This window comes from Carya illinoinensis, chromosome 5 (genome assembly GCF_018687715.1).
Source record: "Carya illinoinensis cultivar Pawnee chromosome 5, C.illinoinensisPawnee_v1, whole genome shotgun sequence".
Classification (NCBI taxonomy): domain Eukaryota; kingdom Viridiplantae; phylum Streptophyta; class Magnoliopsida; order Fagales; family Juglandaceae; genus Carya; species Carya illinoinensis.
Window position 1 is genome coordinate 31,767,790 of NC_056756.1, and position 71,466 is coordinate 31,839,255.

Consider the following 71,466-nt stretch of genomic DNA (forward strand, 5'->3'; position numbering starts at 1 on the left):
TGTTTACTCTTGTGTGTGTTACTTTGGAAAATTTGGAGACCAATTTGTGAGGAGTGGGTTTATTGATGTGAAGTAGGGTTTTTGTGTGAGTTGAGATTTATTTTTGTAGCGAGAAAAGAGTGGATTTTGTGCCCACCCTGTGTGCATGAAGCCTAACCCCTTCCCCCTTAAAACGACGCTATTTTGGAGCCAAAGTGATGAAAATCCTAAGACCCACTCTTCTTCCTTTACATCACACACCTTTTTCTCATTCTTTCTTTTCTTTTTGCTTTTCTTCTTCTTCTTCTTCTTCTTCTTCTTCTTCCTCCTCCCTCCCTGCAACCCATTATCCTTCACTATCCATGTCACCGCTATGCCTCCCCCATGTGTCACTTGAGGCTTCGCTGTCTACCACCACCTCCCATTCCCCCAATCCGAGCCTCCATTGTTGCCTCCCCCGTGAGTTTCTTGGTTTCATTTTCTCTTTATTTTTTCTCCTCGTCGCCACTGCAAGCTAGTTGGTGCTAGCCACACATCTAAGGCTCGATCTCCCCCCACCACCCGTACCCCTCCCCCCCCCCCCCAGCCCAAAAAAAAAATCACAACCGTGGTTGCATTTCCCGAGCCCATCCCATGACCTATAAATAAGCCGAGGCCCCCCTCTTCGAAGCACTACAATCTCTCATCCTCTCAATCACTATCCTATCATGTTTCTCTCCCTCAGATATCCATTCTCATAGCCTTAGGAAACATTTCAACCCAGTGCCACCATGAGCCACCGCCGTTAATGGCAAGTGGTCGCGCAACCATCCCTTGGTCTTCCCCTCCCACTCCCACCATCCTCTTCCCTCAAAACAGCCCCACCTGTGAGCTAAGGCCCACCTTTGGCCACTACTCCACTATTCTCTGCCACCCTCCACCATGAGAATCTCTTCCTCTGCGTTTGTCATGACAGGATCTACCTTTCATTGATTTTTCCCAGTTGTGGATCTCTCTTGACCAGATTCACCCCTGCCTTTGTCTTGTTGCCACCATCGCTGCTACCTTTGTAAGCCTTGCGACCCTAAATGTAATTATTTCTTATTTAGTCATCATATTAATTATGCATAGATTAATTTCACTCCCAACGATGTATTCGCACAATCTCTTGGACGACACACGTTTGATCATCCAAAAACTGTCGTTTCATTGTTATAAGTAAAACTCTGGATTGAACTTGGATTTCTAACATTGATAAATTGTGTATTAATGCAGTTTGGTTATGTTGGACTTATGGGCTGAGGGCCCTGTGAAGTGTTGGGAATTATTATCGTCGTTGGTGATGGATTTGTAGGCCGAGGACTTGTTGGAGCGTTGGGAATCGTATGTTGTTAGAAATTTTGAGATTGTTGGATTTGTGACAACTGTGATTTTTTGTATGATGATATGTATGCTATTATTTGTAATATACCATGCCATCCAATATTTTCCTGTTATGCATCTGCATTGTTGTAATTGATATTTGTTTGGCATATTATTAATAATATGCTTTGTTATTTGGTTGTGCTGTAAAATTGGTAGAACTGGGTTTTGGTGTAAAAAAAGATTAAAAGTAAATTTTTTGAGTGTGCGTATAACGACTCGAAGTCGAGATGAGGTATTATCTCGGTAGAGCTCTACTGGTTACTCAGGAGAGTGTAAAATTGAGTGACATTACCTATACTGTCGTCAAATGATAGTAGGCTTGGTCACGATGGCAACGCTCTTAGTTCAACTTCGTGGCCTCTCTACTGGAGGGGCTAGAGGATGTCTGGTCATGTATGCACCGGGCACGAAGCTAGACGTCACTCATTACGAAGTTAAATGCACGATGTTACCTGCTGTAGGACTAAAGGAGACAGAGTGTGCGGATGGTCCCTAGGGGAGACCATGGTGCATGTGTAATTAAATGATTGTATGTACTTTATGTGGATCACGACTCCAAGCCAAAATGAGACATTATATTAATGGAACTCCTCTGGTCACTCGAGAGTATGTAAAAATGAGTGACGTTCCTTAGGTTGTCGTCAAGCAATAGTAGGCTCAGTTGAGATGTTAACGCTCTCGGTACGACTTCGTGGCCCCTCTGTTGGCTGAGATTAGAGGATGTCTGGTCACTTACGCACTAGGCACGGACCTGGGTATCGCTCGTTACGAAGTCACATGCACGGTCATCATGTGTGGTGTAACGAAGGGAGTTAGAGTATACGGATGGTCCTTAGGGGAGATCATGGTGCATACCGTAATAAAGTAAATGCCATTTTTAAATGGAAATGCTGTTTTGGCATGAGTGGTTTCTCTATAAAATCCATTGGATAATGACAAACGAAACTTTTGTAATTCTCTTTCTCACGTTGGCAATGTGGTTGTATGTTTTTCTGTGTTAGTATTCTTGGATGTTAATTATGTGATTTTTACTTGCTGAGATTGTGAGATCTTATTGTTGTGTTCCCACATACGGTTCTGTTTCATGGAATCGGAGACTTTGATGCAGAGGACAGATTGGAAGCACGATGAACTGACTCCACTAGAGGAGTGATGACTTGGGATATTTTTAATCATGATTGAGGGATTTGCTTTTGTTTTAATTTGGATGAGCTGGATTACTGTAATCACTTTATGGAGGATTTGCTTTTCTATTAGGTTGTAAACTTTAAATTTTTTGGTACTTAGCTTGAGACAACCTTTTATTTTTCTGCTGCGTATATTTAACTGTACACAAATTGCATGTTCACACACATTTGCACTTGGCGAATGAGTGTGTGAGTCGAAAGGGCCGTCACCTTGGTGTCGTGACTCCCTACCAGATCACGCATGGTTGTCAAAGGCGCCACAGGTTGTATCAAAGTGGTTCGGCTTTGGGTAAATCCATAGGTCCCTTAGATACAGTACTAGGATTCTAGGCTTCAATCTTAGTATTATAGGCTTGACAATTTGGGAAGTTAGACTTGGATTTTAGCTTTGTTGGTTGAAATTTTAGCATGGTAGGAATGAATATTTAGTATAGTAGGCTTGAACTCTTAGCAATTAGGTGTTTTTTTTTTTTTTTAATATCGAGGCTTGAAATGAACGACGTGGTCTAGGTGACCCTATCAGAGTAGGAACTAGAATCACAAACTAAGGAGAGTAATAGCTTTAAATCACTTAGAATAATTATGCCTTAGATTCCATAGAATTTATAAAATAGGTTTATGGAATAGGACATTGTGATGTTCAACGAACTTTAAGGAAATATTTATGAGATGGTTCAATTGAAGTTTTAGGATTTTTACAGACTTTAAGAAATGATTTAATATCATTTAAGGTTTCGAATTTTGAAAGGCTCGACAGATGATGGTTTTTATTATCAGATTTAAAGGTATCAATTATGTAGACTTTTGAAAATGATCATATTTTATAAAGTTATAGAATGCACGTGGGTTGGAAATGATTGTTATTGAAATTTGGTTATAAGGCTGGCAAGTTTTGAGATATGGCTTTTATCAAATTTAAGGATTATGGATGGTACTTACTATGAGAAATGATTTTGTCGATTCTAAGGATATAAGTCCAGTGGATTGATGGAGGTGATATTGTTGCAAAATGGTGTAGGATTGGGTGGACTAGATTATACTTAAGGCAAACTTTGGTTATGATTTGGTGGACCCTGGTGATGATTGTTATAGAGTTCAATTACTACCAAAATATGCTAGTTGAAGGTGATGAGTAGTAAAGTATATGTTGTTGGGTTAAATGTTGTAGGTGCATGTATTTTGGTTAAGTTGCATGGTGTTAGACCTTTTGAGTTCACTGCTTAATTTAGATTAGATGCGTGGACTTTCGATTTGATAGGCACATCCTAGATGAAGTTAGGTGTGAGGATACTATTGCCTTAGATTTGATCGTTAGTAATTGTGTCCAACATGTGTTGGAGTAGATGTGATAATCGAAACCTCTTCCGCTGCAAATGCTTTAAGCATCTTTACCCATGGAATTAACTCTTAGGTGTTATCGACCTGACTCCTCCCAATTTCTTAGACATTCTTCCACTCATACTTGGTAATTCCTCAAAAAGATCTTTGCAAAATGGTTTGTCTGGCACGACTTAGCTTATTTTAAGTTATGGTCCATTTCTTTTAAAAGATCTTAAGTCATACTTGAAATTCTTTTGGGAAGTGATATGAAGGAAAACTACTTTTTGCAAACTTTTATAGTTGGATTTTGAGAAAAAGTTTATTTTATTTTTGTTTTGTTTGTTTTTTGTCTATTCACTTTTTCTACTGATTTTGTAAACTCAACCCATTTTGCCAACTTAATGTTTTGAAAAGAATTTTGGAACTGTTTTAACGAATCGTTAGAATTTTATTTTCGTTGAGTTTTTACCTTGAACCCAATTACTTCATTGTGACCTCATTCCCATTGTGAATCAAATTATTGCTTAGTCACTTGACAGAGTGTATCTTTGGCACCTCAACGTGGCTTTATTAGGTAAATATTCACTCACCGTTAGGAAGCATGTGAGTTCACTCACTATTAGGAAGCATGTGAGTAAAATTCCAACTCTTAATACCTTGTTTTGTTTCAACAACTCCTTTCTAACTACTTAACCCTATCAACCTTGCGTGCTTAGCATGTGTGTAGATTTTTGGATTAGTAGATCACTCTAAGGAAAATTGATGGAAAGGTTGTCATGGGATAACTCATTTAAACCACCCCCTTTTGCGTCAAATTGTACTCATTGTTATGGTGATGCCAGTTTATGCAATTTGGAGTTCTTAGGTTGATTAAAAGTAATATTATTCCACCTCTAATCTTGATCCCAAATGTTCTCTCTTTTTCAAGGTGTATTGTTGTTGGCTAAGGATGCAAGAGGCAACTTAGGAAGTATGTGTGGGAGTCCATGCTTTTGAAGACGAGTCTAACTTTTATCCAAGTGTAGTAAGAGTTTTCTTTTAGTAGGTGTTGAGCTAGCTTGTAATCGATGTTGTTAATTTAAAAGGACTTAACTTTATGCATTTTGGCAAATTATTAGAGTGCATAGCAAAAGCGTGATATTTTGTGATATAGTTGGGGGTCAAACTTTGTGCTAATTTTGAGAAATTAATGGTGACTTGAGATCGTGAGACTATACTTCTATTAGAGATTGATCATTTAGTTGTACAAATTATGTTAATTGATGGTTTACTCGAGAAGCAGCTAATAGGTCACCAAAGTGTTGATTACAATGAGGGTTAGGAAGTTAAAGCATAGAAGTCAATTGAGGATAGTGTAGTTTATCATATTAGGCTATTAATCAGTAGGATTCTTGGGTTTTGTATTAAGGTCCTTGTGGAAATGGAGATTTTGGACTACATGGCCACCCTAGGAATTCTAGTCATGGTATGCCATTGGTAGACAAGTACGGTTATGATGGAAGCACCTATAGGAATTGATATGAGAGAGCAGCACCGTATGTGTTTGGGGGTATTAGTGATTGTGTAATTTGTATCGAGCAAGTGTTGAGTTGTAAAGTAAGTTTGAATATTTGAGTTCTTATTATTTGTAGCTTAGCAATTTCGAAGACGGAATTTTTTAAGGGGGAGGTTGTGAGGGCCAAGTTTACTCTTGTGTGTGTTACTTTAGTGAATTTAGAGCCCAATTTGTGAGGAGTGAGTTTATTTGTGTGAAGTAGGGTCTTTGTGTGAGTTGGGCTTTATTTTAGTAGTGAGAAAAGAGTGAATTTTGGGCCCAACCTGTGTGCATGAAGCCCAGCACCTTCCCCTTTAAAACGATGCTGTTTTGGAGCCAAAGGGATGAAAACCCTAAGACCCCTTCTTCTTCTTCTACGTTGCACGCCTTCTTCCCCTTCTTTCTTTTCTTTTTGCTTTTCTTCTTCTTCTTCTTCTTCCTCCTCCCTCCCTGCAACCCATTACCCTCCACTGTCCATGTCGCCACTGCTCTTCCACCACATGTAGCTCTAAGCCTGGCCATTGCCCCCACTGCCGCCACCTCCCTTTCCCATAATCCCAGCATCCATCGCTACCTCCTCCATGAGTTTCTTGGCTTCATTTTCTCTTCTTCTTTTTTTGTCCTCTCTACTACTGCAGGCCAACCGGTGTTGGCCACACATGCAAGGCTTGGTCTCCTCCCACCACCTTTAGCAGCAATCTCTTCCTCCATCTTTGTCATGGCAGGATCTGCCTTCCAGTGATTTTTCCCAATTGTGGATCTCTTTGTCTTGACCATATTAGCCCCTGCCTCCGTCGCGCCGTCGCCATTGTTGCCACCTTTGTAAGGTTTGCAACCCTGCATGTTATTATTTCTTATTTAGTCGTCATATTAATTATATATAGATTAATTTCACTCACAATGACATATTCGCACGATCTCTGGGACGACACGCGTTTGATCATCCAAAAACTGCATTTTCAGTATTGTAAGTAAAACTTTGGATTGACCTTGGATTTTTAACACTGATAAATTGTGTTAACATGCTCTAAATAGTCTTGTTAAGATTTTCTTATTTCCTAAATGAATTGAACTAAGTTGAACTTGTGTTATTTATTGACATTTCATTTGGTTTATAGGACATGTTAATAATAGTTTCTAATTTTTGTTATTTATATTCAAATATATTATAAAATTGATAATACACTATTATTTATAAATCAATTCAAATTATATGATATCACCTCAATGTGAAACTTTATTAACACTATAACCTTAGAAATAAATAACCTTAGAAATAAACCTTTTTACATTACTTTATTTGTAACGGCCCAACCCACTCTCTAAAGGCTCGACCCGGTCCATGACTTATAAAAACAAACAAAAAAACAACAATCTTCTTACACTTTAGCGTAACCCCTCCAGCACTTTTCCCTTACTCGCCCGTTTCCCAACCCACGCCATTCAGACCTCCCAACCTCTAATCAGCATAGCCAATGCCAAAACCTACAAATACTGATGAAATGAAATAAAAAAAAAAAAAAATTTAAACTTTTTATAATTTTATTTTTAAACATTATTTAAATATAAATATTTTTCTTTTTCAATTTTTTAATTTTTTATCTAATTATTACAACGTTTACAAAATACAAAAATCAATACAACTATTTCAAATTTCAAAAAAAAATAATAATAATAATAAAAAGAACATTTAAACAATTTTTTTACGATATTTTTATTCAACTAATTCTTTTGTCTACTTTTTTGAAAATCCAATAAATATCTTAATTTAAACTATTTTATTACTATTCACATGCCATTTTATTACTATTGACAAAATTTTAAAATACTTCAAATATCCAAAGGAGCACCAAATCTATATATCCATAAAACTATACATTGAGACAACCAAAAAAAAAAAAAAAATACAAAGATCAAAAGAAAAGTGCAATAAACATTCATCTAACCCACGGACGGGCTGTCAAGGTCATGGGTTTGGATGAGACATTATGAACAGACCAAAAGAAGAGAGAAGAAGAAGGGAAGGGGTCGGCGGTTACTATTTTTTGAGAAATATGAAGAATTCTAAGATTTTGTTTTAGTGAATTCCAAAGGGGATGAAAACTCATGTGGATCTAGCAACCAATCGGTTGGATTTTAGGATAGGTTTCGCAAGTGGGATAAGACATAAAATTATTATCTCATTATTATAATTTTTTCAAATTTTCACAAAAAATATAATAAATAATCTAACTTTTTCAAATCTCAAAATTTTTCAAATTTTAAAACAATAATAATATTAAAAAAAATAATATTTTAAATTTTTATCTAAAACAAAAAATTCTTATCTAAATATCCAAACTTGTGTATGATCCGCTTGCAACTGCACCTAGTTGCATGCTGTCCCCTAGCGAGACAAGTAGTTGGAGTTGGCGGAGTGGGTCTAGGTAACCTGCCATCCACCCTTAGAAGATGTTCTGAGGTTACATAGTGTACGGTAACTATAATTTTTAATAGATATGATATCCACATTTTACTTCACAATTTTTGAGTAAATTACAAACAAGCCTTTAGGTATAAAACTTGACTTTTAGGACAACATTTCAACTACTAATAGATGTACAATTCAAACAGATCTCTTCAAGTCCTAAAGGATATGCTGAGAGCTAGCATGATAGATTTTAAGGGGATTTGGACTGATCACTTACCTTCAATGAATTTTGCTTAAAATAATAGCAGTAAGGCAAGCAATGCTATGGTTGGTATCATACCCTACGAAGTTCTATACGGGAGAAAATGTAAATCTCTTCTTTGCTAGGATGAAGTTGGCAAAAGAATAATTTTTGGAGTTGAGATAGTGGAGAGGATTTGCGAAAAGATTATATTAATTTGAAATATATATATATATATATTACAGAAATATATTTTTGATCTTTCACATATATTGGATTATAGGACACGTTAATAATAGTTTCTAATTTTTATTGTTTATTGGAGTAATACATTAATTTGCTCCACACACTATGGGTGACAATCAACCGAAAGAGATTCTATAAAAGTAATTCTACAAACTAACGTAACTTGATGTGATACATTAGATTGCAAAGTTACTTTTATTATAAAATAGCTAGATTTAACATATCATTTGAAGTTATGTTAGTTTGTGATTTACTTTTATAGGATCTTTTTGTGGTTACAACACTTCTCATGGATGAAGGGACCAATTTATATGTATATATAAATAATATTCTTATAATATTGGTCAAAATGTTTGTATCTCAAAAAGTGGTGTCTAGCTTGGGAACTAACAACGTGATGGTCATATTGGACAATCACACAAGCAAGCTAGGTTGGTGTTGCAGCGCCTCTGACCGAAATGGCTTCTTTGGAGACGAGTATTTCAACCCTGACCTCTGGGTTAAGCGGCTAACTTGGCTTCAACGGTGTCGCCAATGTGGTTGGGATGAGCTTGAGGAATGAACTCCGAGGTGCCAGACAGAACGTTAATGATTGGTACAGGTAGTACTATACTACATTCTCATCTTCATTCATGGTACATGATGGGATTTGTTTCTTTTCGTTTAGTTCTTTATTGTGCTCTTCATATCAAAATTTCAATTTTCATAATGAAATCTTGAAATACGTACATGCAGAAAGGAGCAGAAGCAATGCATTCAGCAAACCTGGATGTTCTGGTAATTCTCTCCGATCTGAACCATGACAAGGACTTGTCATTCATCCGCGATCAACCAGCGAACATCACATTTACTTGGAAGCTAGTATATGAGATGCATTGGTACGGGTTTACGGATAGGAAGGCATGAGAATCTGGAACCCCAATCAAATGTGTGGGAGAGTGGTGAATAACATGATGAGATTATTGGGGTTCTTGCTGGAGCAAGGTTGGCCATTGTTTGTGAGTGAATTTGGGATAGACTTGAAAGGAAAAGTTGTAAATGACAACAGGTATTTCAATTGCTTCATGGCTGTGGCTACAGCACATGACTTGGATTGGACACTCTGGACACTAGTTGGGAGTTATTATTTGAGAGAGGGAGTCATTGGGTTGAGTGAGTACTATGGAGTGCTTGATTGGAATTAGTGTGATATCAGAAATCCAAGCTTCTTGAAAAGATTCTCTACCCTGCAATCTCCTTTTCAAGGTGTAATGGTTGAATGCAATCCTCCTTTTCAAGGTATATATATATTCTACATTAGTCTATAGACTTGGAATGACATGTCCCAGGATGCACTCAATTTTGACTTGCAGGGCCAGGCCTTGAAGAAACTAATCGACACAAAGTAATTTTCCATCAATTAACGGGTCTATGTGTCCTAAGAAAATCCCTCCTGGAACCACTTAGGTTGGGTCCCTGCATCGACTCTGAAGCCTCGAGCTATACATCCCAGAAGACTTCGAAACTAATGGGAACACTTTACCGCTTACAAGCAAAAGAATTGGATAATCCAGCAACACTTGAAATAATTTGCACCGTTCCTGGGTCCAAATGGGAAGTCATCTCGATTTCTCAGATGCAACTCTCAACAAAGGTTGGCAATGGTACTACCGTTTGCCTAGATGTAGACTCCAGCAATAACTTAGTTACAACTACTTGCAAATGCATTAGCAGAGACAACATGTGTGATCTAGGAAGCCAGTGGTTCAAGCTTGTTGACAGCAGAAGAAGTTCAAATTCTAAAGAAATATTATGATAAAATCGATATTAGCTCTGCTTGGGTAAGGGTTATATAGGGATATTTTTTAGATCAGCATGAGAGCAGCAGTCGATAGAAGGAAAGCAACCAGACAAACCATTCACAATTGATCAAGATGCATAGATAGAAATTGTGAAGCTCCTCAATATGCCCATAAATATTAGTCCCGCTGGAAATTTCAATACACGGAAAAAACAAAATAAAACCAAAAAAGAAATCTATAACTATGAGAAAAAAAATAAAAATCCAAAAGGTCACTTGGTTGACAAAACTAAGATCAGTGTACTGGAGTAGATTGTCTGTGCTATTAGTTTCTAGAAGTGAATTTTTGGCTCATATTCTAACGCAACTGATTATTTTCCCTCTAAACCAGGGCTGACGTTGTTGGTTCACACAAAATCTAGCAATTCAGCAAACAAATAAAAAAGAAGAAGAAAGAAACAAAAACTAAAACGGAAACAAAATCTAGCAGATAGCATCTAGTCCTCACATCTTCTATGCTAACCAAGTTGATTAATTCAACATTAATAACGGGGTGCTCCAAAGCTGAGAAACAAGAAAACAATTCTCCGAATAATCATGCTTTACAAGCTAAGATATAATTTTTAATAATTTTAAGGCATGTCCTGAAAATTAGGACCCTAAGATCGACTGATGTCTAGCTTAATAAATAAACGAAAAAAAATAGAAAAAGAGTTTGAAATTAACTATAGACCCAGATTCGTAACTACATGAAGTGATATAGAAGCAATTGAAGTGGGAAAGAAGTTCATTCAAGTTGCAACATGGAGTTCAATTGCAGATCTCATTCTTCCATTGCATCTCCTCCTTCAATCACTTCTACCTTTTCTTCCAATGGTGTAACCCTTGTCAATAGAACTTCTGCAACAATGAGAAAGCAATGGTACTGGAGCATCAATAGCCCGATGTGTGCATAAATTTGCACACAAAATACAGGGGTAATTATGGTCCTTGCCTAACACAGCCCCACTAAAGAAAAGAAAAGTAAATTGACACATAGAAAATAAAGGTTTGGGATCGAATTACTGACCAGTCTTCTTGGGAAATGAAAATCCTTTGGAATTGACATATGTGCGAGGATTTGGCAACTGGTGGTTTCTCAGGTACTCTTTGTGACCCTAAGCCACAAGCATAATCAAAATTATATGTATGAAAAGAAGGAAAAAAAGCATCAAAAAAGTAAACTTATGTTCAATGGTATGAAGTGAAGAACCACGAACCTTAGTTATTACGCAAACATCCACATTGCTTCCAATTCCTAAGTCATTGAAAATGCCAGAGCAAATAGCTTCACACACCAAATTTATTCCTTCAGCCTTCTACATATATATGTAATATCAATGTGGATGTAATATGTAATAATACAATCATCAGCTATGGAAACATCAGTTATGGAAACATCAGCTATGGAAACATGCAAATATGTAATATCCAGTTATACAATCACACACCAAATTTATTCTTTCAGCCTTCAGAGAAAATCATCAGCTATGGAAACATGCAAATATGTAATATCCAGTAACTAATGACAGTATAAACTTTTCTCTTTAAGCACAACTTCAGCTAAAATAATACAAGAATCTTTCCAAACCAGATTAAATCACATAGTTTGATGTGATGGTCACATAAAAAAGAAACAGACAAAAAGAAAAGAAAAGACTCTGACTTACTCGACAGAAAATTGGATAGGCTAAAGTTCGAGTTAAAAGCACTTAAACCATATAGTAGAGACTAGATAGTAGCTTACTGTCAAGCCTTCATGATACTTTGACTCGAAAACAGCCATCGCAGCAAGGGAACCAGAACCCATTGTAGCAAGTGGCAAAGTGTCTGTGGATCCATGAGGGTAGATCTTGCAACAAAAATAATTCACCTTGTAATGTAAGTATCGTGTGTAACAAGAAACAATAGGAGTTTAGATGTTCACAAATGGAACCCAACTCACAGTGTGCAAATGTGGACCATTAGCATCAACTCCACCAAGCACCAAAGCAGCTTGAAAGTAACCTTGGTAGCTGAACAAGTAACCAAGCAGTTAGGCCTGATTAAGTTGTCATGTTGAATAACGACTATATTGTTACATTGTAAGCAACATTATCAACACAAAATGAGCTTACTTGAAAAGGTGATATTTCAAAAGAGTAAGAGCAGTGACAACCCTTGATTCTCGACCAGTGTGATATCGATGCAGCTGTAGTTGCGAACTGACCATGTCTACAAAGATCAGCATCATAAAAACAGAGTATAACCACAAATTCTCAAAAGATGGACATAGATATAAGCATGTAGCAGAAGCATAATAAACAACTACATGCTAGGTTTAATTCTAAAGGAATATATGAGTCCAATATATAAATAAATAAACCTGTTACAGCCTTTGTATCAGCAGCAGTTCCTGCTCCACAACAATAAATATTGGGTGCCATATAATGAATTTTCTCACAATTTTTGTCACAAACTATAGGTCCTTCGGTGGCTCTTGTGTCTGCCCCTAGAATAACACCATCCTTGGTACAAATGGAGAAAACTAGATTAGAAAGCTGAAAAATATTTAACTCCACAGGAAATGCAAGGAAATCTGAAAAACAAAAGGACCTACAGAAAAGGCCCAGTAAGAAGTTAACTACAAAAGAATATCTGATAAGTACAGGCCAGCCACACTGCCAACCCCACTTCCTCAACCAGAAAATGATAAGGTCATTAGTATCAACCAGTACCATAGTTACACATTGGAGGCATTAGTATTACATACTAATAGTAATATAGATTTAGATTATTAGTATTTAGTATTAGGTTATAAACTTTAAATTGCATTGATATAATAGACCTTATATATATATATATATAATAGACTAATAGACTATATAGTTATACATAATAAATTAAAGAATGTAACAATGCAATATAGTATTAATATCGGAACTATACGTCTATATTAGACTATTAGTATTAGTATATATATTAGTATTGGTTATAGCTATATAATATATTAGACTATATAATAGTATGAATATTAGACTATTAGTATAGTTATATATTAGTATTAGTTTTGGTGATTTAATATGACTATATTAGTATGAGTATAATTATAGTCTATATTAGAATATTAGTATTAGTATATTTGTGATTATTTTTTATGTGATTAATTATTATAAATAGACTTAAAGTATATTACCAATAGTAATATTTTATTAGACTATTAGGCTTATCTGGACTGGTTTTTTGGTTTTTTGGATTTTTTTAACATCCTTATGGAGGTTGGTAAACAAATTTATCACAAAAGTACGTCAAAAAAACGTAAGGATTAGGCATGTTCGATGTATACTCCCAATAAACTTGGCCTATGTCTTTTACTACCAAAAAAATTTTACTTTTACATGTCAAAAAAAAAGAAAAAAAAAAAAAAAAATTCAAGCATACCAATCTAACAAAAGTGAACTGGGAGCATATCCCGAGAAGTTCCCGAATCCAAAACAAAATCCATATTTACACACAGGTTATTTAATCAATTACATATTCTGCCCTGTAAATCATATGAGCATATGAGATCCGCATCAAATTTAGCTAAAAAAGCGACGCATGCAGCTCTTCTTTGCATAAATTGCTAATTATAATGGTCGTAGCCAGAAGAGTAAATCTAGAACCCAATAAGGCAACAAACAAACTGGTTTAAAGGTCAAACACTGCTGCAAACCATACGCAACGTACCTGAAATATTAACCCAACAATAGTTGTCCCAGTTTTTCGAAAAGAAGGAGGTGGTACACCTTTGTTAGAAAGCATTTCATTGCGTCTACACAAATCGAAACTGAATCCACCCTTAGGAGGAACCTCCGCAGCTGCCTGAGCCATTTTGAATTCCATAAACAAACCTACTCATCCAATAAAGAAAACTTTTATATAATCACTGAAAAATGAAACAACACAGCTAGGGTTTAATCCAAGAAAAGAAAGCAGGAAAAATTAAATAAAAACGAGAATTTAACAGAGAGAGCCCTGATTTTATGCTTTTCTATGCTCAACTAGGAACTAAAATCAGATACATTCCATAAGTTAAATGCTGTGTTCAAGGTGTCATGGAAGCTATAAGGAATTGAAGACTACCTGAGAGATATATGGGCAAAGCAGAAGAAAGTTTCTGAATGAGAGAATGATGAATCCATAGCCTCCGAAGTTAATTTAACAGAGTAAGCTTGGAGCGGAAGAAAGTGGAATCATTAAAGTTCGGTTTGGCTAAAGTGGAATCATGAGTTTGGCTTAATTAAGAAAATTTTCATCTCAAACTCAAAATTCTAATATCATCGTTATAACTTTTTCAACTTTTTCTTAATATAATAAATAATTTAACTTTTTCAAATTCTAAAATAACAATATTTTAATATTTCATTTTAAAATTTAAAATTCTTATCTCAAAATTCTCACTTACCAAACCATACATTGAGAGGTCTCTAAAAGACCCACTTCATATCAAACGAACAGTCGTTTTAGGACTATAAAATAGGAGCCATATGAATTCATTATTTTCTTTAATTGATTTATAATATCATTAAATTTGATAAATTCTCGGGAATTTTTGTCCTTGTTTACTTAATTTTTTTAAATTATATTATTTAGGTTGATTAGATGAACAATATTTAGGAACTAACAATTTGTATTCACCAATATTAACTGGCTTAATAATAAATCATAAATATTTGTTACAACATTTGTGTTATGTACGCATCTTTTATGGTTTTTCTATAATTTCTATACATAAATATGTACTACGTATATATACACATACTCACAAGGGTGATGCTACATCCATGAGGATTCTCACCGATTATGTAAATTTTTTTCCATCTCTTTTTCAAATATTTTTTAAACACTTTGAATATTTATAAAAAAGAAAAAAAATTCACAAAGTCATTAAAAAATACTTCTTTAACCATTAATTAAAAAAAAATATAATCGATACCCACTATCGGTAATAGAGCTATAAATGAACCAGTTTGTTCGATAACCCGTTCGGTTAAACTCAAATTAAAATTGACTCATGAAAAGAAAAACTCACCCGTTCAAATAGATACCCGCTCAATTAGTAAATAACTTACTTGACAAAACTCGGTTCAGCTTGGCTAAGGCTCGTTAATGCCCGCTTGTTTATGCCGAATATTTTGTTACGTGACATTGAAAGATATCTATTATGGTTGTTTTTGTTTTCTTGTCTTTCCACTCTATATGTATGTTAAATGGTTTGAATGAATGATAACAAGATAATGTCTGCAATAGACATGAATTAAAATCCAAGGCATCACAATATTAGCCTTAATTGTCCCAATTAAATATCTTGTTAAATTAAGTTACTAGTGTTGTGATATACGGAAGGAAATTTGTTGGTTATATAATAGAAGATCGTCATGACTCGCATTGGTAGCTGATTTGACGTTAATATTACAGAACTCATATAACGTATTTTGAACTATGAAAATTTTCTAGAAATGAACGTGCGCGGTATGGTTAATTTCTTGTAATAAACTCATGAATGATAGATGTTATTTTATGGGCATATAGGCCAAGTGGAAAAATGTAAGAGTTTTATTAAAACTCTATGTGCCAAACACTTATATCCTAATGGGTTAAGAATAGCTAACTCAATTATTATTACTTAATTAATGAGTCACAGTGGGATAATAATACATCTATGTTTAACTAGTCATAGTGAGACATAAATATCTTTAAATTTTATGATGGTTAGAAGTTTATAAATAGCACTAAGAGGTTAAGGGTTTTCATATACAATATCATTATATCTCTAACCATAAGGAGATTTTCGGAGATAAAATTATTAAGGTGATTATTCTCTCATAATCAAGTCAAACTTTCTATTAAACTATAATAGAGAAAGATACATTTTCTAATGGTTATTATTTTATTATCATAGATAGTAGAAAATAGAAAATTTAATTATTAATATTCATGTTAAAACATTAACCGCATATGGCTAAAGTGTTTTCATATAATATATTAAAGACTATTCATTGGCGACCAACCTAGGGTTGAGAGTCACCAGCAAACCATGCTTCATGTAAAGAGTGGTTGTCAGTTTTGGTTCAATTTTATGGCCTTCAACAACCCTGATCTCGTACCTCAACAGGATCGAAGCAGCTACCATTTTCATCTGCATGTAAGCAAACTTCTTCCCCAGACACAGTCTGGGACCGGCATTAAACACAGCGTACTTGTATTGATTCTCTTTCACAAACTGCCCCTCTTTTATCCACCTCTCTGGCTTAAACTCTAAGCAATCTTTTCCCCATATGGACTCCATTCTAGCCATTGAGAAAGCACAGTAGAAAACCCAAGCTCCATTTTTAACCCTAGTCCCGTCCGGAAAAACATCGTCTCCTTTGACTTCTTTGACATCAATTGGCACTGAAGGGTAAAGCCTTAGAGACTCTGATAATGCTGCCTCTAGGTACACCATCCTTTCCAGTTCTTCCGACGTAAAAACTACGTCACGTGGTTCATTAATCTTAGACTTGCGAGAACCCAAGATTTCATTAATCTCACTGAGAATTCTGGTTTCTACTTCTGGGTTCTTATGTACCAACCAGAAAAACCATGCCAATGCCACAGAGCTCGTGTCTCGCCCTGCTAATACAAAGCTAATGCACAAATCTCTTAGAAGCCTGTCCGAAAATTGCATTTTCTTATCTGGTTCGGAGTCTTGAATAAGTCTTGACAAGAGATCAGAATGATCATTCAAGCTGCCAAATTTAACGAAATCGTTCCTTCGACGTGCCAAAGTCTTCTCAGCAAAGTCATGCACGATTTTTATTGCCTCCTTGAGCCGCTTCTCGTATCCAATCCCAAAGTACCTCATTGCCTTCCATACAAAAGGTGGCAACAAGAATCTCAAAATGGTCAATTCTGCAGCTTCTTCGAAAGCTTTCGCGAAAGGAACTTCAGGTAAATCAAGGGCCAAGCACCCAGGATCGGTACCAAAAGCAGCAGTGCAGATGTTATCAAAAGTAAACCGAAGAAGCACTTCTTGGAGATCAAAACTAGTACCCTCCGACTCCACGAGCTTCTCTAATAATTTCAGCAGCTTCTGGTGCACCAAATCTTTCATGGTTTGAAATGAGCGCTCGACGAACTGCCTTGAATGCATCTCAGAAGTTGCAATTCGCCTTTGTTCCTTCCATAATTCATCGTCAGCATTAAAGATACCATCCCCAAGAAAGTCAGAAAACCTCTCTCTGTAGTACTTACCTTTGGGGAAATTCTCGAACTTTGACCTGAGCATATATTCAATGTTGGAAGGATTAGTGGTTACGATTCCAAAGACCCCTCCCATCCACACTCCCCTGAAGTGGAAGGTTCCCCCAGCTTTGATCAAAGACTCGGTGACCCAATCATAAAGGTTGTTGAAATGGAGGAAAAGTGACGGTGTGATCCCTAGAACTGGCCACAACATTGGACCCTGCTTGTTGGCGAATCTCTGTAATATACAACTAAGAATGAAAATTCCTAGCATGGAGATAGTAACTTCCCAACATAAGCGAGAATCCAACCATTTCAGTGAAGAGAAAATAACCTTTATCGTCATTTCTATATCCCTTGTAGTTGATGATCAATTTGCAACGTTCAATTTAACGTGCAGAGAAGCAAGAAGATCCGCAAGGATGTGAGCTCCTATATATTAATCAAACTGTAATATAGACTTTGGAAAATATATATTAATTAATGGTTGCACCAGCTTCTTTGACCCGGCCGATGTATGAAATTATGAGATAAGCGTCGTGTAGACAGTACTAGATTAATTTAATTAATTGTGTACGCGGTCGATCGGCGTGGCAAATAATTTATTTGGGACCTAATCCTAAGAATTAATGAAGGTACGTACGTATTGCCATATGTTGCATGTGAAAGAGATAATTAGCATGTGGAATGTGACATTAATTATATATATCTATATATTGAATTGCTTTCAAATTAATCCAGTATGCCTGTACTCGTAACATCTCATGAATAAGTACTACATATATGTATGTATGGACTTCTGATCTAAATAATATTTGCAGTCATGGTTATGCAAGCGCTGTATAGTTTCTTTTAAAAAAAGGTGAATTAATATGAGACTCATATAAAAAACAAATCATGGACCACACTCTTTTTTAAAGTGATTGCGTAACGTTTGCACACTCCACGACTGTATAGCATTACTCTCCGATCCCTAGCTAGCTAATGTGATTGATCATGAACACGAGAAGATTTGTGGGACAATCAATCACTTGATGTTAAAAGCAGTTAAAAAGAAGAATAAGCCGTATCACCACATGGACACTAATTTACGGTCTTAAGACTCTTGTTTGGAGAATAAGCTGAGATGAGATGAGAAATATATAAATAATAGTGAAATAATTTATAAATAGTAGTAAAAATTATTTATTACTATACAGTACTAGTAAAATGATTTAAATTAAGACGTCTTATTAGGTTTTGAGAAACGAGAGAGAAAAAAATTGAACAAAATTATTATAAAGTTATATAAAATATTATTTAGAATATAATTGATATTTTAAAATTTAAAAAAGTTGAATTATTTTTTGTATTTTATTTAGAAGTTGTAATGATTAGATAACAAAATTGAAAATTTGAAATTAAAAAATATTTATGTTTGAGTGATATTTTTCAAAAGGAGATGAAATAGGATGTGATGAATTAATCTAAAACAAAACCTTAATTAATTTTCTTTTCTTGTGAGATAAAAATCGTAGGAAAGACAATTATTTCAGGTGATTAGTTGCCAGTGTCCATATATTGTTTGCACAAAAAAAATAGGCATTTGTTACGGCGATTGTAATATTTATTTATTTTTTTCATTTCGCCGCAAATGGTCAAAAGACGAGACAATTGCGACAACTTCCTAACGAGAAAAATTTGCTGAGAATACTTAATTCCGAAGACTTTGTTTATAAAAGCAAGCAATGGCCTATGGCCCTCAGCTAGAAAAAGCAAACCAAATTAAAGGCAGTACCATATTATTCTTTTAATCTTTTATAAAAGAGAACATGATCTACGCCCAAAAAGTCAATCTGACAGCTCACTTGATTGCTAACGCAAAGCTGAAGACATGGATGCATGTCCTCCAAGCATTTTACACAGGCCCTACATTATAAATATTAATGCAATTCAGCCCTAGCTAGGCTTAGTAATCTAATTACTATTAATTAAGCACCTCGCCGACGTTGCAATTAATGAAGAGTCCAAGAGTACCGAAAGCACCGAATAATTAATTTTTTTTGTTCTATATTAATGTATAATTGATCAAAGAATAATGAATATCTTATTTGATATAATCATGATCATTTTGTAATAATTAATATAACATCTAAATAAAATGTTATTGGTTTTGAGGCAATCGAGCCATCTAAATTCGACGCTTAGGTTCGAATTCAGCATCTCTACTGATCTTTAGTTCATTAGATTGAGACTTTTTTTTTTTTAATTACTCGATTATATATATTTGTGAGAAAGTTTATGATCAAAAAGATTATGTTTGATTATTGAAATGAATTGTAAATAGTAATATTTTGTGGATCGAGTTAAATTTAGCTCGACATAGCTATATCCCCACGGCTTTAAATATCCTAGTCTCTTCGCAACAGGTTTCTAACAAACAGCCAATGTTGCTTATTTTGGTATTATTGAAAAGCGGTCACATTAACACACGCATCGGTTCCAATCTAAGGGCTTAATCTAATTGCCTTTATATATATATATATACAGAAAAAGGATATATACATATAGATAGATCCTAAACTTGCTTTTGGTAGGTGAATAATTCCAAGCTCTTACAAGTATAATAGTTAAAAATTTAACCGGGGGTTACAAAAATTCAATTCGGAAACGTCCCAAAGTACTCTTTACCAAAACATGGAAGAAGAGAGAGAATTTTGTGCTTAAAGTTTTGCAGTAATGAAAAAAGATGGAAGACGAATTAGCTAGAATTGATTTTGCGCTCGAGAGTTATATTAATTTTTAAGAGTTTTGTTATGTACAAACGAACTTGCATATCAATTTGCGTACTAATACTGATAGCTTAATATTCAAAATTTAAATTTATACTATTTTCAATCAAGTTTATTTTATGACTAATTATATTAGATGGATGCACGTATTGGTAGGCAAAATCGCTTACAACTAAATTTTTTTCAATTTATGACCATAGAGATCAGACAAAAAAATAATAGGGAAACTTCTTGCATGGAAATTTCTAATTAAGCCTTTAGGTCATTGGTTTTAAAACAGGGAAAATGCTTCTTGAACTAAAACAATAGACGGAATATCTTGACCGATTGTATTTTTATTTTTACTTAATAATTAAGCAATTAATTAGTGATTATTAGTAAATTGGTATTTTAGAAAAAAAAATTAAACCTAAGAATAGGAGTGTCAAATCGTGTTAACTGGTTGTGTTCGTGTCGTGTCAAATCGTGTTAACGGGTTATATAGGTCAACCCTAACCCGTCCCGTTAAACTTATCGTGTCAAAATCTCAAACCCTAACACGACCCATTAACATAACGGGTCGTGTCGTGTCAACTCGTTTTGACCCATTAATAAATATTACGAAATATGTTTTTTTTATAAGTAAACAAATAAATTAAGAAAATATTACGAAATAGGTTAATACGACACAATACAACTCATTTTAAACTATTTATATAAATGGGTTGAATAGGCCTGAAATTAACCTTTTTAACCTAATTAAATTTAGCATAATTTTATATAAATGTTAAAATTACAATATCCATAAAAATTATAAAACTAATTATAAGTCCAAAACTACAATCCAAATAATAAAAATATCGAAATTGCAATTCTAACAATTTTATTTTTAGATATAAGGGTATAATTGTAACTTTAACTTTCTTAACGTGTCATAATGGGTTATAACGGGTCAAAACGGGTTAACCCGTTATCAACTCGTAAAGCAATCGTGTCTTAACGGGTCAACCCGTTTTGATCCGAACCCATTAAGGCTAAACCCTAACCCGCTATTATCGTGTCGTGTTCGTATTGGGTTAACGGATCGTGTGACATATTGCCACCACTACCTAAGAAGTAGGCATCATGGGTTGAGAAAATCAATAAGCATGTGTTAAAAGACTAAAAGAATCTTAAAATAAATGCAATTAATTAGATATATTATTTTTTCAGTTAATAAGGTTAGGTTTAATTAAAAATATTAATATCTAATGACGTACGGAATGAGAGTGTATGATGTGACCAAATAGGCCTAAATTAAGCCTTAAAATTTTTGAAAACCAACGTGATATCGATCATGCATGATGTCACTCGATCAATAATTAATATCCATGCTTTGAGAATTTTGTCGTAATTAATTGTACGTTTTGAACATATAACGTTCAAAAACTGCTACACGTATCTATAATATTTTTATAAATATTTTATAATTCATTTTACATGCAATCAACCGATACAATCATTTTTTTTTTCATTAAAAGAATTCTCGATTTTACATAACTATCCTCAAATTCATACAGAGTTGTAAAATAATTCTAAAATAATAAAGTTAGACAATTATAATTAAGGGTGATAATATCTTACACGACCTGTTAACCCAACACGAATACGACACGATAATAGCGGGTTAGAGTTTAGTTTTAATGGGTTCGGATCAAAATGAGTTGATAATAGGTTAATCCATTTTTACCCGTTATAACACGTTAAGATAGTTAAAATTATAATTATACCATTCTACCTAAAAGTTTGTTTTATAAGTTTTATATATATTGTGATTTTAACATTTATATAAAATTATACTAAATTTAATCAGGTCAAACAGGTTAATTTTGAGTCTATTTAACCTATTTACATAAATAGTTTGAAACGGATCGTATTGTATTGTGTTAACTTATTTTATAATATTCACTAATAGGTCAAAACGGGTTAACACAACACGACCAATTATGTTAAGGTTTGAAATTTTGACACGATAAACTTAACAAGTCATGTTAGGGTTAACCTATATAGATATTAGATATATATATATATATTTTGACACGACATAAACATAACCCTTTAATATAATTTGACACCCTTATAATAGGTTACTTTAAATTCTAGTAATCATAATACGATACTGATGTACAATTCCTAATACGATGAGTAGCACGAGAGTGTCACCGATAAGGCCAAATAGCCTTTTTATTTTTTCATCATTTTTTTCATACTTTTTTTTTCTTATACTCTTAAATATTTTTTAAAAAAGGAAAAAATTTACAAACTCATTTAAAAATACTTCCTTAACAACTAAATTAAAAAAATATATAATAAAGTAGGTCTATAAATACAACTTAACGTATCTCCTCACTAATTGATGTGTGGAGAATATCCTAGAATTAATTTTTTTTTTGGGAATAAAATAAATCAGAAAACAATAAATAATTGTAAATTTTCCAAATTCAAATTTATTCTAGATTTAAATAATAAAATTTATGAGGAGAATGTAAGACGAGTCTCTTTTCGTACAAATTAAGCATATATCTGATAATAAAACATTCAGTAGTCCTAGGCCATTGTCTGCATGCATGTTGAATATTTAATTACATGAACATATGTAATTAATCAGTTTTTTGGGTGCATTCCCTCCATTTATTATTTTAAGCTTCTCTCTTTTTACTTTCATAATTAAAGTGCAAAAGGAAAAGGCTTTAGATTTGATTCGGGTCCACTGGTCAAAATATTTCCTAGATCGAGTAAGAGGGTCTGCTTGATTTGGTGCTCTTCCTGAATGTTATGAGCCACACACGCAAAACATGCATAGTACCGATGAAGCAGCCCGGCCGATCGAATATAATATCTCAAACTGCTAGCTATTTGTTAAAGCAAAGAACAAATGTTCATCATGATCACAAGTACCATATATTTACTTGAATTAAAGCAGCTCGTATATTTATTACTACATTAACTCTTGAGTCCATGCTTAGTGTGCTACCATTACTTGATCTGCACCCATGAACTGGCTCCGAAACGATCCCTTCTCGCAATCTTCATCAAGTTTTGACGAAGATATCATGATAAAGAAGCTCCACCTTACCCATGAACCTGATGGTCGTCGTCTTGATTCTGAGCTATTGCTTCGTGTAACGGAGCACATCCTGCTATATGCTGCTAGTACCTCGGAAGCACCGGCAACCCCTGTGGTCGGTAACATTGGGATATATATTGTTCCTTTGTAATGAATTATAAAGCACTTTCGATTATCAGTTTTGGCAAAATTTTTCATAGATGCTGCTTTCGTTGGATGTAAGGTCTCTGAAGTAACATGTCAAATAAGAATTCAGTGTCTTTTGTCCTCGTGTTTGTGAAACGAACCATCAAATCTATGAATATGTTAAGACTGTAGTTTGTTGAGTACTTTTGGGTCCTAATGCAGCTCTACACTTGTTTATTCGATTGCAAACGTTTCTTGCAGGTTTCTGATTTACATTTTGATGCTATTGGAAAGTATAATGAAGACAACGCTGAAGCATTTGGTTCCCAAGAACTACTTGGACAGGCCATTTACAAGATTTCAAGCCAGGCAATTTCTCTCTCCCTCTCTCTTTCTCTCATGTGCAGATTCGCACACATACATAATATCATACATTTGTTGTAATGCAGATACTCTGCAAGTCATGTTCTGGTGAAGATGATCTACACACGAGAACGATGTTTTTGTTTGATTTTCTAGGGAAGTATAAATGGGATGCGAAAATGGTTCTAGTACTCACAGCATTTGCGACAAGATATGGGAAATTTTGGCTCCTAATGCAGCTCGATCCTCGAGATCCTTTGGCAGTATCAGTTGGAATGCTTAAGCAGTTGCCTAAAGATTTCAGCAAATTGAAGCCGCGATTCAAGGCACTGAGCCTGTTGATCAAGACAATGGTCGATGTGACAAAGTGTGTCATCAAGTTTGAAGGCTTGCCTCTTTCTCATGTAGATCTGGATAAGGAGATTTCTATCACCAAGGCTTGCATTCCTGAAGCTGCTTATTGGGTTGCTCGAAGTGTCTTTACATGCTCTTCTCAAATCTCAGATTTCATAGCCATTCAACCTGAGCAAGTGCATGTTCTTTCTCTTCAATTGGCCTACACATATGCTGATTTCTTTCTCTGCTTCGTTTTTTATATCGTATTATGAGGAATATTTGAAGCATAGTTTACTGTATTTGACATAATTGATCATTTTGGTTAGAATTGAGACTGTTCACAAAATCTTTTGAAATAAAATGGCTGAACTCTGTACAGGTGGTATTCAGATTCAACAATAATTGCAACTTGGGAGCTCTCAAGTTTGGTTTTTAGGTTAAACAGGATATGCAGCCGCCTCAGACGGCAGGTGGATCTGTGCCATAAACAAACAGGTAACTACTTAGATTCTTTAAAACAATTTTGAAGCCTTATACTTGTTCTCTGAGTGTAGGTTGTCTATTTCTATAATGATGTTATCTAATTCTAAATTTGCAGAGACAAAGATATGGCAGAAACTATCGAATCTCTTTCAGCAGACCCCCTTGGACAATCAGGAGGTGCTCAGTATGTTATGTGCTTTGACGGATGACCTGCCACTTAAGTATTGTCCCTCGCAGGAAAAGGTCTAATTCTCTCCAGCAGCTGTTTCGAATCAGAAAAAAGATTGTCATGCCGTCAAAAAATGCTACTGGAATGTTATATATTGCGTCTGGCTAAAGTAACGAATGTTGCATGTCTTCTGAAAAGAAATGTTTGAGAAGTGGTCCCATTTATCCTCAATAGCTATGTTTGTTAGTTTACACGTAAGTTCATATGTACTTTTCCTCTGAATTTGCCATTTCCTTTCTGTTCTATGACAGTTTGGTGTGTCTGAAATGAACAACAAGGTAGTTATGCTCTTGATCACAAAGCCAGAGCTCCTCCCAATGGAGGAATTACTTCTGCTGGTTCAGCAAACATATGATCACCCCCTCAACAAGAATTACAAGGGAAGTTATGAGATTATATGGTTTCCCATTACATGTTCTGAGGCATGGACTGATGCAGAGGTGGGAAATTTTAACTTCTTCTCAAACTCTTTGCCATGGTACACAATTCGGCAGCCATGGTTACTCAGCTCAGCAGTGGTGAACTATATAAAAGAAACATGGAAATATGCGGGTGAGCCGCTCATGGTAGTGTTCGATTCAAAAGGGATTGTCACTAACTTAAACGCAATTGACATGGTTATGATCTGGGGAGCCCGGGCATATCCGTTTTCAGCTTCAAGAGAAGAAGAGCTCTGGAAAGAGGAGCAATGGACATTGCAACTTGTGATTGACCATATTGATCCCCAACTCGCTTACTGGGTATGAGCTTGACTCAATGAAGCATCATAATTTGCTGAGACCTTTTGTTGTCATTAAAAATACCACATCTAGTTAGACTCCTTGTACTTAAGCACATAAGATTGCTTTGATTTCAGGTAGAAGAAGGCAAAAACCTATGCATTTATGGAAGTGATGGTCAAGAATGGATTCAAGAATTCAACTTCAAAATGAGGGGTATAAAAAGTGAAGGTTTTCAGCTTGAGATGGTGTATGTTGGCAAGAGAAACATGGATGAAAATGTGAGGAACACTTTGGCCAGCATTGCTGAAGAGAAGCTGAATGGTTCTCTGTCTTCCACAAAAGTCCAATTCTTTTGGCTTCGATTGGAGAGGATGAGAAAATCGAAACTTCGACTTGGAAAGACTGCCAATACTGATCATATCCTAGAGGAGGTGTCTGCATTGCTTGATTTCAGCGACCGGGGTTGGGCTGTAATGGGGAAAGGGTCTTCCACAGATACTGTGAAGCTTCAACGAAAAGATCCCATGCAATGCTCAACTCTTTTTTCACGAGGAGAAAAAATGACAAAAATGGGATTCCTGGATGCCATTAAGAGTGCCTTTGAACCTTCTCCTTTACCTGGGTATTGCAGCCACACAAGTGTCATTCCTTATGCTGAAGGGTTGATTGAAGAAACAGCAAGCTGTGAGAAATGTAAGCGTCCCGTGAAGATGTTTGTTGTCTACGAATGATATGAAATATAGATTTACACAACGGATATCCTTTTAGATTTACTGACTTGTAGACAACATATAAAAGATATATATAGATATATTTACGGTTATTGGTAAGTGGACTAGTTGTACTTACATTCCCTCATTTTTTAAAGAGCGGCTCTCCGGCCCCCATTGGGAGCTGGTAGGAACTCCCGCTAGTTCATTTTGTATGTTTTTTTTTTTTTTTACATGTATTTTTAAATAATTTTTTTAAAAAATAAATAATCACAATACTATTAAAATATACTTTTTTAATCATGAAGTAAAAATAAAAACCAACGGTAGTACCGGGAAGAGTAGCATTTTCCTTTGTTAAAAGCAACATCTTTTACTTCGTATTATTTGAGAAGCATGGAGTTTAGCTCACGTGAAATCTCCTCTGTTAGGCGCTTGTGGTACGGGACATACAATTACAACTGAAGTAGAAATGAGAAAGAATAAAAGAAATAATAAGGAACTCTAATTGTAGAAGAATTTCACTTATTGCAAAAGGATTACAAGAATTTCTCTCTTGAATAAGGAGAGCACAATTGACAATACCCTCTCTTATCAAAGGAGAAAACTCACTCTTTATTATAAAAGGAAAGACAATATATAGAAGAAACCTCACTATTTTTCTCTCTAAAACTCTCTCTCTTTCTCTAAATTTTTCTTTCAAAATGGGATAGATTTTTAAAAGCAAAAACATGTATTTATAGGAGTTAAAGGAGGTGGAAGATGGCGGAAGCAAATGTGAACGCAAGCTTGATGTAGGTTGTCAACTAGCCACCATTTTTGACCCATAAAGGTGGCTTTGGTGGTGGAAGATAGTGGAAGCAAATGTGAACGCAAGCTTGATGTAGGTTGTCAACTAGACACCATTTTTGACCCATCAAGGTGGCATTGGTGGTGGAAGATGGCGGAAGCAAATGTGAACGCAAGGTCAACTGGCCACCATTTTTGACCCATAAAGGTGGCTTTGGCGGTGGAAGATGGCGGAAGTAAATGTGAATGCAAGTTCAACTAGTCACCATTTTTGACCCATAAAAGTCCATAAAAGTGGCTTTACCGCTACATATCTCCCACTTAAAGTCACTTTTGTAATCATTCTATCTTTTCTACACTTTCCATCTCCATGCCGCTTACATATCTGCTAGGCTTAAGGAGGATCGACACCAGATAAACTTATCATTATTAATTGGCTTTGTTAATATATCTGCTAGGTTGTCTTTTGTATGGATTTTTTGTATATCCACACTTCCTTCTTCCACCTTCTCACGAATGAAGTGATACTGAACTCGTATGTGCTTTGTCCTTGAATGAAATGCTGGATTCTTTGCCAAATGCAAAGCGCCCTGACTATCACAAAATAAATCAACCTTCTTTTGTACGTGTCCGAGCTCTTCCAGTAGCATTTGCAACCATATTGCCTCTTTGCTAGCTTGTGTAGCTGCGACATATTCTGCCTCCGTTGTAGAAGTAGCAACGATAGACTGCAATTTTAAAACCCAGCTTACAGCTCCTCCAGCAAGAGTAAACACATAACCTGAGGTGGACTTGCTCTTGTCAAGATCACCTGCATAATCTGAATCAACATAGCCTCTGACAGTAAAGTTTGATCCTTCATAACATAATGCGACATTTGAGGTACCCTTGACATATCTCAAGATCCTTTTTACAGCACTCTAGTGCTCTTTACCAGGATTTGCCATGTATCGACTAACCACTACCACTGATTGTGCAATGTCTGGTCTTGTACAAACCATAACGAACACTAAGCTACCCACTACTGATGCATATGGTACTCGAGACATTTCCATCCTCTATGCTTCATTGCTAGGACTCATACTTGAGGATAACTTGAAATTAATAGGAAGAGGGGTAGAAATTGGCTTACAATCCTGCATGTTGAAGCGTCGCAAGATTTTCTTCAAATAATTTTGCTGAGAAAGCCATATCTTCTTATTATTTCTGTCTCGGTAAATTTGCATCCCTAGAATCTTGTTTGCTGGTCCCAAGTCCTTTATTTCAAACTCCCTAGCCAACTGTGCATTTAAGTCTGTAATACGATCTTTGTTGGGGCCTGCTACCAACATGTCGTCAACATACAACAACAGAATAATGAAATTACCATCACCAAATCTCTTGTAGTAAACACAAGGATCTGAACTATGTCTGTTGTATCCAAGGCTCATGATAAAGGAATCAAATCTCTTATACCAACATCTTGGCGCCTGTTTGAGACAGTATAGAGATTTGTTCAACCTACAAACCAAGTTCTCTTTTTCTTTTTCTTCAAAACCTTCTGGTTGGAGCATGTAAATTTCTTCTTCAATTTCTCCATGAAGAAATGCAGTTTTCACGTCCAGTTTTTCTAGGTACAAGTCAAATGTAGCACACATCGCAAGGACTGCTCGAACCGTTGAGAGTCGAACAACAGGAGAGAATATTTCGTTGAAGTCAATGCCTTCTTTCTGAGCGAATCCTTTCACCACCAATCTAGCACGATACCGCTCCACTTGATCATTGCCATTTCGTTTGATCTTGTAAAACCATTTGTTTCCGATGGCCTTCATTCCTTGTGGTAGTCGTACAAGATCCCATATTTTGTTTTTATGGAGAGCTTTAATTTCTTCTTGCATTGCAACCATCCACAGAGAAGTTTCTTGACTATTTGTAGCCTCATGGAAATTTGACGGTTCTCCATCTTCTGTTAGTAGACAGTATGCGACATTTCCCTCCATGATGTACTCTGAGTGCCAAGTTGGTTTTCTTCTCTCCTGAGTTGACCGTCGAACTTGTGGAATTGCACACTCAACTTGTTCTTGTTCTTCGTGCTCTGATATTGCTTCAGAAGAATCTGGAACTTCTAATTCTTGTCTTTCTTCAACTTGAACTGTAGTAGTCTCTGGTTTCTCTTTTGAAGCGCTATCATTTTCTTTTTCTTGTACCTTATCTTCTACAAATACAACATCCCTGCTGATTAGCACCTTGCGGGCAGTGGGATCCCACAGGCGATACCCCTTGACTCCATCAGCATACTCTAAGAAAATACATTTTCTTGATTTTGGATCTAGCTTTGATGTTTCTTGGGCGTTGTACATAACATAAACAGGACTTCCAAATGTATGTAAGTGAGAATAATCAGCTGGCTTATCAGTCCACATCTCCATCGGCGTTTTCAGATCAATTGCAGTTGATGGTGACCGATTGATCACATAACAGGCAGTCTTGACTGCTTCTGCCCAAAATGACTTGGTCATTCCTGCAGTTCTCAACATCGCTCTTGTTCGTTCTAACAAGGTTCTATTCATCCGCTCTACTACTCTATTTTATTGTGGAGCGTATGCCACCGTGAGCTACCTTTTGATACCTTCTTGTTGACAGAAGCTATCAAATTCAATACCAGTATATTCTCCTCCATTGTCTGTCCTTAAACACTTGATCTTCTTTTCAGATTCAAGCTCAACCCGCGCTTTGAATATTTTGAAAACTGGAAATACATCTGCTTTATTTTTTATTGGATACACCCAACATCTCTTGGAGTAATCGTCAATAAATGACACAAAGTATTTTGCTCCTCCTAGGGACAAAACTGGTGCTTGCCAAACATCAGAATGTATTAGTTCTAAGATAGCTTTACTTCTAGCAGAGGAACTACTGAATTTCAATCTGTGCTGCTTACTAGTAACACAGTGCTCACAAAAGGGTAATGAAACCTTTTTGAGCCCTGGAAGAAGCTTTTGTTCAGCAAGAATCTTCAAATCTCGTTCCGACATGTAGCCAAGCTTATGGTGCCACATCATTGTTAATTCTTCTGCCGAACTTGCCAATGCAGTGGATGCTTCTCCTTCTTGTTGTGTTTCTCCTTTAAGCATGTACAAATTTGCAGCTATCTTTTTTGCTTTCATCATTACAAGCGCGCCTTTAACTATTTTCATGATCCCATCTTGAATATAGATTTTACACCCACTATTATCTAATTGTCCTAAAGACAATAGATTTTTCTTCAGGCCTTTCACATGTCGTACCTCCTGAATGGTGCGAACTGTACCGTCACACATCTTCAATTTGATGGTACCAATACCAGCAATCTCCAAGGCATGATCGTCTCCCATGAACACAGATCCTCTTGAGATAGGTTCATAGGTTCATATTGATGGAACCATTCTCTCCGGGGAGTCATATGCCATGTTGCTCCTGAGTCAATAAGCCAGACATCAGTGAATCTTCTTTTACCTTCAGTAACTGTTGTTGCCTCACTGTATAAAATTTCACCATCATCTGAGATGTTTGCTACACAACTCTGAGCTTTTGACAACTCAGGGCATTTTCCTTTGGCTTCTTCGTTCTTCTTGAGATGCCAACACTCCCTTTTGTGGTGCCATTTCTTGCCACAGTAATGACACTTGACATTCTTCTTACTTCTGAATTTTGATATACTCTGATTTTGACTCCCACTGGGGCCACGTTCCATTGATCTTCCTCTCGTCATTACCAAAGCTTCGGCTTGCTGTGAACCTCCTGGTCTATCTTCTTTGCTTTTGCGCCGACTTTCTTCTTCAAGAACTGCAGCTGCAATATCATCGAAGACTAGAACTTCAATGTTGTTGGTTAAGTTGATGATGAGTTAATCATATGAATCAGGTAGACTTTGAAGTAGAATTTCAGCACGTTTACCCTTCTCTATGTTATGCCCCATTGCTGTGAGCTGTGAAAATAAAGTGTTAAGGGTGTTGATGTGGTCTGTCACCATAGTTGACTCCATCATCCGAAGGGTGTAGAGTTTTCTTCTCAAGAAAATTTTGTTATGTAGTGATTTGGCCTCGTACAATTTTGTTAGAGTATTCCATATCTCTTTTGCTGTCTTTTTCTCCGGCACACTTGACAATACTTCATCAGCTAGTGCTAGGTGCAGATTAGCAATAGCATTGCCATCCATCTCGTTCCACTTGCCGTCGTCAGTGATCTCATCGGGCCTATCTCCAATTGCCGTCAAGCAATTATCTTTCCTCAAAATTGCTTTTATTCTCATTTTCCACAATGAGAAATTACTCCCATTGAACTTCTCTATTTTGTACTTCGTCGCCATTATTGAAGATGCTTCCTTTCCACTAACTGGATCTAACTGTAGCACAAAAACCGGCTATAAATTACCTGATGCTCTGATACCACTGTTAGGCGCTTGTGGTACGGGGCATACAATTACAACTGAAGTAGAAATGAGAAAGAATAAAAGAAATAATAAGGAACTCCAATTGTAGAAGAATTTCACTTATAGCAAAAGGATTACAAGAATTTCTCTCTTTCTTGAATAAGGAGAGCACAATTGACAATACCCTCTCTTATCAAAGGAGAAAACTCACTCTTTATTATAAAAGGAAAGACAATATATAGAAGAAACCTCATTATTTTTCTCTCTAAAACTCTCTCTCTTTCTCTAAATTTTTCTTTCAAAATGGGATAGATTTTTAAAAGCAAAAACATGTATTTATAGGAGTTAAAGGAGGTGGAAGATGGCGGAAGTAAATGTGAACGTAAGCTTGATGTAGGTTGTCAACTAGCCACTATTTTTGACCCATAAAGGTGGCTTTGGCGGTGGAAGATGGCGGAAGCAAATGTGAACGCAAGCTTGATGTAGGTTGTCAACTAGACACCATTTTTGACCCATCAAGGTGGCATTGGCGGTGGAAGATGGCGGAAGCAAATGTGAACGCAAGGTCAACTAGCCACCATTTTTGACCCATAAAGGTGGCTTTGGCGGTGGAAGATGGCGGAAGCAAATGTGAACGCAAGCTCAACTAGCCGTCATTTTTGACCCATAAAAGTCCATAAAAGTGGCTTTACCGCTACGTCCTCTAGGGCATTCTCACGTTCATTCAAATCATTTCGTCACATTTGTTTTTGTTAGAACCTACTCCATCTCTCTACTCCAATACAAATGTCGTGAGGCTATGGGAAGAATTAAGGCTATGGGGGGCTGGGATTTCGAGATTTGGAGTTATTTAATCTAACCATGGTGACCATGGTGCAAAATCCTTCCTCTCTAGTAGCTCAAGTCTTGGCTTCAAAGTATCATAAGTTAAGCACTTTCTTGAATGCATAGTTAGGAAGAAACCCTTCTTTTCTGTGAAGAAATCTCCTCCTAGCAAGACCTATTTTCCATAAAGGTTTCCTTTGGAGGGTAGGAAATGAGTAGGATATCAAAATCTGGTCTAATAGGTGGCTACCTCAAACTCCCAACTTTTAGGTCCAAAGCAGATGTTGATCTATCTTATCTGCAGATGCTTCAGTATCAAATCTTATTGATGAAAGAACATGTTAATGGAAGGACCAGCTTGTGAGACAAATTTTCTACCAAGAAGAAGCTTATATGATCTTGAGAATACCAGTTAGCCAATGTGGAAGTGGAGATAATTAACATATCTGGACTTATACTAAGAATGAGATTTTTACTGTGAAATTAGCTTATCATATGCAAGTTGAGATTGAGGAAAGTCAGAAAGGTTAGTGCTCTGTTCATAACTCGGACCAAGATAAGTGGAGAATGTTGTTGTCCCTTAAGCAGCCTAATGCTAAGAAAGTCTTTTTCTGTGGAAAGTATGTCTTGAAGGTTTACTAACCAAGTTAAATTTTTATCGAAAAAAGGTTGTTGATGATTTCATGTGCCCAATTTGTGATCTATTTAAGGAAACAGCTGAGCATGCCTTTTGGTCCTATGTTGTTGTTAGAGATGTTTGGTTCTATAGTTCAAAAAGGTTACAAAAAGCTAAAATTGCACACTAGACTTTTAAGGAACTGTTGTTTAACCTGTTTGATACATTTGAGGAATGGGAGCTTATGAAAATTGTTGTGGTGATGTGGAAGTTGTGGAAAAGAAGGAATGCAATGGTTTTTGAGAATTTATTCACTTCCCCTCTAATGCTTTTCAATCAAGCATGCCAAAGACTGGCATAATACAAACCAGGAATGAAGTACAACAGGTTCGGATTTCGACTCTAACTACTATTTCATCTTGTTGGGTGCCTCCACCTCATGGCATTGTCAAAATTAATTGGGACGCATAAATAGATAGACATCTATGTTTGGCTGGTTTTGGAGCTGTGGCTAGGGACAGTGAGGGTCATGTCTTGGCTACCATGAGGATGAAAAAAATTCTGATACTTGATCCTCTTCTAGCAGAATCCTTTGCTACTTTTCATGCCTTAAAGTTTGCTATTGAGCTTAGTTTCTAGTGTATTATCTTAGAAGGAGATGCTATAATTGTTGTGAATGGTATTAAAAATGGTGTTCTAGGGTGGGATAATTCCAGTTTGATCATGTCTGATGCTAGATCTGTCATGGCTCATTTTCAACAATGGACAGTTGCTCATATTCAAAGAACTTCTATTTCAATTGCCCATACCTTGGCAAGAAATGCATAAAGCATTGCTGATTCATTATTTGATGTAGAGAAAATTCCTTAATGTATTACTGATTTGTTGCAAGCATGTTTGGAATTTAAATAAAATTTTGAATGTTCGTTTAAAAAAAAAAATGTCATAAGGTGTCTCATTCAATCAGATATCTTGTACTCTACATTGAATCGACCAGTGTCAGCCTTCAGATTCTCAAATTCTGCTTAACTTCCAATTAACGCCACATGCTCGCCTAAAATTTACCATTCCGTTATTAGATTTGTACATATAGGTCTGTAAAGGAACTAGTCTATTCAATAACTTGTTCAATACTCGTCCTTGAATCGAACCCGACTTGTAAAAAAAAAAAAAGTTCTCTCGTGATAGCAAATACTCGTTTAATTATAAATGACACATACTCAATTAAACTTGACTTGGCCAAGACTCGTTTATGTCCATTCATTTATGCCTGAGTCAACTTTTTAGTTCAACTAGATTAAGGGTCAATTTAGGGTTGCGATAAGAGTATTAGAAAATTCTTAAATAGCATTAAAAGCTCTTTCATAGAAAAATTATGTTGTCTTGGTGTTACATATTAAAACGCTTTTTAATATCAAATTGTCTAAAAAGTACGTTTGGAAAATTTTTCTCGAGCGTTCTTTTTCGAATAATGTAGAGTATAATTTGAATTTTGAAAAAACTATCAATGAGCGAAAATACCTATACAACTTTCAAATAATTACAACTTTGAAACTTTTAAGGATATGATTTTAATTTTTTTTTTAAAAATAATCATCATTTTTACCTCAAAAAGAACTTTTAAATTTGCTTTCAAACAAATGTAATATGTTTGAAAGTATTTTAAACATATAATTACCCAATAATAAATAAATTTTTAATAGTAGAACTTATTACTTAAACAATAAATTATAAATCCTAAAGTTATAAGCTACATTTTCCTGCCACAATCATAAACACGCACCGAAGCGCATTTATATATTGATATTTATATACTTACACCTTTGTATATATTCATATATATATATATATATATTAGTTAATAATATAAGCATGGCATCTTTTATAATTAAACACCTGACTACTTATGTCTAGTCACTTGTGCCTATATATTGAATAAACTTCATAGCTATATTTTATAATTTAAACAATAGTTAGTCAATAAGATTTAATAATTTCATATACTAGTATGTGAGAAATATATATGAAATGTTGATATATATATATTATCATATTATTTGTGTGTATTAGTAATTTATGTAGGCATATCATATATTGTTATTATGGATAAAGATCAACTAGTTACATATTAACTATTTATAATTTTTTACAATTTTCTAATTCAAAAGAAGTTATACTTGTTACTCATAAAAATTTCATTAAATTTATATTTATATATTTGTATTTATCTAATTTTTTAATTATTAAATTTTATTCAAAAAGTAAACAACTCAAGCCAAGCCGGCTCAACTTAACTCGACTTGAGCTTGTTTTGGGGTTGAACTTGAGTTGAGATATTAGCTCATCGAGTCGACCTTGAACAAAGATTATATAATAGTCTTGAGCTCGAGTTCGAATTATTTTAGCTAAGATAAGCTTGGCAATCCAAATACTAGTTCGGCTTGATTACATCCTTATATACATATCTAAATCACTATTTCCATAAGAGAAGTCATATAGCCATAAAAAGATATTAAGAAAATAAATTTACAAACTGACACAATTTTATATGATACGTGAAATTTATTTTACGATGAAAATAACTTTTAAATCTAACATATTATATTAAGTTAAATCAATTTATGAAATTTCTTTATAGCATTTCGCTTTCCGTAATCACCAACTAGGACCCATGTAACTTTGCTTGACTTTTCTTAAAACAATTCTCAATCTCATTTCCCTTTTGGGTATTACTTGTTGGAATTTCTAAAACCTACCGGACATTTTATATTTTGTTAGCAAATGTGCCACGTGACTACTTACGATTTATTTATTTTTTATAACAACATAATAATTCATATTCATTAACAACCAAAAATTACATCAAAGATTCTAACCAAACAATTTATACATTCTGGGAATGAATCCCACCTAATTATCAAATTATCTAGATGCTTAGCATATCTTGCCAAGGTATGAGTTGCAACATTTGCTATACACCCCTTATGTTGTATTGAACACCTTGGAATCCTCTTCATCATTTCTTTTCACCTCATGAACCAGATTACCCCAAGTAGACCTCAAATTAGTAGTAGCATTCAGTTCTTTGACCATAAGCAATGAATCACTTTCAATGAAAATTTCATATATGCCCACTAGAATACAAAATTGCAGCCCTCTTAGTATTGCAAGTAGTTCCACCTCCACTAGATCAGTGACACCATTTTCATTCCTCAACAGCATTCCCACCCCGTCTTTATCTAGTTCTTCAAAGATGTCACTATCTACATTTAACTTTAAGACCCCAACTGAAGGAGGTTGCCAATTGCAAGTAGGAATCTTCCTCTGTTAACTAATATCTCTAACTTCCTTGAATTCTTGAGCAATGGTCAATGCTTGTTTAATAATTTGTGCAGGTTGCAGGTTCTTGTCCTCAAAGATCTGTTTGTTTCTCCTATACCACATTTCCTAAGCTATGAGAAAGAATTTTTCAAGATCACCAGTTTTTCCTACTAACATTACATCCATTGCTATCTGTATGAAGTCCTTTTTCATATCAGTATTTAATAATCCTTGAAAATGCTGTTTCCATGACTAAATTACTGATGGAAAGTAACATAAAGCATGCCCCACATCTTCCTCAATCATGCACCAAATATATTGAGCTTCATTAATGATCTGTCTCTCCTTCAATTTCAATTAAGTTGGAAGTCCATTCCTGTAAGCTCTCCATGCAAAAAGTTTTATTCTATTTGGAAACTTCATCTTCCATAACTTCCTCCACAGTTTACATTGATTCTACTACAGAAGGTGGAAACAACCTTCTAAACTTTTCAACATTCTACCAATTTGTCCCCTCATCAATTAGATAATCAACTGTTAGGGATTCATCATTAATTCATTGAATAGAGTTGTGTAGCAATCTGTGACTAGGTATCCAATAATCAGTCCACACCTTAATTGATTTTACAATCCCCAACTCTCCATCTGCATTCCTTTAGCATATATGCCTTTGATCCCCATATCCCTCTCCATACATAGGAAGGGGTAGACCACAATCTTGCGTTACTGAAAGTAGAAGATGGACAATACTTTGCCTTAAAGAGCTTATGCAATAGTAGAAGATCAACTATTGCACACTATTGCAATAGTGTGCAATAGTTTTATTCTATTTGGAAACTTCATCTTCCATAACTTCCTCCACAGTTTACATTGATTCTACTATAGAAGGTGGAAACAACCTTCTAAACTTTTCAACATTCTACCAATTTGTCCCCTCATCAATTAGATAATCAACTGTTAGGGATTCATCATTAATTCATTGAATAGAGTTGTGTAGCAATATGTGACTAGGTATCCAATAATCAGTCCACACCTTAATTGATTTACAATCCCCAACTCTCCATCTGCATTCCTTTAGCATATATGCCTTTGATCCCCATATCCCTCTCCATACATAGGAAGGGGTAGACCACAATCTTGAGTTACTGAAAGTAGAAGATGGACAATACTTTGCCTTAAAGAGCTTATGCAATAGTGTGGTCTCATTTGTCATGATCCGACAAGCTTGTTTTGCAAGAAGAGCTTGATTAAAAAATTTTAAATCTTTAAACCCCATGCCTCCCAAAGATTTCCTCACACATTCTCTTTCAGCTTACTCATCTTGTTTTTTGTTCCCATTTATTCTAACCCCATCAAAAGTTTTCCATCATTTGTTCAATGCACTACAAAAAGTAGATGGTATTTTAAAACACTCATAATGAATGTTGGGATGGCCATTGCAACTGACTTTATCAACACTTCTTTACCTTCTTGGGACAATAACTTCTCTTTCCATCCGTTTAACTTGTTCCATACCTTTTTTTTGAGTTCTAAGAAAGCTTGCTTATTCCCTTTTCCAACCATAGGAGGTAGGCCAAGATACTTCTTATATTGTTGGTATTGTTGAGCTCTCCCAAAAGTTAGAATCTCTCCCTACTGACTGGTGTTAACATTTTTACTAAACACCATCGAGGTCTTTTCTTTGTTCACATTTTGCCTTGATGCCCTTTCATATATCCCAAGTAAGTGTTGTATATTTAAAAAGGTATACAAGTTTGCCCTACAGAATAACAAACAGATGCAAACATAAGATGGTTTAGCTCTGGTGCTCTAGTACAAATGTGCACTCCTTCAATTTGTTTTGATCTTTTAGCTTATTGCAATAGGGAAATCAAACCCTCAATACATAGTAGGAACAAATAAGGGGAAATTGGATCCCCTTGCCTCAGTCCTTAAGTTGGGAACGAAGGTCCATTTGGTGCACCATTCACCAGTATAGAGAAAAAGATAGATTTAACACACCATTACCAACTTGATCCATTTCTCATCAAAGCCCATTCTTTGTGCATAACAGCTTCTAAAAAGCCCAATTCCACCATGTCATATGCTTTACTATATCAAGCTTTAGGGATATAAATACTTTCCTTTCATTTATTTTCTGTCTCAAAAAATGCACAAGCTCATGGGCTACTTATATATTGTCTGTTATTAATCTTCCAAGAATAAGAGCAGTTTGTGAATTGAGATAATATGAAGCAAAATATCTTTGAGTCTATTGGCTAAGACTTTAGAAATTAGTTTGTATATGACATTAATTAAACTGATTGGCTTGTAATAAAAAATCATCTCAGGCTACTTCTTCTTGGGGATTAAGGTAATGAAGGTGTGATTTATTTCTTGAGGGAACAAACCTTGGTTTAGGGCCATTAGAACTGCATGAGCAACATCTTTTCCAACAACAGACCAATGTTTTTTTATAGAAGATAGGTGCCATGCGATCAAGTCATAGGGCTTTAGTTGGATCTATTTGATTAAAGGCTAAAATAACTTCCTCTGCATTGAAATCATTAACTAGATTCGCATTCATATCAGCAGTAACCCTTTCCCTCAAACCCTCTAAAAATTCCAACTACCCCACCTCAGCAAAAGCCTTGAACAGTGTACTAAAATACTCAATAATCAACTTATCCCTCTCCTCATTCAATTTCCATCTTCCATCTTCATCTCTAAGTCCCATAATCAAATTCTTCTTTTTTCTTTGAGAGGCTTTATTATGGAAAAATCTTGCATTAATATCTCGTTTTTTCAACCATAAAGCTTTAGACCTTTGTCTCCACATGGTCTCCTCTCTCTCCAGCCAGGTTTGCATTTCTGTTCTTGCCTCTCTATATTCATCCCTTCATTGGCAATATGGATCACTAGTTTGTAGCCATTTCAGTTTAGATCTAGCCCTTTCAATACCTTATTTCACATGCCTAAACTTTGACTTATTCCATATAGTAAGCTTTTCACCACATCTTTGAAGCTTTCTCATCACAACATTGCACCAATAGCTCTTATTTCTACTTTCCATGTGGCTTCAATAATGCTTTTACGTTATGATGAGTCCACCCACATATCCTCGAATCTAAAAATTTTGCTTTCCTGTCTTTGGACCTATTCTTCATGAGTTCTTAATAGGCATATGGTTTGAGTAAGCAGTTGTACCATGTTGAACTTGAGCCATAGAGTAATATGAGCACCAATTAAGATTTGCAAGGACCCTATCCAGCCTCTCACTAATACAATGAGTAGGCTCCCCTCTATTACATCAGGTAAATTGAGGGCTAGTATATCTTAAATCCCTTAGCTCACAATCATCCATCACGTCTCTAAAGGCTTGCATCTGCCTCTTAAGTCTTTGTTGCCCCCCATGTTTCTCATTACATCCTAAGATTTCATTAAAGTCCCCCATCACTACCCATGTGTGAGGTGGAGCCACATTTAGTGCTCTAATTAAACCCAAGTTTCATGTCTTTTTGTGGCAATAGGATGTCCATATATTCCAATAAGAAACCAAGAAGTACTAGCTAAATCATCACCTATAACTTGTGCATGAATATGTGACCTTGAGAAACTGAGTACTATAATGTCCACTTCCTTCTTCCATAGTAAAGCAATACCCCATTTCTTTCCATCAAAACTCACAACCAAACAACTATCAAACCTAACCTATATTTCAGTTTTTCCATCTCTTTCACATGTAACCTTGTTTATTGCAAAAATAAAATCACGGGAACTTCCCTTTTGACCAAGTAAAGAAGGACACAGATTCCATGTGGGTTCCCAAGCCGATGTGAATTCCAAGTTAGGAGGATCATTGGTCCCCCAGTAGGGCTGTGTAATAGCCATTGCCGATCCATTTAGTAGTGTAACCTGACCCTCACCCACCCTTTCATTCAAGCCTACCTTCTCTTTTCATTTAAGTTTCTATTTCTTTAGTGCAACACCTTTTGTACATTCAACTATATATTTCTTCTTACTATTTATCTCAACAAGAGGTTTAGACATGTACATGACACATGTGCATATTTCTTCCATGATCTTGTATTGTGCTAGACTTGCTTGTCAACTATAGGTAGTTAGGCTTGAGATTCTGATATAACTGGACCCTCAGAGGCAGACCTAGTTGGTAAGCTTCCTTGACTCGCATCATCTTCATTATTAACTCCTCCCATAGCCATTACCATATTTGAAAATCCATTATCTACTCTACACAAATTAATCTCCTCCTCACCTATCTCAGGAGTTACGTAACTCATGCTCCATTTGACAGTTTTTCTCCCCTTCTTCATCTAACGTATTCTTCTCATTAATAGCTACTTCATTATCATAATTGTCCCTATGATTATTGCCAACATCATTACAACTTATGTTTCGATGATTTGAGCCACCATCAGTCGTCACATTGCCATCCCCTGCTGCCCTATTGTTCAGTGTTTCCACTATATTGGTTCTTCCCCTGGGCTGTAAACATTGTCTTCTTCCATCCATTCTAGCGCAACCATGCCCAAAATTGAGAAGAGTCTGCGTTTTCTTGTTTTGCCTCCATACATACACTCTCATGCAATATTCTTCCACATGTAAAACAAAATCGAGGCAACTTTTCATATTGTACTGGAATCCAGTACTTCATGCCATGCAGTGTAATTGTTCTTCCTCTAGCCAACGGCTTGTACAGATTCAACCTGACTCTTACTTTCTAGAAATTGCCCAACGCCATGTTATCTTCCTGCACATGCACATATTCAACTTCACCCAGAGAACCACATAACCTTTCACCACACTCATTTATTCCCACCAATGGCATGTTATGAAATTGCACCCATACAGCCGCCATATCAAACTTTATAAAAGCTGGTTGTGTGAAGCCATCAAACATATTGATCACGAATATATGATTATCAAATAGCCAACTTTTGTAAAGGAAATTGTAAACAAGTTAGTTCCAACTTCTGTAAACGTTGCATGTCTGCTTAGCCTCCATATCTTTGTCATTGTTGCTTCAACAATATTCTTCCCAATGGATCTGTCCATCCAAATTTTACCAATAAGGCACAGCTCCCTCTTAAGCTGAACTTCAAGTGTTGCATCACTCTCCAAAACAATCACAGTATTTTCCTCCTCACTAAGTTTTAGATTCCCCCACAATGCTTGTAATTTCTCCATTTTGCTACACCTCAGAATTGTAAAAATGTACTCTTGCCTTCCACCAACCTTAGTGAGTAGTCAGCAAGGAGAGTTCCACACCACCCCAATCCTCTATTGAGAGAAAAGAGATGAGACTATTGGCAGCCATTACTTATCTCAATTGTGCATATGACTATTTACTATTATTGCATGAGCTACTCAAGGTTTGTCATATGATGTCTTTTTTTTTCTTTTTTATGAAGTTCTAGGACCCATAATGAAAATCTTATGACACTGTTGCTTCCTAAGAAAACTCGACAATCTATCACATACGTCTATTTTATAAGAGTCATTCTACATTCATACACAACATCCATACTAGCAAATTATACACTAAGTACGTGTCAGTACATCATCAATTTAAAGAAAAATATGTAACTTCCAAGTCATGATAGCATTGGCTATTAATTAATAATTAGGCTAAAAAATTCTGAATACATTACAAACTCTCGAGCCGAGCTCTTGATGTAGCACTGATAAAATGACAGTGTCATGTTAGCGTGTAATTCTCTTTATAGCAAGTTTGTGTAGACATATTTTCTATTCTATAATAAAAGAACAAGTTTAGACCCTATTTTGTAGGAATTAATGTAATGACTTGGATAAGAAATACAAAAGCAATATCAAGATTCTCCTCTCAACTTACTCTACAAGGAAGTTTGGGTGGAGGGTTAGTCTCACCTGCTCGTTGAGTGTAGGAAGGTGTGGTGGTGTTAGGAGGGTAGGGCCGTGATGATGGAGGGTGGGTGATGGGAAGAGGATAATATTGAGGGATAAATGGCTCCCTCAACAAATATACACTTGAATACAATCACCTGTTAGTGTCTTGCCTATTGATGCAAAGGTGGACCAACTTCTTAACAGAGCTGATGGCCCTTGGATGAGATGCTTGTTGATTGAAATTTTTTTAGAAGAGGAAGTGGAGTTGATTAGTAGTGTTCAAATAAGTAGGTGGGCTGCAAGTGATAAACTGGTGTAGGAGTAGTCAAATGATGGGAAGTTTTCAGTTTAAAAAATGCCTACCATCTAGAGCATAGAAGAAAGAGAAGGAGACTATGGGAAGCTTCTAATGGAAGAGATGATGATAAGGAATGGAAAATGATATGGGGGCTTAGTGTTCATGGAATTATGAAGCACTTTTTGTGGAAAGCCTACCATAATTTGTTGCTTACAAGAGAAAACTTGGTTAAGAAACAGATAATAAAGTCTAATTTGTGCCCCTTCTCGGTCGGTTGCTCCCAATCTGTTGTTTTTTTGAAAATGCTTTGGTTTCAGAGCATAAAATAGAGTATATAATAGAGCCTAAAACTCAGGTTCTCAGTCGGTTGTTTTTTTGAAAATGCTCTGGTTTTAGAGCATAAAACAGAGCCTAAAACTCAGGTTCTTGAAAATGCTCTGGTTGTAGATGCGACTGGCCTGCCCAGTACACGGCAACCCTATGGTGGATGTTATCGAAAAGTAATGACGATCTCTAAAGTGGAGGCATGTGGTGGGAGGCGGCAGTAAAGTTTGTGATGAAACCCTAACTCCTCTTGCAATCAGACTTGGTCCATGGTCTTAGTTGTTTAATGGGCCCATGTGCTTAGACTAGGCCCATATGTTTTTGTTTTAAGCTGGATCATGTATTTTTTTTTTTTAGGTACTTTGTTTGTTTTACTTTATAAATAATAAGAAATAGGCTATTGGACTTGAGATCCATGGCAGTGGAGTCTCACTCCTCCTTTGGAGGAAGGTAGGTGACTGTCTCACTCCTCCTTTGGAGGAAGGTGAGTGTTTATACTCCTCCTCCTAAGGGGGTTGGAGCGTGTTAGTACCTCTCTTTTCGGAAGATAGGTTGTTTCAGTTCTGTTTTTTAACAGAGCATTTTCTCAATTGACTGTTATCAATTGAGAGTATATAGAAGTTAAGACAATGTCTGCCATAAAAAAATTTATAGGCGGGGGAGCCCCTCACAGTTGAGCAGTTTGGCTAGTAATCTAGATTTTTCTGTATTGATTAGTCACAGTTGTAACTTCGGTTTCATTGGATGAAATGAAATCTATTTCAAAAAAAAAAAAAAAAAAGCTGATCTATCCCACGGTGATAAATAGTAGTTATTCATATATTTAAAATATTGTTTATTATATTTAATAATATTGTTTTATTATATTATGGTAAATATGTTGTTACAGAGTAGTAATTTGGTCATAAATAATTAATTACATATTACTGCACACGCTATTAATCGAAGGAAGGGCCCGTGCTAGCGCTACGAGGAGAGTAGGATATAAATAGTTTCGATTCGATCTTGTCTGGAGGAGTGGTGATTCAAAATTTTCAATTTATTATTATTTTTTTGGATTGGATTAGACTGAATATTCATAGGGGTGATTAGATTGGTAGCTATTAGTATGTTCGGTCCAATTCAATTATTTATTTTAAATTTTTTTTTATTTTTAATAAATTAATAAAAAAATTTATTTAAATTAATAAATTAAAATTAAGTAAATTATGAATGTAAATTATGTAACTAACTTATTAAAAAAATATTTTATATGATTAATGATAATAAATTAGATAAAAATTACATCATTAACTTATATAATTATTTTATAAAAATAATATATTGAATTGTTAAAAATATTTTTAAAAAGTATATAGGACTTCAGTCTATTGAATAGACTGATCCGGTTTAAAAGTTATAGATCTCAAGACCGGATCGAATGGTCTCGGTTCACAGTTTATTAGACTGAAACCGACCGATTAAAAGTTTGGTCCGGTCCGGACCGACATGCTCCCAACGACTGGCAGTGCTTTCCAACCGACGCTTGTGTCTTGGTAGCCATCGCTGTTAGTTTTCATTGCAGCTCGAGAGTGCAGCAGAGATGGAGTACGTGAGCCCCGAAGGACTTCGCTTGGATGGTCGCCGTCCCATGGAAGTATTATCTCTCGCTTATCCTATTTACCATACTTTTGAGAATGAGCCTTCCATATTTTTCGAATGTAATTGTTATCTTCACCAATCGCATGGAATCGCATTCTCTTCTCTACCCTATTATCCACGTTTACTTGTTTTGTAAAATTCTGTAACTTGTAGAATCTGTAACTTGAAGAATCAAGAACAGAGAAATAGAAACATGGAAGAAAAATTGAGAGGAAAACTTAATGCAAAATTCTCAATGAATTGAATGATCTGAATACTGAATTGTATTAAACTTCCTTTACATCATTTCTATTTATAGACACGTATACTAACTAACATTACCTAATTTATTTCATTTGCATTTCAACTTAATTTATCTGTCATTTAGAAACCTCATCTTTTCTGTTTAGCTTCCCTTGACTTCAATTCCAAAGCTTCAATCTGAGTTTGTATATTCCAACATGTTTTGTTCTGCTGCGCTTTTATTTGTTTCTGCAATTATTTCAGATGAGACAAATTCGAGCAGAGATTGGTGCTGTGGCTAAAGCTGACGGGTACTAAACCCTTGATTCAACCTTTTTTTTTTCCCCCCTTTTTTGTTTTCCTTTCTAATCATACTTTACGTTTCTTTTTTCAATTCTTTGAATGAATCACAGGTCGGCCGTGTTTGAGATGGGTAACACCAAAGTCATTTCAGCAGTATATGGCCCTAGAGAGGTACCTAACAATCAGTCCTGTTTTGGGCATTGTACTTTGCAAGATGAGTTCTTTTTCAAGTTATTGCTATACGATGTAAATGACGTGCTTGCTTGCAGGTCCAAAATTGGAGTCAACAAATTAGTGACAAGGCGCTGGTAACAGTCTTTTATATGTATATTCTTTTGATTTTTAGGGTTAAATTCGTTCATTTATTTCTCTTCTTCTTCTTCTTCTCCCCCCCCTCTCTCTCTCTCTCTCTCTCTCTCTCTCTCTCTCTCTCTCCCTCTCTCTCTATTTATTTATTTATTTATTTTTATAATGTTTCAGGTGCGCTGCGAGTATAGCATGGCTAACTTTAGTACTGGGGATCGAATGAGAAAACCAAAAGGTGACAGGTGATCCTCTTAAATGGTCGGTCACCTAACATCTATTCGTTGCTTTGATTTAATCTTTAGTCTTCTTTGTAGAAAGCGGTATGATTGCAGGTATCACCTACTTAATAGTGTAGGATGCCGTTGTAACTGCATAGAATTTTTCTAGTTGAAATATCTTATCTGTGGCTAATTGATGAACCAAAATTCTGCTTAAGTGGCATTAATACTATCGTACGCTTGAACGTTTTGTGATTTCAATGATTTGTCTGTATAAGTGGGTTATTACACGATGTAGTAGTTTCAATATGAAACAGGATGTCTACTTTTCGCTTCAGTTGCAATACTTGGCTAAGTTGTTGATCTTACAAAAGGAGGGACAAAGTCTTATATGCTGCATTGTGGTTCTAATATATGTTTCGGGTTATGATGTTTTAGCTTAGTGGCAGCCTGCAGGCACATATCTTGGCCAAACCAGTGTGTTGACATCAGTTCCTCTATTCTAACAGGAATTAAAGGTTTCAGATATAATTGTGCACGTGTTGTACAGAAACAACATGTTAAAATAGAAGCCCTTTATCTCCTTGTAACCTTGTAAACTTTTACATGAGTTTGATATAATTCCAAGAAAATATTTTAGGAAGAATTCTCTCTATTGTGGAAAATGAAACATTTGTGATTGGTTTTAAGGATTATACTGGCTGCATCACCTAATCAAAGGTGTTTTATCTTTTGCTTGCTTATTGATAAGAGTTCTCTTGCACTCAGACGATCTACAGAGATATCTCTGGTTATTCGCCAGACGATGGAAGCTTGCATAATGACACATTTGATGCCTCGGTCTCAGGTTATATTACAACATCTTGAAAACCTTTCTTACATAAGTGTGTGTTGCTTAGTTCTTTTGCTCAGGTTATATTACAACATCTTGAAAACCTTTCTTACATAAGTGTGTGTTGCTTAGTTCTTTTGCTGAAGCCATGTTTACTTATATTGCAGATAGATATTTTTGTCCAAGTTCTCCAAGCTGATGGAGGTATGTTGAGACTCAATTGAATTCATGCACAATTATTACTCCGGGATGGTCATCAATTCATTTAAAATTATTTCATGGATTGATGCTCCTTTCTCTCTCATTGTTTGTGTGATAGTAGATTGGGGATTTTGTATGAGTGGCTTATTATTGTTATAATTATTTTGTTTTTTAAGCAACAGAGGCTCATAGGGAAATTATTATGTAAGATTATACATGCAGAATCTGGCTCAATTTTTGTTGTAAGATACATGCTTATATGTTTTCCACGTTGTTCTTAAGCAATGTTTGGTTGATGGTGATGCTGCCATTTGGTTGGAAACAATAAGTGTCTACATGGTGATGTACATGTAGACACTTATTGTACATGAAAAGGAAATAATATAAGGACTTGCATTAAGTATTTGACATTTATAGTGCCGGTGAATGGAAATGCTAGTTGAATACATAATCAAATCAAACTAAAATGTTCTGTTGAATTCTTTTCTGGAATTGGGAATTCAATTTCTGCAGGGACTAGATCTGCATGTATCAATGCTGCAACTTTGGCCCTTGCAGATGCTGGGATTCCTTTGCAGGATCTTGTTACTTCATGTAGTGCTGGGTACCTTAATAGCACTCCTCTTCTTGGTAAATTTACATCCCTTCTAATTTCTTTTCCTGTTTTGTTGGCACATCTTCATTTTAGCTTTGTCCAAATGAGTTCATATTTAGAAAATTGCTACGTGAACAGATTTGAACTATGTAGAAGATAGTGCTGGAGGTCCTGATGTCACTGTAGGGTTTCTACCTAAGTTGGACAAAGTGACTCTTCTTCAGGTTATATTTTAACATCTGTTCTTATTTGTTCTTCTCTATATGTCTTATAGGTTTAACCGAGGCTCACTTATAAAGAAATCAACTCTCTCTCTCTCTCTCAAACTATAATTATTTGCCTGCAATACCCTACCCATCAATCGATCAACTGCTTTTGGCCAAGGTTCATGCAAATATCTGTCCCCAAGGCCAGTTGGCCTTACTGGGATTTGGAATTTACAGAGTTGGATGTAATATTTCTTGACGGATTCTTCTCCGATGCATATAGTCAACCTGAATATTGAGGATTAGGCTTAGTGGTTTTAGGTTTTTCGATTACTTGTATTATTGAATATCTGATACCTTTGAGGATTAGGATTGTGCATTTTCCATATACAGTTTTTCTTGGTTGATTTTGCAGCATAAAGAATTATTTGTGGAGTACTTCATTTGTTATGTTTTCTGAAGCAGATGGATTCCAAGTTATCATTAGACCTTTTTGAAAATGTCATGCAACTTGCAATTGAAGGCTGCAAAGCAGTAGCAAATTACATCCGGGAAGTAAGAACATTTTACCTTTAGCCAAATGTTGGCCATCTCATTTTTAGATTTATTTCTAATTTCTCGGGTGGCCTCTGTTTTTGAAAGATGCTCAATGACATCTCCATGTAGGCGCTTGCATCATTTGTTCTATAAGTACAACCGATCAAGAACTTGAACTTGTTCTATACGTACATCATGACGGGTTTCTTGAAATATTCTGTTTGGTTGGCAAATATTGCTAGAGAATACCAAGCAACTAGAGTATCGCCGGGGCCTATAGTTTACAAGCATGGTAAGAAACTTAAAATCCATCCTTTATTGACAATTGATTTAGACATATGAGTAGGCCTTGCTGGTCCAAAAAATCAAACTGCAGGCATCTCTTCTCTGACCTCGTTCCTTGGAAGCTGCAGCGTGGCCTGATCATTGTTAAACTTCAATTCTGCCTTCCATCAGTGACCATGAACTTGTTCGACTCGTATAATCGGCACCTATTTGTGGTGGTATGTTTGCCTCAACTCTTGGAAATACTTTTTTTTTTATTTTTTTACAACTTAAGCTTGTTCTAATGATGCCCTCTTGCTTGTATTTAAAACCATAGACTGAATTTTAGTCACAGAAAATTTTGATCGAGAGAGTTGGCATGGAGTTTTATGTTTAATTGTTTTCGAGTCATTCATTCCTTGTCACGTTCTTCCACTGAATGGTTGTGGAACCTGAACTGAATCGCCCTTATGAAGTTACCGCTGTAAACGCGAGCTGTCCCATGTGAACGATTGTCGATGAGGAATGTAACATTCTATTTGAGTAAATTGTATACGACGAGTTTTGAAAAGAGTTAACATAGAAAATATGGAAACCTGTAAATGCGACACTTTGCCCCATTTAGAAGTTGGATTCAACTGGGATTAATTCAATTTAGTTTTTGCATTTGGACATTGAATTGAGTTGAGATAAAAGTTAAAAGTTGAATAAAATATTATTATAATATTATTTTTTAATATTATTATTATTTTATGACTTAAAAAAGTTAAATTATTTATTAAATTTTGTGTTGAAATTTGAAAAAGTTGTAATGATTAGATGAGATAAGTTGAATAACCAAACTAGACAAAATATTCAGCTCTCAAATTATTAAATTTATCTTAACTCAACTTTTTTATACGTGGGATTCATAATTTTTTCAACTCAATATTTCTTTATACATGACAATCATTTAATCTTTTTTAATTTTTTTATAAATATATTTATATTCATTTTAACATTTAAATACATCTAAATTCATTTTAGATAGACTACAAAATTTACTCAACCATTTCAATTTATTACTATTCATAAAGAATTAAATTCATCTCAACTTAATTCAATATCCAAACATGACCTTAAATCTTAGACTTTATAGTCTGTTCCTGGACACTGCCAATCAAAAAATAAACAAATTTAGACTTCATGTGCTAAACTATATGCGGGGTAATGTTAATAACGCAAAATAATCACCGAGGGAGAACCATTCCTCGTATCAAACTCTGCCTTCCCACCTTTCTCTTCAAAGAGCTCCTCTAAATATTTACCCTCATTCCCAAAGTTGACTGGTTGTGTCTATTTATCGAGAAACTGGTTGAGAACGTCATAAGTATTTTATTAGTTCAAAGAAATCCAAATTCTTTGGTGGTTAAGAAATTAAGATCTTGGGATTTTTTTTTAACCGTTTTTCGGGTGAAGAGTTCTGAGGAAGCAAGTTTCGCATCTAATGGGCCTAGACCTATTACTTTGAACTTAAATTATGTTAAGTACGTGTGAATTTTTTCTTTTCTTTTTGCTAAAAATTTTAAAGAAAAATAAAACCATAGTCAATACTTTTTAAACAAAACAAAAACAAATGAAGTCCATTATAAGAATTTATCACAATCACAACAAAAAGTTAAAAAATGTGGCTGCTGGGATTCGAGCCCAGGTCTCCACGGCCACAACGTGGAATTCTTACCACTAAACTACAGCCACTTGATTGTGGCTTATTAAAGGTCTTATTTTACTTGACGAAGGTTGTTCGCCCCCCTATGACTATTCACAATTGTGATTTTTTTTTTTTGATTTGTCCCGCTTGCATATCTTTTGTTTCACTTGCATGCTTCGAGACTCATGGTTGAACCAGGACGCCAAGTGTTGTTGATTAAGACCAGCGAGTAAAATGTGTTGTTTATCAATTTTTCTATCTCTGTGTTCCCATTTACCCATTCTCTTTTGGAGCCTCATAGAATTCTGAGAAGGTTCATGTGGAGAACACCAAAAATCCAAATTTGTCAGTTTCAACGAAATTTAAATAGCAAGTTTGAGGGAAGCAAATCCAAACCATTTAGCTAATGCTATTGTGCTTAAAGCACAGCCTAGTATTGCTCCCGTGGTTCCACGAGGTTGAAGGATAGAACTCCGATCGAGTTCTTGGATTGAACTACGAGGTTGCCGGCACAGCATCCGCAATGATGGGGCGAGCTTCAATGCTCGCTTGACCTTTAGTGCTCGCTACACTTGTTGCTCGGGGGCAAGCTTCAATGCTCGCCCGACCTTCAGTGCGTGATGATCCTTCTACGCTCGTTGTCTGAGACGGCACGGGTTTGTTGTTCGGGGCGAGCTTCATTGTTCACTTGTGATGCGGACGGACTAAATGCCCGTTATGCCTATCGCCTCGGGGTGAGCTTCATTGCTTACCTTTCCTTTCATTTCCTACTATTTTGAAGTACTCAAGCGGAAAACTCTCGCACCTCACGTTCATGCTGGGGAGGCATGCGCTGCGCACACAGGCACTGCACGTCCAATATGCACACAGTGCTCACCACTCTATACTTTAAATTAGAAAATAAACATAACGTATTTTGAGAAAGTGGTAAGGGACTTATTTTCGTCTATGTCTTGGCGTCGTTTTGTTGGACTACTCTTCATAGAGATGTCTACGTGTTGCCATTTAACTAAGAACATACATGATTCCGTGTGTATCTAAACATCGATTATTAAGCCCGAGCATCAATTACCCTGGTGACAGAGCCTTACCACCACAAGGAGAACATACACGGCTGCTGCACTTGAGTCTCAGCTGTCTATAGGTGGAGGCTAGGAACTGGGAAATATACGAATGCAAAAGGGTATTCCATCCAGACTTCATCTATCTGATCAGCATCTACTAATTCTTCAGTTTAATGTCTACCTTATGCAATGGCTAATTTTTCTTCTTCTTTCTTTCTTTTCTTTTTTCCCCTAAATTGTCGCAGAGAAGGTTATATATGTTTGTTTGAAACTTTGTGCCTAAAGGCTAAAGTATGTTGGCAAGCAGCCAGGAAGATGTAGTCCTTTTTTTTTTTTTTTTTTTTTTTAACTATGTATTAAACCATCCATGAATTATGCAACTTTATTTCCATTTCCACCCAGATTTTACATATGGAAGTAACCCCAAAATGTTAGTAAAGGTTTATCATCCGCACAGCTGAATAATGAATCTATTAAACCATGCCTTCCTAATAGAAAGGAAACAGAACATGAGCACCGTAACTAAGTGTTGGATGGAGGGGAACCCACGTGGGCAAACCCCTCCCCTCCTGTGTGTTACAAGCACAAGTAACCCATGCGTTACATGGCTTGTAACATCTAACGTGCAGAGTAAAGGCTGGCAGGCCGTGCAGGGTGGGCTATATATATAGCACCCCTCATTGGTTCTTGGAATTACTTGTATAGTGAAATCTCTCTTGAAATAGTATTTAGGCTGTGGATATATTGAGTGTTACTCTAATCTATACTACGTAGTACACTTTGCAATTAAAATGAGACGTTTGAAGTTTATTAAACTAGATAAATTTGTAGAGCAACTCAATGAGCTATGCTTGAGATATTTCCGCTGTATTTTCTTACATTAAGGCATTCGACAACCATCTGGAAAAGCCATTCTAATTTAATTTGGATCCAATAAGATAAAGGAAGAAATCCTCTTCATCCTGTAAAATATTACAGAGCGTGACAATGTCTTGTCAAATTATTCTACAATGGTAGGAGTGGGCAACAGGAGGCAACTTTCCTACCTATACATGACCCCGGTAGCACCCTATTAGGAATTTCTCTAAGAATCGTAGCATCATCTAAAAGGATCAATCACATGTTGACCTAACATCCGACGCCCTTTTATTAGAGGTTGATCTGGATTTTAGGAGCGCAACTAGAGAGTTTACTCAACTGGGATTCATATAAATTCCATCGTCTATCTTGTGCTACTATAGAAGGTACTCCATCCTGCCCAAGAACTTCAAAGCCACGAAGCTCAAAATTTCAACATTCTCTATTAACCCTTCAGAAATAGGTGGTAACCTTTTTATTACAATAATAATCTCAGAAGGGAAATGATGCAAGGAGATATTTAGACTTGCAATCTACATGTTCAAGTGATATTTTTCATTTCCCCCCCAATAAAAATTGGAGAAACGGAGATGAAACATTGCTGTAGCCCATAACTCCAAGTAAGCTCAGTGTGACCATGGCTATGCCTTGGCATCAAAATAACCATGGAAAGTGAAAATATATATATATATATATATTAATGTTCAACCATCAAATTTTGTTCTCTTCCTGAAGCCTACCCATGAGCAAAGATTGGTTCTCATGAATCACCAGCACCTCTACCGATCCACCACAAGCATCAGTAACTAGAGCTCACAGAGGCCTGCAAAATCATATCTCCCCTTTTCCATACATACTGAAAGAAGGGATTATATACGCAGTTAGGCAAACAACCAACAAACGATCACTCTTCATTTAGATGTCTACTTGTCGCCATTTAACTCAGAACATACATGATTCCCTGTGTATCTAAAGCCTGGAGGACCCCATCGATTATTAAGCTCAAGCATCAATTACCCTGGTGACAGGGCCTTACCACCACAACCACAAAAGGTCATAACAATGTCACACAATCTTCCCTTACACATTTTTTAGCAGTAACCAGTTCAGTTAGAAGCCCACAGGAACTTCTATCTCCACTACAAGCATCCCTGATTAAGGTTTCCCAATCCTCCAAATCAAAACGAATCATTATCTTCTCCATCTCCTCCAAAACAAAAGAGGCATTATCTATCTTCCCACAATTCAACAGTCCCACTAACAAACATTTAAATGTTTCTGGACGTGGATAATGCCTACCTGTCAACATCACATTCAATACCTTCAAACCTCCTTCAAAATCACCAACCCTGCAAAATCCATCAACCATCATCCGGTGTGTAGCTGCATTCGGCTTACAACCTCCAAGCCGCATGTCAATCCAAACTTTATAAGCCTCAGTCACTCTACCTTCCTTGCACATGTAATTTAACAATATATTATATGTCACAACATCGGGCCTAAACCCCCTTTTCTTCATCTCGTGAAGTAGAGATTTTGCCTCCTCAATCTTCCCCCTCTTTCCAAGGTCACTCATCAAAACACCATAATTCACCAGCTGCAGCTTACACCCTCGATACTCCATATCAAACATCATCTTTTTTGCTTCTGTATACTTTCCGACAGAGCACAAACCTTCCATCAACAATGCATATGTCACAGCATTTGGATGTTTTCCTTTCTGCATCATATCCTCGAGCAAACTCATTGCTTCATCCAAACTACCCTTTCTAGACAAAAATCCGATAAGACTATTATATGTCACAACACTCGGTTGCACGTTTCTCTCAAGCATTTCATCAAACACCTCGCAAGCTTGTTTCCACTCACCCTTCCGAAGCCAGCCTTTTATCATTACATTAAATGAAATTGAATTCAGGCGAACACCCATTTGGCGAGAACGAGCGAAAATCTCATTCGCATCCAAAAACCGGTCACTATCAACAAGTACATTCAGAAGCGCATTAAAAGACTGCAGTGTACGGACACAATTAAAAGAAGGCATTCTATGAAAAAGCTCAATAGCTTTGTCCACGGAATTGGCTTTCCCATAATGTTGAATCAAAGCAATGAAAAGGGTCTCTTTGCACCGAATATTTCGGTCCTGTATAAGACCAAGAATGGTCTCTACAGCTTCAAAGTTGCGAGAGCGAGCAAGCTTGTACACGAGAGCAGAGTAAGAGGGATAGTCGTGCTTGAAGCCAGTTTGGTTGTAATCGTGGAAGAGACATAAGGCCTCGTCTGGGTCTCGTACCTCTTTGACACTGGTGACGAAAGGTATGGACTTGCGAGGCTTCTGGGGATGTCTGAAAGGTCGTTGTTCGTGGCGAGCTTTAGTTTTGGATTTGGTGGGACGAACGGTGCGGTAAGCTTGAGAATGGATGTGATTGAAGCAATGGCGGATTTGAATTGGTTGTGCTTGATAGATACCCTTTGTTCTGGAAAGGATCATCGAAGCTTGAAGAGCAGCTATCTTACAAACCGTTTGAATCCCAAGAGCTTTAAATGGGAGATTTTTATAGAATGAGACTAGACGGGATGATCGTTTCTAATATCGTGTGCATATTCTTATGACCAACCGAGCATAGGCACGGGCGGGCAGGGATGCTAGTTTTTAACATCTTATTAGCCTAGTTTTTAACATGATCCTTAAAATCATATTAGTATTTTATTTTGTTTGGTTTAGAACTTAAATTCCTCCAGATTTCTTACTTTTTATATTTTATTTTTTTTAACTTGAATGCTTCTTGTTGGATCAAAAGTAGAGCTGTTCATTCGAGTTTTGGATTGAATATTCGGATATACCCGGGCTGAAATCCAGATTTCAAATCCGAATTGGGTATACTCGGGTTATGACCCAGGCCAAAACTTGGATGGATCTGGGTTTTTACAATAAGGAATTTTGGGTTTCGAGCTGTACTCAATGCTTGTCCTAATCATGGGTATGAAAATTGGAGGATAATAAGTTTTTTCTATGAGGGTTTACAACCCAAGATGAGATAATTTGTGGAGACAATGTATAATGGAGAGTTCTTCAATAAAGAACCAGATGAGGCTTTTGAATATTTTGATTATTTATCTGAAAATACTCATTCATGGGATGTTTAAGATGAATATGATAGAACTGAACCTTTAAAGATAACTGGAGGAGGGGAATACAACTTGAGGGAAGTGGATGACTTGCATGCTAGAGTGTCTATGCTTACTAAGAAATTAGAAACCATAGACACAAACAAAGTAAGTGAGGCTTAGGTTGTTCAAAAAGTGTTTGAAAAATGCAACATATGCGAGGACATAGGACACCCTACTAATGATTGTCCCACTATCCCAACTTTTAAAGAATTGTTACTGGACCAATCTGGAGTTGTTAACATGATTTCTAAACCTTTTTTAGATCCATTCTCTAATACATACAATCCCAATTGGAGAAACCACCCAAATTTAAGTTGGAGGAATGAGCAGTCAACCCAACCCTCCAATCATTCACCAGGCCCTTCTCAATACACAGGAAATCAATAGTCAGATGCATCAGGATCAACTAAGTATCCTACTGCAGCACCTCATGGGTAGAGGAGGAATCTTGAGGACAATGTCCATCAAATGGCAGCAAACCTTCAACAGATCATGCAAGGGCAAGCCACCATCAACAACCAGACTTCACAGGCCATCAATGAGATTAGAGGATCCTCGATGAGGTTGACCACGACCTTACACACTCAAGAGAAAGGAAAATTCCCTGCTCAACCTCAACCTAACCCGTAGGGGCAGATTCATCAAGTGTTAGAGGCAGTGGAGACTTCCAACACTAAACTAGTAAAACCTGTAACAACTTTGAGAAGTGGGAAAATCTTGATAAATTCCACTCCTGACTCAGCCACCATTGGTAAGGATTCAATCCCTAAACATGTTGAAAGTGAGGTGAACAACTTTCAAACACCTGCACCTTTTCTTACAAGGTTGACCCTTGTGCACAAAGATAGGTGTCATACTGAAATTTTTGAAGTTTTTAAACAAGTGAGAATCAATATACCTTTGTTTGATACTATTCAACAATTCCCACTTATGCAAAATTTCTTAAAGACTTGTGCACTATTAAGAGAAAATTGAATGTTAAAAAGAAAGCCTTTCTCACTGAACAAGTCAGTGCAATCATACAAAGCAACACTCCTCCCAAGTATAAGGACCCGAGTTCACCCACTATTGCTTATATGATTGGAAATTCAAAAATTGGGCATGCTTTACCTGATTTGGGGTCTAGTGTAAATTTTTTATCCTACTGTGTTTATGAAAAACTTGGCTTAGGAGAGTTAAAGTCTACTTCATTTCCCTACAGCTAGCTGACAGGTCGATAAACATACCTAGAGGGGTAGTAGAAGATGTTTAAGTTCAAGTTGATAAGTTTTATTACCCAGTAGACTTTGTTGTTCTTGACATGAAACTTTCAACAAACTCCTTGTTTCAAGCACCAGTAATATTGAGAAGGCCATTTCTGGCCACTTTCAATGCTCTAATAAATTGTAGAAGTGGTGTGCTTAAATTAAGTTTTGGGAATATGACATTAGAACTGAATATTTTTAATCTATGTAGGCAACCCCAAGAAGTGGAAAAAGTCCAAGAAGTGAAAATGTTGGACAACATTATCTCAGAAAACTGCCCTTTATCCTATCAACTCTGTGATTCACTAATCGATTTAGAAAACATCAATATGTCTAATGATGGGACTGACGAGTTATTTTCTGCATCAATTGTAGGAAACCCAGCTGAAGTACAATGTAAGCTAAATTTTGAACAGTTTCAGCCAGTGACAAAACCACTTAAATCTTCTGGAGAGCAGACCCCATCCTTGGATCTCAAGCCTTTACCAGCCTAGTTGAAATATGCATTTCTGGGTCCTCACCAAACTTTTCCAGTGGTAATCTCTTCTCACTTAACTAATAGTCAAAAGAGAAAATTACTAGAGGTCCTAACTAAACACAAAAAGGCTATCGGATGGACTTTGGGTGATATTAAGGGTATTAACCCTTTAGTTTGTACCCATAAGATTTATTTGGAAAAGGATGCCAAACTAACTAGGGAAATGCAAATGAGGCTTAACCCCACAATGAAGGAAGTAGTCAAAACTGAAGTACTTAAGTTGTTGGATGTGGGTATTATTTACCCAATTTTTGACAGTAGATGGGTCAGCCCCATTCATGTGGTTCCTAAAAAATCAGGATTGACTGTGGTAAGAAAAGAAGAAAATGAATTAATACCTTCAAGGGTGACCACAGGATTGAGGATGTGCATTGACTATAGGAAGCTTAATGCTTCTACTAGGAAAGACCACTCCCTTTGCCCTTTCTGGACTAAGTTTTAGAAAAAGTTGCAGGCCATGCATTCTATTATTTCTTGGATGGTTTTTCAGGCTATTATCAGATTGAAATAGCTCCTGAGGACCAAGAGAAAACTACTTTTACCTGCCCTTTTGGGACTTTTGTATTTAGAAGGATGCCCTTTGGACTGTGTAATGCCCCGCTACCTTCCAACGATGCATGCTTAGTATTTTCAGTGATTTAATTGAAAATAGATTAGAGGTATTTATGGATGATTTCTCTGTTTATGGATGCACTTTTGAGAGCTGTTTAACTAACTTGCAAACTGTTTTGACCAGATGTGAGGAGAAAAATTTACTGCTCAACTGGGAAGAATGCCATTTTTTGGCTCAACAGGGTATAGTACTAGGGCATATAGTGTCCTCTAAGGGTATTGAGATGGATAAATAAAAAATTGACACAATCTCTAAACTACCTGTACCTAAAACCGTGAGAGACATTAGGTCATTCTTGGGGCATGCAGGGTTCTATAGGAGATTTATAAAAGGGTTTAGTTCCATCTCTAAACCCTTGTGTAAATTGCTAATGCATGACAATGAGTTTGAGTGGACTACAGACCAGCAATCAGCATTTGAGCAACTCAAGGATTTACTTACCACAGCCCCAATCATACAACCTCCAGACTGGACCCTCCCATTTGAAATAATGTGTGATGCTAGTGAAAATGCCATAGGAGCTGTTCTTGGTCAGCGTAGAAACAACCTACCCTATGTCATTTATTATGTGAGCAAGACCTTGAGTAGGGCCTAGAAAAATTATTCAACCACAAAGAAAGAGTTGCTTGCAGTAGTCTTTTCCTTAGACAAGTTTAGAGCTTACATTTTTGGGTCACCTGTAGTCATTTACACTGACCATGCAGCTTTGAAATATCTGTTGACAAAAAAGAACACTAAACCAAGACTTATCAGATGGGTGCTGCTCCTCCAAGAGTTTGACATTGCAATTAAAGACAAAAAATGAGTAGAAAATGTGGAAGGAGTAGAAAATGTGATGGCTGACCATTTATCCAGGCTCTCCTTCAGAGAGGCTGCATCATCTTTACCTATTTCTGACTCTTTCCCCCATGAAAATATTTTGTCAATTGAATCTATTCCTTGGTATGCTGATATTGTCAATTTTTTGGTGACATGAATGACACCAACACAGTGGACCACCCAAGACTTGAAGAGGTTTAAGTCAGAGGTCAGGTATTTTTTTATGATGATTCCTACCTATTCAAGTATTGTTTTGACCAAATAATTCACAAATGTGTCCTAAACTATGACATACACTTAGTCCTCACTTCCTGTCACACTGAACCCTGTGGTAGACATTTTTCTGCTAAAAAAAAATTGCCAAAATACTTCAATCTGGGTTATACTGGCCACACATGTTTAGGGATGCATTTGAATTTTGTAAAAGGTGCACAAACTGTCAAAAATTAGGAGGAATCACTAAAAGGAACATGATGCCCTTATAGCTAGTTTTAGTTTTAGAAATTTTTGACCATTGGGGTTTGGATTTCATAGGACCATTCCCCCCATCTTTTGGAAATATTTACATTCTAGTTGCAATAGACTATGTCTCTAAGTGGATAGAGGTTGTTGCTTGCAAAAAGAATGATCATCAGGTAGTTTTTAGATTTCTTAAAGATAACATTGTGTTAAGGTTTGGTATGCCAAAAGCTGTTATTAGTGACAATGGGTCACACTTTTGTAATAGACCCATGGAGGCCCTTCTAAAAAAGTATGGAATTCATCATAAGGTGTCTACACCTTACCATCCACAAACAAATGGTCAGGTTGAGTTAGCCAATAGGGAAATCAAACAGATCCTTGAAAAAATAGTGAATCCTAGCAGGAAAGATTGGTCATTAAGGTTAACTGATGCATTGTGGGCTTATAGAACTGATTATAAGACAATTCTTGGCATGTCTCCCTATAGATTAGTCTATGGTAGAGCATGCCACCTTCCTGTTGAGCTAGAACACAAAGTATATTGGGCTATAAAAAAAATTCATTTTTGATATGGATAAGGCTGTATCTAAGAGGAAGTTACAACTTTCTGAACTCGAGGAATTAAGAAGAGATGCTTACGAGAATTCTAGACTTACTAAGGAACACATGAAAACTTTGCATGATAGAAACATTCTCAGAAAATCTTTTGAACCCAATCAGCAAGTTTTGCTTTATAATTCCAGACTTCATTTGTTTTCTGGTAAACTTAGATCTCGATGGAGTGGACCCTATGTAGTTAAGGAAATTTGGCCACATGGTGCTGTTGAGATTATGAACCCTCAAAATGGAAACATTTTCAAAGTAAATGGTCAGAGGCTTAAACCGTTCCTGATCAACTTTTCACCTGAGATTGCAACAACTATGTTGCAGGACCCTAGCTACCCAACTGCTCAGTAGTATTTGCATTTTGTCAATTAATTTTGTTGTTTTTGCAGATTTTCTCTCTTTATTAGTTGTATTTTCTTTTCCCTTTTACATATAGCATGACTAGATACTCTTTTTGCTTTTGTCATTATCCCTCATTTGCAAGTTGTTATACATTGAGGACAATGTCTAATGTTAGTTGGGGTTGGGAGCATAATTTTTAGGACACAATTATGAGTTGCTGCATGACATTTTCTTTTGAGATTTGAAAGAAAAATGTTTTCCTTTTCACTCACTCATCATTTTTTTTTCTGATATGTTCAAAACCTCATGCCTAAGGAAAGATTTCTTGAAATTATGAACTACAGTGGCATTTGAAGTTGGAGATGTTAATTCAAAATAGAAGTTTATCCATTGGTAGGTTGTCTCAATCAATAGTGAACTTTGATAAATCTGCTAAACACTGAGTTATATACACTTGTTTGTCCTAGCAACACTTTTGTTCCATAAGTGGGTGTTCATCACTGTAGCTGTAAAAAAACTCTAAGGAACCATATCCTAATGGCTTAGGGAGGGATAATCTAAACTTTTAGAAGTGTGGATAGGCGCATATCCATAAGTTTGATTCCCCCTGGACATTCACTTTTGTTAAAAAAAAATAGAGAGAGAGAGAGAGAGAGAGAGAGAGAGAGAGAGAGAGAGAGAGAGAGAGAGAGAAGGGACAGGCTAGAGATCAAGAAAAGTAAAGTGCAGTGGAAAAGGCTGCCTATTACCGGGGCCACCAAAAAAAAAAAAAAAACAAGGGGCCTTTTAAAGTGTAATAGCATGAAAGCCACCATTGCAATGATTTTGAGTTAGAGTAAGATCATTGATGTTTCTTTATAAGCTGCTACTGATGAACCTTTAATGAATAGACTTTAGTGGATAGCCTTGAAAATTTTATCACAATGCACACTCAGGGGGATGCAGTCCTTTTAGTTTCCATTTGGAAGTTTGACTAACTGATGTATAAACTTCTGTGGAGAATCAATATGTGTTTTGCATCAACCATAAGGTTCTAGCAACAAGCTAATTTGGGGGTGTGTGATTAAGTGAAAATAATGTGGATAATGAGTATTTAAATCAAAGATTTTTTATCTAAGTTTCTCTACAAATACTCATGTAATCATTATTTTTTGTACAAGGGACACTCCATGGTCAAGGAAAAGAAATAAGGGGCAAATCAGACTTTTTCACTCTTAATGCACCCACTACACCTCCACACCAAACTTAGGACAATTCGGCTTCCTCTAACACTCGAAACCTAACCCCTCAATCTGTGTTTTATAGATTCTACCCTCTAGAAGGAACCGGATGGAATTGGAGAGGAGTTGGTTAGATGCAGAGCAAAGGATGGAAAAGGCAAGGATAAAAGCAGGAGAAAGGAGGAGAAGAGGTGGCCTGGACGGAATGCAAAAGAAACTTCTGGGGTTTTTTGCTGTTTCTGGTTCTTCCTTTTATTTTATAGTCGAGAAGTTTTTTTTGTTCTGTTTTATTTTTATGGTTGAATCCTGAGATGAAGGGGGGTAGTTTTCTGAACCCTAAGTCAAAGGAAACCATCGAGTAGTGTTCATTCTTCAAGGGATTCGACTTTTAGACTATGTTTAATTGCATTGTTCTTTGAGTTTCTTCACCCTCGTATTCAATGAAATCTTGGATTTGTTTCACTCTTTTTGATCTATTGTAGATTAACAACACATTAGATACTTGAAGTGTGGAAAATTTCACTACTTTGTATTTATTAGTTAAAGCTGTGTTGATAGAAAACTTATTGAAATTATTTCTTTTCAATTCCTTGGTTGGGCGTATATGAGATTATCGTTCAAATGTTTTAATCTAGACTGGTATGACATTTGAAGTAAATGCTGACATAGATGAATTAGTGGACTACTCACTACAAGAAGGTTGCCCAAGACTTAGGTTTCTTTACATTTAATTCAACTTGTCACTCTGTTAAATAGTTTTGAATATGTGTTGGTCTTTTCTAGTATAAGTTCTTTTCTCTCTTAGCAATTTGTGTTGATTTGCCAAACTCTAATTAAATTTTAGAATCAAAGGAAGAAAGAAAGGTTCAATCGGAATCTCTAGTGATTGAACCTTTGTTATTAAAAAAAAGCAAAAGGGGAAAATAGAATCTCAATCTAGGAACTACCTCTTAGGTACTGTTTGGCCATATAAAATTCTCATATCAAACATAAAATTCTCATCTCATCATTACAACTTTCTTAAATCTCCATACAAAATATAATAAATAATTTAACTTTTTCTCTACTTTTTCAAATCCTAAAATAATAATAATATTAAAATATAATATTTTAATATTTAATCTTAAAGCTCAAAATTCTCTTCTGAGAATTCTCAATGACCAAGCAAAACAGTCAACTCAGTGGCTAAAGAGGTGCCCTTAAAAGAGAAACATCACTTCCCATCTATTGGCCTAATTCTGAACTTAAGTTGCCTTAATTCTTGTGAAATCGACCTTGGAAAATCCACTACACATCAACATAGCACCTTTTGCACTTGGGAGGTAATAAAATTGGATAACCACATGTGCACGACAATGGTAATCAAAACAAGAGAACCCACCACTTCTGTACCTACCACCATGTGGAAGGGCATAGGACAGAAGATTACTACACTTTAAAAATGAAAATAGAAACAATGAGGGAGAAAGGGGAGTTCGAGCGGTTAACTACCCAACATTACTCACCTAGAGGACAGTTATCAAATAGTGGCCTAGAGTAAACCCAAAGGCCTCATAAAAGTGAAAGCTCGAAGAGAAAAAGGACAATGCGAGGAAACCCTAAGGACGCTCCTTGCCAAAGCCCTAACAGGAACAATGCACCTCTAGGTGAGATCTGGACAATTAAGGGAGGATTCGCCATAGGTGAGCCGAAGTCCTCCAGCAAAAAGGCACATGCCTAAAAGGCTAGATGCGAAGAAGTGTTTAGCATGGAGAGGTCACCAAAGCAAGCAATGGGCTAGAAGATGGTCGCCACATCCTTTGGTAACGAAGACTGCAAAAGGGCCCAATACCCCCAAGATAAGGCACTGGTAGTGTGATGTTGCTAGTGGCCAACTACACTACTCAGAGAATTCTAATCGACATTGGAAACTTGTTTGATGTCCTTTTATGGGATACTTTTATAAAGATGGGAGTTGACCCGAGCCAGCTATGCCCTTCACCCATGCCGCTAAAAGGGCTCTTAGGAGAAAAGGTCCAACCCGTAGACGCCATAACACTGCCTATATCTAAGGGAATAGGGCCTTGCACAGCCATCATGATGACCGGTTTCTTTGTAGTTAAGGCCCACTCCTTGTACAACACCATCATCAAGCAACCAACCTTGAATAACTTAAAGGCCATTACTTTTACCTACCACTTGAAAATGAATTTCTCAACAAAGGTGAGAGTAGGAGAAGTAATCGGCGAGCAATAATTGGCATGAGAATGCTACATATAGGAGCTCAAGAGTGGAGGAAGGGACGTAAAAGTACTAGAAAGTTTAGGGTTCAGCAAAGCTCCACCACCGCCACCACCCAAGCTCATTGAGCATGAGGTCCAAATAAGGGATGAGAAAAGCATAAGGTAAGCGGAGGACGATGAACCTCACACAAAGACGTGTTCACCTGGAACCATGAAGACATGAATCGATAATGAAGTCATTGAACATTGCCTCTTTGTAAGCCCTAAAGCCAAAAAGGTCTGGCAAAAGTGAAAGAGCTTTAGCACCGAAAATACACAGCAATAGCTGAAGCAGTGGAATGGCTCTTAGCTGCGAGGTTCATCAAGGAAGCTTACTACCCATAATGGCTCTCAAATGTAGTTTTGGTAAAGAAGTTAAATGGCAAGTGGAGAATATGTGTTGACTTCATCTATTAAAACAAAGCATGCACAAAAGATAATTTTCCCTTTCTACGTATCAACCTGATAGTATACTCCATGGCAGGTCATCGAATACTGAGTTTCATGGATGCCTATTCTAGATACAACCAAACTCGAATGAACCCAGATGATTAGGAAAAGACTTCTTTTATCACAAATAGTAGACTGTATTGCTACCATGTGATTCCCTTAAAAAAAGAATGACGGGGCCATGTATCGAAGATTGGTGAACTACATGTTCAAAAATCAAATCAGTCGAAACATGGAAGTTTATGTAGGTGATCTACTTGTCAAGAGCAAGGAACCCGAGCTCCACATAGCTGACCTACAGGAAGCTTTCACTATCCTCCAGCAATACAAGATGAAGCCCAACCTGACAAAAAACACCTTTGGTGTGGACTCAGGCAAATTCTTGGGCTTCATGATCTCAAAAAGAGAAATAGAGGCTATCCTGAAAATATTAGGGTGATAATCGACATGAAGCCGCCCCAACATATAAAAGTTAATATGCTAGATGGTAACACTTAATAGATTTGTCTCCAAATCGATAGACAAATGTTTACCTTAATTCAAAGTGCTAAGGAAGGCCCAGTCTTGGAATGAAGAATATGACCAAGCATTTGAAAAACAATGCTTCTCTGCACCTCTCTTGAGATGCATCTCGTTAGAAGCACAATACATGATGACAAAAAGACATGAACGGGTGTGTGGGAGTCACTCTAGTAGGAAAGGTCATGAGGGTATGGCCTCACACTCTCAAAGACGTAGAAGAATTTGTTACGAAGTTTACAAAATGTTAGCTATATGCATTGGTGCCTCATTGCTCGCCAAAAGAATTGACATCCATCATGTCGCCAGAAGACCTATGACATTAGGAAAACAAGGAGTGAAGTTTATCATCATCACCGTGGATTACTTCATGAAATAAATAGAAGCAGAGGCCCTAGCAACGATCATGACTAATAGCATCATCAGATTCGTAGGGAAAGCGATTGTATGCGGATTCAACAAACCACGAAGCATCATTTCAAAAATATGGGTGGCAGTTCGATTCAGACCATTATCTTGATTAGTATGCCGAGCTAGGAATCAAAGTCAAATAATCCTCTTCGAGACACCCCCAAGCCAACAGACAAGTTGAGGCAACCAATAAAACCCTACTAGGGATCCTAAAGGAGAAGTTGACAAACAAAAGGGGACCTTGGGCCAGGGAACTTCTATAAGTTCAATGGGCATATGGAATAACCACCAAAACTCCAATAAAAAAAACCCCTTTTTCCCTAACTTATGGAAGCGAAGTATTAGTGCTAGTGGAAGTTGGAATGAGAAGTTTATGAGTCTAGCACTATGACAAAAAGTCTAATAACAAAGGGTTGGAAGAACATATCAACATGTTGGAGGAAAGAATGGAAGAAGCAAAAATGCAAATGGTGACTAATAAAAGGAAAGCGGAACACTACTTCAATAAAAGGGTCAAGCTCCCACGTTTCGTTTCTTCTTCGTCACCCATTATTCTCCCCTGCAATTTATTTCTTCTAGCAATGACACCTTGCCTCTTCAACATCTCTCTCTCTCTCTCTCTCTCTCTCTATATATATATATATATCTCATTATCTCTCTCATAATTGTTATAAGCATTTCTTTCTAGCACTAACTTCATCATTACATTGTTAATATTGCCAACGGTTATGCTCGAAATTACTCTGAGGATGCCGAATCTTCTAGTGAAACAATAAAATTTTTGTCACTGGTTAAAGCAACCACTCACACACGAACTTCTCTTTTCTTGTTTCAAGTTCTTGGTTTGGAACTCTCTATTTCTCGTTTCTCATGTTCTGGTCAGCTCCTTTAGCTTATTCTCTCTTACTTTGGACTTACCATGTTTTGTTGGGACATTCTAAATATTGTATAGGTTCCCTATAGTTGTTTTGACTATTACAAGATTGAGTATGGATGTATGCATTTTTAACAATCATTTTGGTGAAATGTGTGTGTGTGTGTGTGTGTGTGTGTGTGTGAAAGGAGGTTGAGATTTACATATATAGCACCTTTAGTTGAGAAAATAATACGTTAATGCCTAAAAACGGCACAACAGACCAGAATGGGAGAATGATCCATTCCTGGGGTGATTATGGGCCTGGATTTATATTGTGTGGGCCCTCGGCAGTGATCCGGTACAGCTGGATAGTGTCGGTGAGTACATCCATGATAGTAAAAAGTAAATAAGTGTAGGAAAAGTAAAGTTAGATGAATACATATATTTACATGGTTCAACACTGGGCCTACATCCACCGGGGGTTCAGGGAGGGAAGAAATCACCCTGACACCTTGACTTCCCTTTCTTTTCTATCCCTCTTCCATCTCTCTTCATTTGTTCTTTAGTGATTGACCTTTGATGAGTTGGCCTTTAAAAACTATTTTGGATCTTGTGATATTTTACCCCCTTACATAATGTTTGCTAGTTGTACATGCAAAGTTGCAGATTTTTTACTATTTCGGCATGTGGTTTTTGTTATTTGGTTCTTTAGTTTATGGTTATTGGTTGCTATCTATAGTTACTAGTTAATGTGAAAGAATATATTTTGATATTTAATATATGATCTCACATTGGGCACTTGATGATTTATGCAATGGATGGAGTCATGGAGAACCTTGTGCCAATTGATTCTGTACCACTAGCTATTAGGGAAATTAGAGGATTCCCTAAGCCTAAATATTCATATAGTAGGACAATTTTTAAGTGTTATTACATTTATGCCTTTAGTTTATTGGTCAGGGTCCAACGTCGTGCTTTGAAAGTTGGACTTTTCTTTTATTTTTATTTTATTTTATTTTTAATTTTTATGTGCGGTTGGTATTACGTTGGGTTTGTATTTTATTCATATACTATGGGATTTTGTCGTCATTATCAAAGCGGTAATTTGTGTATTGAAGTAAGTTGGTTTAATTAAGATGTCATTTTTATTAAAATTTTCTGAAATCTTTATTTTTATTAAGCATGTATGAACTTCATGAAGGCTTGTTAGTAAGCTACTATCTAGTCTCTACTATATGGTGTGAGTGCTTTTAACTTGAACTTTAGCCTATCCAATTTTCTATTGAGTAAGTCAGAGTTTTCTTTTCTTTTTTTCTTTTTTTTTATGTCACCATCACATCAAATTATGTGATTTAATCTGGTTTGGAAAGATTCTTGTATTATTTTAGCTGAAGTTGTGCTTAAAGAGAAAAGTTTATGCTGTCATTAGTTACTGGATATTACATATTTGCATGTTTCCATAGCTGATGATTTTCTCTGGAATATATATATATATATATATATGTATATATGTAGAAGGATGAAGGAATAAATTTGGTTTGTGAGGCTATTTGCTCTGGCATTTTCAATGACTTAGGAAGTGGAAGCAATGTGGATGTTTGCGTAATAACTAAGGTTTGTGGTTCTTCACTTCATACCATTGAACATAAGTTTACTTTTTGGATGCTTTTTTTTCCTTCTCCTCATACATATAATTTTGATTATGCTTGTGGCTTAGGGTCACAAAGAGTACCTAAGAAACCACCAGTTGCTAAATCCTCGCACATATGTCAGTTCCAAATAGGGCTGTTCACCCAGGTATCGAACCGAGTATCCGGGTATACCTGGCTCAGAACTCGGATTAAAAACCTAGGTTGGGTTTCGGCTCGGATATACTCAGGTTATCACCTGGGCCGGTACCCGGGTGAATCTGGGTTTAAGGAACTCGGAAATCCAGGTACCGGGTTGTACCCGGGATATATATATATTTTCCGCCTTCAAATTGGGTAAAATTCGACTTTCAGAAACATACGTTTTTTTTAATAATAAAAGTCTATATTTATATGAAAATGTTGAGATGCATTATTCTCCTATATTTTAAAATATTAAAAAAATTGTTGAAAATCATAATTTTCATAAAAGCCATATATTATATAAAAAGTTTTTCTAACTCATTAAAAAGCATAATACTAACTAACATTTTCCAGAATAATAAAAATATATAAAAATGAAAAAATAGAATACATTCAATCCACTACATATTACATTATTTTATTATTCACACATTACATTACAATACAAAATACAAAACTACAAGATATGAATTACAAAATAAATCCAGCAAGTAGCAACTTCAAGTGATCTGATTGAGAGAGATCCTACACAATTTGTATGCGGAGAAAGTCAATGGTATTTACAGGCTCTAATTGCATAGTATTAATTAGCTAATTTACTACTAATAAGATTACCTCTCCTTGAACCTGATGAGGTTGTTGTAATATGGGCATGATCTTCAATCCGTCATGCCCATATTACAAATGGGTCATGAAGTGATAATAGATTATATTGGCACAAAAAATAGGACCAAACATGCTAAAACAGGATTAGATTTAGAAATTGGTTCAATCTGCCTAGAAGAAGATAATTCTTCTGGCTTAGAGTGAAACCAACTCAAGAATTGTGAATCCATGATTTATTGTTTACCCATAAAAATAACAAGCAGGTCATGTCAAGGCAAGAAAAAGTAATTTTACCAACACGTTACTGCAAAAGTAGGCAAGCAGGCACTTGAAAAGCAATATATATATATATATAATATTAGACCTTTAACATGATCTTTTTAGGGAATGGGCTAAGGAATATGACTACCTTCAGCTCATGAGCCCTCTGTAAAATAGCATCCCCAGAGAAGTAATGCCCCAAACAACAGGCTTTTCAATCTGCATGGCTTATCATCAACCTTCATTACAATCATAGTTGTTACATGATCTTTTGTGGCAGAATGAGAATACTACATCATTTATACTCCAAAATATTTAATAACTTTTTTCAAAGCAGCAACCTGCACGCAATAGTGATCACATATCCTTTGTAATCCTTAATCATGTATAGGTAATTAAAAGAACCAGAACTCCACATCAGGAGAAGTCATACTTCTAATCCACCAAATCCTATCTATCCCACATAATTAAACAAACTACCCGTCCAGAATTCATACAATACCAAATACAAAAAACTACATCATGAAATCCCCTTAAGCCCAAAAAATTAGATGCATAAACGGTCAAATAATATGACATCCAATCAGAATAGAGAATTATCTAAACTGAATGAGAATTAGGAGAAGTTCATCTATTAATTGAACAGACCAGATCATCAAAAGCAAATGGCAAGTAAACTTTGTCACGACAACAGAATCATAAAAACACACTCAATCATTGCGGTAAACTGAAACTCTTGAACTTCAGTGGTAAAACAAGCTAAGTTCCTACATGCAGTATACAAGCTTAGTATTTCGATTGATGGTATCTTGAAATACTGAGATAATAATTTTTTTAGTGTTTAATCACTAAAAATTATAGCTATAACCTATATAAAAAAAAAACAAATTATATTTAATGACAAAATATGAATCAAATTAGATAATAATGACAAAATATAGTTAAAAGATGATGAATAATATGTTTTTTAAAAAGATAAAAGTCAGCCATTTCCAAATGAGTTTTAACATATAACATTTAAATCGAAATTCACACCATATGGTCCAAGTCTGTTATTCTGTTCATGAAAAGAAAAGAGGAGTATCCAATTAGGACATGAATAGCTCTTGAGAGAAACCCTTATTCAAATTTTTTTTCTCGTCTTTTTCCCAACAACCAAACAGATAAACAAAAACATAAGGCTAACATAAATAATAGGAATTTTCTTTTAAAAATACCTACTAATAACAATACACTCTCAGAAATGAAAGGCCTAGCAGACTCCAACGATCAAAACAAAAAATGAAGGAACCCTAGATTTGGGCATAAAACACAAAGGAATGGAAACAAAATAGACCCAAATCAAAAAAATACTCAAAGGAAAAAAAAAAACCCTAAAAAAACTATTGTAGATCTGAACTTGAATAGAAATGGCTAGCACAGATTTGACCCTAAAAAACCCATAAAAAAAAAAAGGATACATGCAGATCTAACGTAAATAGCAGATCTAAAAAACTTAAAAAAAAAAACCACCCCATGTTTAACAAAAAAAAGAAGCATATCTACATTCTTTGTTGGGTCGATCGATCGATAAATTGAGAGAGAGAGAGAGAGAGAGAGAGAGAGAGAAGAGAGACTACCAATCTAAAGTTCGGCAGTGGCAGCGAGAGAGATAGACGACGGCAAAACTTGAAGGTGAAGGCTAGGGTTACATTCGTTGAGCTCGGACGAGAGAGAGAGAGAGAGAGAGAGAGAGAGAGAGAGAGAGAGAGAGAGAGAGAGAGAGATAAGAAATGAGAATCACGATTTTTTTTTAATATATAAAAACTAAGTACCAGGGTTTTTTAAATCCGGTACACGGGTGTAAAACCCATAACTAGCCTGGGTCAAATCCGAATTGAAACCCATAACGGGACACCCGGTTATCCGGGTTTCGGGCTGGGCCTAATTTTATCTGGCCTGTATGAACAATCCTAGTTCCAAAGGATTTTCGTTTCCCAAGAAGACTGGTAAGTAATTCTATCCTAAACCTTTATTTTCTATGTGTCAATTTGTAGAAGTAAATTCACATGTAGTTTAGGCTATTATCTTTTAATGAATGATGGATGAGGTGCAAGTATGGTTTGCAACTATGACAATTGTACTTAATTATTTAAATGATAACCAACTTCTCCCTGATTCTTCTTAGATAAATTTCACTCCATTTGTTTTCACTTTTCTTTAGTGGGGCTGCGTTAGGTAAGGACCATAATTACCCCTTGTATTTGCATGCAAATTTGTGCATATGTTAGGCTATTGATGCTCCGGTACCATCGGTTTTTCATTGTTGCAGAAGCTCTATTGACAAGGGTTACACCATTGCAAGAACAGGTGGAAGTGATTGAAGGAGGAGATGCAATGGAAGAATGAGATCTGTGGTTGAACTCCATGTTGCAACTTGAATGAATTTCTTTCCCACTTCAATTGCTTCTATATCACTTCATATAGTTACAAATCTAGGTCTATAGTTAATTTCAAACTCTTTTTCTATTACTTTTCTCTGATTTATTAAGTTGGACATCAGTCGACCTTAGGGTCCTAATTTTCTAGACATGCCTTAAAATTATTAAAAATTATATCTAAGCTTGTAAAGCATGATTGTTTGAAGAATTGTTTTCCTGTTTCTCAGCTTTGGAGCACCCCGTTATTAATGTGGAATTAATCAACTTGGTTAGCATAGAAGATGCGAGGACTAGATGCTATCTGCTAGATTTTGTTTCTGTTTTAGTTTTTGTTTCTTTCTTCTTCTTTTTTATTTGTTTTCTTAATTGCTAGATTTTGTATGAACCAACAACGTCAGCCCTGGTTTAGAGGGAAAATAATCAGGTGTGTTAGAATATGAGCCAATAATTCACTTTCAGAAACTAACAGCACAGACAATCTACTCCAGTACACTGATCTTAGTTTCATCAACCAAGTGACCTTTTGGATTTTTTTTTTTTCTCATGGTTATAGATTTCTTTTTTGGTTTTATTTTGTTTTTTCGGGTATTGAAATTTCCAGCGAGACTAATAGTTATGGACATATTGAGGAGCTTCACAATTTCTATCTATGCAGCTTGATCAATTGTGAATGGTTTGTCTGGTTGCTCTCCTTCTCTTGACTGCTGCTCTCATGTTGATCTAAAAAATATCCCTATATAATCCTTACCCAAGCAGAGCCAATATCGACTTTATCAGAATATTTCTTTAGACTTTGAACTTCTTGTGCTGTCAACAAGCTTGAACCACTGGCTTCCTGGATCACACATGTTGTCTCCACTAATGCATTTGCAAGTAGTTGTGACTACGTTATTGCTGGAGTCTACATCTAGGCAAACGGTAGTACCATTGCCAACCTTTGTTGAGAGGTGCATCTGAGAATCCGAGATGACTTCCCATTTGGAGGCAGGAACGGTGCAATTTATTCCAAGTGTTGCTGGATCATCCAATTCTCCTGCTTGTAAGCAGTAAAGTGTTCCCATTAGTTTCAAAGTCTTCTGGGATGTATAGCTCCAGGCTTCAGAGTCGGTGCAAGGACCCAACCTGAGTGGTTCCAGGAGGGATTTTCTTAAGACACAGAGACCCGTTAATGGATGGAAAATTACTTCGTGTCGATTAGTTTCTTCAAGGCCTGGCCCTGCAAGTCAAAATTGAGCGCATCCTGGGACATGTCATTCC

General features: G+C 36.1%; 6 protein-coding genes, 1 long non-coding RNA gene, 1 other non-coding gene and 1 pseudogene across 16 annotated transcripts in view; 4 read left to right on the forward strand and 5 right to left on the reverse strand.

Annotated features, from left to right (window-relative positions):
- The first annotated feature begins 8,718 nt into the window (after positions 1–8,718).
- LOC122310264 lies at positions 8,719–10,116 on the forward strand (annotated as a pseudogene).
- Positions 10,117–10,612: 496 nt separating this feature from the next.
- Positions 10,613–14,368, reverse strand: LOC122311897 (proteasome subunit beta type-7-B-like). 2 transcript variants are annotated; one of them, XM_043126660.1, is made up of 9 exons: positions 14,245–14,368; positions 13,849–14,012; positions 12,506–12,647; positions 12,258–12,354; positions 12,086–12,155; positions 11,888–11,992; positions 11,361–11,456; positions 11,171–11,258; positions 10,613–11,001 (listed from the first exon to the last, which is right to left on the reverse strand). In XM_043126660.1, the coding sequence occupies exons 2-9, from the start codon at positions 14,002–14,004 to the stop codon at positions 10,925–10,927; spliced, it is 831 nt and encodes a 276-aa protein (XP_042982594.1). In that variant the 5' UTR covers positions 14,005–14,012; positions 14,245–14,368; the 3' UTR covers positions 10,613–10,924. The 2 variants fall into 2 exon arrangements, with proteins under 2 accessions (XP_042982594.1, XP_042982593.1); XM_043126659.1 differs by having other exon boundaries at positions 11,361–11,459.
- A 1,696-nt stretch (positions 14,369–16,064) lies between these two features.
- Positions 16,065–17,810, reverse strand: LOC122311896 (cytochrome P450 86B1-like). Its single transcript, XM_043126658.1, has one exon. The coding sequence runs from the start codon at positions 17,729–17,731 to the stop codon at positions 16,154–16,156; it is 1,578 nt and encodes a 525-aa protein (XP_042982592.1). The 5' UTR covers positions 17,732–17,810; the 3' UTR covers positions 16,065–16,153.
- A 5,135-nt stretch (positions 17,811–22,945) lies between these two features.
- On the forward strand, positions 22,946–26,330 carry LOC122311895 (protein SIEVE ELEMENT OCCLUSION C). The gene is made up of 7 exons (XM_043126657.1): positions 22,946–23,356; positions 23,629–23,736; positions 23,817–24,262; positions 24,446–24,561; positions 24,665–24,792; positions 25,030–25,518; positions 25,635–26,330. The coding sequence occupies exons 1-7, from the start codon at positions 23,168–23,170 to the stop codon at positions 26,229–26,231; spliced, it is 2,073 nt and encodes a 690-aa protein (XP_042982591.1). The 5' UTR covers positions 22,946–23,167; the 3' UTR covers positions 26,232–26,330.
- Positions 26,331–44,089: 17,759 nt separating this feature from the next.
- LOC122308967 (exosome complex component RRP41 homolog) lies at positions 44,090–48,377 on the forward strand. Of its 8 annotated transcripts, none has more exons than XR_006242301.1 (12): positions 44,090–44,277; positions 44,769–44,815; positions 44,918–44,978; positions 45,077–45,115; positions 45,288–45,355; positions 46,100–46,178; positions 46,331–46,367; positions 46,878–46,994; positions 47,098–47,183; positions 47,631–47,720; positions 47,832–47,994; positions 48,049–48,377. XR_006242301.1 is itself a non-coding variant. In XM_043122261.1 (12 exons), exons 1-11 carry the CDS (start codon positions 44,224–44,226, stop codon positions 47,980–47,982), a joined length of 726 nt encoding a protein of 241 aa, XP_042978195.1. In that variant the 5' UTR covers positions 44,090–44,223; the 3' UTR covers positions 47,983–47,994; positions 48,049–48,377. The 8 variants fall into 8 exon arrangements, 5 of the variants coding, with proteins under 5 accessions (XP_042978195.1, XP_042978196.1, XP_042978194.1 ...); XR_006242299.1 differs by having other exon boundaries at positions 48,079–48,377; XR_006242300.1 differs by having other exon boundaries at positions 48,116–48,377.
- Positions 48,378–49,631: 1,254 nt separating this feature from the next.
- Positions 49,632–49,703, reverse strand: TRNAH-GUG. Its single transcript has one exon. It is a non-coding gene; the product is annotated as a tRNA-His (tRNA).
- A 190-nt stretch (positions 49,704–49,893) lies between these two features.
- Positions 49,894–61,052, forward strand: LOC122308902. Its single transcript, XR_006242276.1, has 3 exons — positions 49,894–50,390; positions 50,740–50,839; positions 60,679–61,052. It is a non-coding gene; the product is annotated as an uncharacterized LOC122308902 (long non-coding RNA).
- LOC122308901 (pentatricopeptide repeat-containing protein At1g07740, mitochondrial-like) lies at positions 51,999–54,208 on the reverse strand. Its single transcript, XM_043122178.1, has one exon. The coding sequence runs from the start codon at positions 54,067–54,069 to the stop codon at positions 52,633–52,635; it is 1,437 nt and encodes a 478-aa protein (XP_042978112.1). The 5' UTR covers positions 54,070–54,208; the 3' UTR covers positions 51,999–52,632.
- Positions 61,053–70,636: 9,584 nt separating the features above from the next.
- LOC122309215 (glycosyl hydrolase 5 family protein-like) overlaps positions 70,637–71,466 on the reverse strand; it is a 3,539-nt gene continuing 2,709 nt past the window's right edge. Inside the window, exon 4 of the mRNA XM_043122609.1 lies at positions 70,637–71,425. Coding sequence (XP_042978543.1) covers positions 70,983–71,425 — 443 coding nt within the window. The 3' untranslated portion in view covers positions 70,637–70,982. The remainder of the gene's footprint in view (positions 71,426–71,466) is intronic.

Excerpts from the sequence above, each read along its gene's own strand:
- LOC122311897 (XM_043126659.1), bottom strand. The coding sequence starts at position 14,004 with ATGGAATTCAAAATGGCTCAGGCAGCTGCGGAGGTTCCTCCTAAGGGT. Across the intron at positions 12,648-13,848 it reads TTGTTGGGTTAATATTTCAG|GATGGTGTTATTCTAGGGGC; the intron begins GTACGTTGCGTA and ends ATTTGTACCAAG. Across the intron at positions 11,259-11,360 it reads ATGTTTGCGTAATAACTAAG|GGTCACAAAGAGTACCTGAG; the intron begins GTTCGTGGTTCT and ends CTTGTGGCTTAG.
- LOC122311896 (XM_043126658.1), bottom strand. The coding sequence starts at position 17,731 with ATGACGATAAAGGTTATTTTCTCTTCACTGAAATGGTTGGATTCTCGC.
- LOC122311895 (XM_043126657.1), top strand. The coding sequence starts at position 23,168 with ATGAACTGGCTCCGAAACGATCCCTTCTCGCAATCTTCATCAAGTTTT. Across the intron at positions 23,737-23,816 it reads TTTACAAGATTTCAAGCCAG|ATACTCTGCAAGTCATGTTC; the intron begins GCAATTTCTCTC and ends GTTGTAATGCAG. Across the intron at positions 25,519-25,634 it reads ATCCCCAACTCGCTTACTGG|GTAGAAGAAGGCAAAAACCT; the intron begins GTATGAGCTTGA and ends CTTTGATTTCAG.
- LOC122308967 (XM_043122261.1), top strand. The coding sequence starts at position 44,224 with ATGGAGTACGTGAGCCCCGAAGGACTTCGCTTGGATGGTCGCCGTCCC. Across the intron at positions 44,816-44,917 it reads GCTGTGGCTAAAGCTGACGG|GTCGGCCGTGTTTGAGATGG; the intron begins GTACTAAACCCT and ends AATGAATCACAG. Across the intron at positions 46,368-46,877 it reads AGTTCTCCAAGCTGATGGAG|GGACTAGATCTGCATGTATC; the intron begins GTATGTTGAGAC and ends CAATTTCTGCAG.
- LOC122308901 (XM_043122178.1), bottom strand. The coding sequence starts at position 54,069 with ATGATCCTTTCCAGAACAAAGGGTATCTATCAAGCACAACCAATTCAA.